Here is a 72,089-nt window from a genome sequence, read left to right as displayed (position 1 = left end):
GCCAGTGCGATATACAGTACATACAATGCTAATTTACAGTGTCCTGAAAGTAAGGGGATCGGGGAAAAAATGATGACCAGTATTTTCCATAAGATAAGTGTTCTCTGTACACCACAATAGTCAGTCTTAGATAGAGAGTCCTTAGAATGGGGGTTCACTGTTATGTAATGTCGACGTTCAACCCTAGAGTGGTGCAAATTGGGCGTCTACGCTGGTCTTCATCAGGACTGTGTGAGGAGGAGGCAGCCTCCTAGTAGACCCAGCCGGGCTCTCCTATGGAGTGAGATGTAGGGGTTTTACGACTTCTTAAGGTATGCAATTCTCTATCTTATTCCTTTAAAATCCAATGAGTATTTCTTCCTTGTGTACATGCCTTCCAGCGTATACATTCTTCCAGCCAAGGCTGTAATTCTTGTTAATGAGGTCCCGAAGGATCCAAAGAGATCAGAGGAAGCAGCGGCGAGGATCACTCTGTCCCGGTTTTGGCTTCAAGGAGTCAATTGACTCCGTAAAGTTAACAGCATGTATAAAAAAAGTACTTATAAATTAATACAATTTATAAAGTATCTGGCCTAACTACAGTCAGTTTTTATTCCTTGTTTCTCTTTCGCAATTTTGCATTTGATTTACTCCTCTTGCAATCAATGTATAAAATATGAGATATATGAAGAAATATGAGATATATGAAGAAATATAAGGCACCCGAATGAACCAAGTGTGTATACATTTTGCTGTACTGCCCAGGTTCATAGGGATACTGGGACACCCCATTGATACTTAACCTGCCAGAATACTACCAAAAACAGGATACTATTACACAAAGAACAGCGTTGGATATATGGTACAGAGAATTCAATTATTTTCGTACTTTAATGTGTCTCTCTTTGACTTTATTGATAGCTCGTTCTTGGGCCTGATGAATAACTATATTCTCCATCTTGGATCATTCGGTGAATGTGCACTGAAACTTTACAAGCCTTGAAAACACTGGCATTCAATCAATCAATCAATAAAAGATATTTATAGAGCGCACTACTTACCCGGAGGGTCTCAAGGCGCTGGGAGGGGGGGAAAGGGGGGCGTGACTGGCTGATCGGAGATGGCGTTTGGGAGCGTAGAAGTTGACTCGGTTGTTGAGGTAGCTCGGGCCTTGATCGTGTAGGGCTTTGTGTGCGTGGGTGAGGAGACGGAAGGTAATTCTTTTGTTGACGGGGAGCCAATGCAGGTCTCTCAGATGTCCGGAGATGTGGCTGTGTCGTGGGATGTCGAGGATGAGTCTGGCTGAGGCGTTCTGGATCCGCTGGAGTCTCTTCTGGAGCTTCGCGGTGGTTCCGGCATAGAGGGCGTTGCCGTAGTCCAGTCGGCTGGTGACGAGGGCCTGGGTGACCGTCTTCCTGGTCTCGGTGGGGATCCACCGGAAGATCTTCCGTAGCATGCGCAGGATGTTGAAGCATGACGATGAGACGGCGTTGACTTGTCTGGTCATGGTGAGGGAGGAGTCCAAGACGAAGCCCAGGTTGCGTGCGTGGTCTGTCGGTTTGGGTGCGTTGCCCAGGGTGGGAGGCCACCAGGAGTCGTCCCAGGCGGAGGGTGAGGATCCCAGGATGAGGACTTCCGTCTTGTCTGAGTTCAGTTTCAGGCGGCTGGTCGTCATCCACTCGGCTACGTCTTTCATCCCTTCGTGAAGGTTGGCTCTGGCGGCGGCGGGGTCGTTGGTCAGGGAGAGGATCAGCTGGGTGTCGTCAGCGTAGGAGATGATGTTGAGGTTGTGTTGGCGTGCGATGGCCGCGAGGGGGCTCATGTAGACGTTGAAGAGGGTGGGGCTCAGTGACGATCCTTGAGGGACGCCGCAGATGACTTTGGTGGCCTCTGACTTGTACGGTGGTAGGCGGACTCTCTGTGTTCTTCCGTCGAGGAAGGAGACGATCCATTCCAGAGCCTTCTGGATTCCGACGTTGCTGAGGCGCTGCACTAGGGTGCGGTGGCAGACAGTGTCGAATGCCGCGGAGAGGTCTAGGAGGATGAGGGCCGCTGTTTCTCCGTTGTCCATCAGGGCTCGGATGTCGTCGGTGGCAGCGATGAGGGCGGTCTCGGTGCTGTGGTTGGCTCGGAAGCCAGACTGTGAGGGGTCGAGGGATCCATTTGTCTCGAGGAAGGCAACCAGCTGTTTGTTGACGGTCTTCTCGATGACTTTGGCTGGGAACGGGAGCAGCGAGATGGGGCGGTAATTCTTGAGTTCGGTAGGGTCCGCTGTAGGTTTCTTTAGCAGGGCGCTGAGTTCTGCGTATTTCCAGCTCTCTGGGAAGGTGGCGGTGTCGAAGGAGGTGTTCATGATGTCCCGCAGGTGGGGTGCGATGACAGCGTCGGCCTTGTTGAAGACGTGGTGAGGGCAGGGGTCGGTTGGAGATCCGGAGTGGATGGAGTTCATCATGCGGACGGTGTCTTCGGTGCTGATCGGAGTCCAGGCGTGGATGGTGGTGGTGGGGGGCGGTGGTTCGGTCATGGCGAGCGTCGGTTGAGCGCTGAAGCTGTTGTGTATGTCTGCGATCTTGTTGTGGAAGTAGGAGGCGAGGGAGTTGCAGAGGTCTTGCGATGGGGTGATGTCGTTGTTTCCGGCGTTGGGGTTGGAGAGCTCTTTCACGATGTTGAAGAGTTCCTTGCAATTGTGTGCGTTGTTGTCCAGCCGGTCCTTGAATGCAGTTTTCTTGGTGGCGCGGATCAGTTGGTGGTGTTTCCGGGTGGCAAGCTTGAGGGTGGTCATGTTGTCCGGTGTTGGTTCCCTTCTCCAGGCTTTCTCGAGGGCTTGGCAGTTCTTCTTGGAGCTCTTGAGATCGTCGGTAAACCATGGGGCCTTCTTGCTGCCGGGTCTGCTGGGTGGGGTCCTTAGTGGGGCGAGTTCGTCCGTGCAGCTGCTGATCCACTTTGTGAGGTTGTCGGCGGCCTGGCTGGGGTTCGCTGAGCTGGCGGGAGGGTGCTGGCTCAGGGAGGCGGCGAGCTGGTCGGCTGTGATCTTGTTCCAGCTTCTTCGAGCAACCGGTTGCTGGTGGTGGTGGATCGTCGTTTTTTTTAAGGTGAAGTGGACGCAGCTGTGGTCCGTCCAGTGGAGTCCAGTGGCGTGGCTGAAGGCGATGTCTTTGCTGGATGAGAAGACGGCGTCTAGTGTGTGTCCGGCGAGGTGGGTGGGGGTGGACACCAGCTGCTTGAGTCCGAGGTTGGCGAGGTTGTTGAGCAGGGTGATGGTGTTGCGGTCGTTGTTGTTCTCCAGGTGGAAGTTGAGGTCCCCAGGAGGATGTAGTCAGCGGAGGGGAGGGCATGCGGGCTGACGAAGTCGGCGATGTCCTCGCTGAATTGAGTGCGTGGTCCCGGGGGTCGGTAGATCAGGGTGCCTCTGAGGGTGGTGTTTGGGTTGGTCCGGATCTGGAAGTGCAGGTGTTCGGCGGTTGTCAGGGTGTCGTCGGTGTTGGTCGTGATGTGGATGGTGTCCCTGTGGATGATGGCGATGCCTCCTCCCGTCTGTTTGACGCGGTCTCTGCGGGTGATCTTGTATCCCTCTGGGATGGCGATGGCGATGTCGGGTGCTGAGGAGTCGTTCATCCAGGTTTCTGTGAGGAAGGCAACGTCAGGAGCTGTGGTGTCGAGGAGGTTCCAGAGTTCGATGGCGTGTCTGTGGACGGAGCGGGTGTTGAGCAGTATGCACTTGAGGTGGTTGCTGCTGGTGTTTGGCTTCGCGGGTGCTGGTGCGAGGCAGGTCCGGATGCAGGTGAACTTGCAGGCGTGGCAGCTGAAGGGTCTGTGGGTGTGCTTCGGAGTGGCTCGGTAGCATCCATGGGTCCCGCCGGTGTTGAGTGCGATGAGTGTTGCGGCGTCGTAGGTCCGGTGGGTCGTCTTGCTTCGGCGGGGGCCAGGGGTCCTGGCACTGGGCACGGTCCAGGCGCGGACGGGCGCAAACGGGCTTAACTTTGGCGCGCCTTCGGCGCACAATCGGCGCGCCCGCTGCGCGTGACCGCTGCGCGTTCGCACGGTCACCATATATGGCGAAGTGCGAGGAAGGGCGGAGAAGCTGGGAGGCGGGAGCGGGGAGGGTACAGAAAGAAAGGGGGTGTGGTTAGCGGCGGTGGCGGGAAGCGGGGAGCGGGTGGGAGGAGACTGGGGGGAGCGAGAATCAGGCGACAAAAACAGTTAAACAATAAACAAATTTACAATTTCACAAAGCAAAGCAATACAAATGAGCAAAATAGCACTTTAAGCAGAGGGGGACACAGCAAAAGAACGGCAGCAGGTCAGGCGAGCACAGCGAGACCACGCCGCTCGGTGGTATGGGGCGTGGTCACACGGCGGCGGACCGGGGAACGAGGCAGGCAGGCGGGAAGCACACGCAGCAGCTGGTGGCCGTGCGGCGCGGGGGTGTCCTAAACTAGGTCATTTAACCCCCGCCAAGTCCCGTCGTAGCAGAGATGCTCCTGTGAATCTAACCTCTGACCCAGAACATTGAAGAAAAGAAATTACATTGTTTTACATTGTATATGAATTGAAATTAAATAATGCTGGGTGGAATAAAAAGCGTGGTAAATAAAATTATGGGTGGGAACTTGAAACTATTAAGTCAATGGAAATGAGATCATACTCGTATGGTGTTATGACCTTTCCCCGTCTTTCTGACTAATCAAATAAAGGGAATACACAAATTTGCAACATTGGGGGGTGATACATACCCTGTAAATTGGTATAACTAAGGTAGGCTCAGTTAGTTAGATTATCCGACTTGTCACAGACCCAACATATGCTGAAGGAGAATCGAGAGCAGAGTACTGGTCAAGCACTTTGACAGAAGAATAAGGAGTTTCCTGTGTGAGAGTATATTTAGAGAGGGGTGTAAGGCTGGTGTTGCACTTAGTGGAGGTTACCTGTCCTGTCCTGCACCTGTCCTCACCTGTTGGCTCTTGATTAGTCGGAAGTCCTTTGCTTTTCCAGCCCTTGGCCAGGGATTGGTCCTCACACCATTCTAGGTAAATATAAACTCTGTGTGGTATGTCCTTTTTTCATCCTTCCCAGGTACCAATGTCAAAGATCTTAATTAAGTCTCCAAAGATTTTTGCTTTGAATTCATTCTTATTCTTGAGAAACTGTTGAATTGTCTATATTGGTATTTGACTCACAAAATATTGCACAGATAAAGTGTTTAAAACTACCCCGAGTCTGTGGTTATTTATGATAAAGTAAAATTGTCATACTACCTATTATTCTAACTGCCAGATTCATGTTCCTCAGTGAATTAAATAAGTGACAAGGGATTGGTAAGTTATGCTGTTCAGGTATACCGGCTTAGAGAGTGTGCGTTTAAGGGGCCCAGGTGAGTATGTTGTTTTTGAAATATCCTGAGCTGGTAATCTTGCGCCATCAGTATTTCTTGGTAGCAGAGCTATGGTTAGGTTTTAGTTAAGATAGGTCGTTAGTAAATTGTATATATTATTGATTTTGTGTAATTAACCAAACCCATTTGTATTGTTATTTGTTGTCCAGAAATCCCTGGGGATATTGAATAACGGGTGGTAAATGGAAGCCACACTGCAGTGAAGTTACTGGCTTGATGAAGTAGGTGTGGAAAGTAAGGTAAAGCTTGAAGCACTATTTAGGGATTATTCCTTTGTGTAAAAGTGAGAGTGATTGATAGCAAAGGAGTTCGCTGGGGAAAATTTGGTCTTATATCACCTAGAAAGGGTAGGTCTAAAAGAGTAACAAGTTCTTCGATGCTTGAGTGATGGTTAAGCAGAGGAGATTTACTCGTAGTGTGTGAAGGTTAAACAGAAAGGTTTTACTTGCTGTGAAAGAAAATTATTTTTCTTTGAATTTAGTCAATCAGGCACAGTAGCAAATGTGTTCATGTTGTTAATTAATGAAATGTGTAATTAAAATCGCAAGAAAGTGAATTGTCGTATTACCTTGCAAAGGAGGGGTCAGTCGCGGATGCTGCACTGATGTCACTGGGTGCCACTCTGGGATTGTTAGAAACAACGGGCGTGAAGCTGAGGTTAAATTTGTAAAGGACGGGTGAGTGAAGAGAGCAAAACTCAAGTCACAGAAAAGCAGCGTAAGCATTGGTTAAAGTGTTTCTGTACATTAAATGTTGATTGGTCAATGAACTAACATACACACTGTTATTAGAGAGACCTTTTCAGAGAAGTAAACAATTGATTAAATTGCAAAAATAGAATTTTCACTATTAATAGAGAGCGGTTATTATATGTGGAACCCTGATCCAACTATAATAGGGACTCGTCCAGATAGAAGATACGTAGGTTTGGCCCACGAACAATACACTAGAGGAAGACCAAACATCATGTATGGAGAAAAGAGAAAAATGTCAATTTTACAGAACATTAGGAATCATTTTAAAAAGGATAAGCCAATTAAAAGAAGAGAAGGGATTATTATTCCACCTCCAAAAATGCCTGCATCATACATGATGATAGAAAGCGGCTACCACACTTGTGTTCGGTTAGAAAATTGGATACAATACACAAAAGATGAGGATATATTAGCATATCCAGAGTACGGAACATTTAATGAAAGAATTTTACAAAATTTGAGAACTCGTATGAACGAACTAGAACCCAGACCTAGCTTAACTCAGTATGAAGCTTTAGAAGAGTGGAAAACTGAGGCTTTTGAATGAGACAGATCTTGGAGTAATCGGAACTTAAGTACATTTTACCCTAGATTTCCTAGTGAAACCGGAGATAAGCAGTTGAATCAATGGAGACAGTCTACGTTAGTGGAAGGATTTTATCCTGTATTTACCAATGAAGAACCAACTGGAAGTAAAAGTACAGAAAAGACAATGCATTTAGAAACTGGTAATGGGGATTTTGAGGACGATTATCTTGAAGACTTTTTAATGAAAAATCAACCACCTTATCAGGAAGAAACTAATAGAATTACTCCTAGTGCCCTGTTTCTAAAAACTCCCTTGGTTCTGCAGGTTGTACATGAGAATACATTAGAAAGAGAAAGAGTAGCAATAAATAAAAACAGATGTGAGTTAATTCAGAAAATAACTCAATTGAATACAAGTCCTGGAGCACTAATGATCCCATTGACTATAGGTCCTGTTGTTCCTTTGAATAAGCAAATCAGTTCTAAAACTCCTGTCCTACCAACTCCGAACATTCAACTTAGAAAAGAAAATATAATAATTGATGATCAAGCAAGTGAATGTGAGTCAGTAATTTCCTTGATGGATTTACCAATAAGAAACACAATAAATGATTCATTAAGAAAAGCTACCCCTGGGTGCTCAAGAGAGGTACAGATTGAAACATCCACAGGAACCAGAAGTGCTACTGAAGTAACTCCAGAAGAAATAGAAAGATGGACACGAGATATTAAAAAGCCAAAATCTCAGCCAAATTTATTAGAAATATTCAAATTAAGAGTAGAATTGGAAGTAATGATAGCTGGAAATGTAGGATTAGAACAATTACATTTGTTTAATGAAGAAGAATGATTATTCATATGCAGAAGTATTACTCGAAATACAAAAAATATTTCATGAGAAGTTAATGAATTTGGCATAAGAAATGGGAATTGATATACGTAGATCAAAAGTATTGCAAAAGCCATATAGAGCAGAATTTTCTGATAAAGATTTAGAGAATATGAATGTGTCAGGAAATGTTTAGTGTTGTTATATCCCTATACTTTCCTGTCTGTACCTATATCTTAAACTAAAAATCTACATATCCTATGACTTAGGGAGGGGCTTGTTATTCAACGTACAGCTGCCAGGATAAGCATTTTGTGACAAATATATTTATTCCTGTCTGTACGATTTTAACTTTTGTACCTTTTGGTCACCTTTATGTTTTAATTGTGATCCAATGTTTAAACGCTTGTCAGTATGTGTCCTATTCTCTTATGAAATATCATGGATTTCCCTGTATAAATTTTGTATTTTATAACAATTTTTTTTTTAATGCAATGAATTGATCTCATGTTTTGCTTGTATGATTTGTTTACAAATCGAATAAAAGCTTTTGAAATTGAAATTGAAATTGAATGTGTCAGGAAGAAAATTACAGATAAAGGAATTATTGTCATTATTACAGAAATAGGGATATTTAGATAGATGGAAAGCTGGATGGACAAAGGAAAAGGAAGACGCACACGCAAATCAAACAACATCAGAGTATGTAACAAAAGAAAGAGAAAAGGTTGAAAGGTTGTGTCCAATGAGAGAAGTACCAGGAGGAGGTTCTGTACATGTCCCATGGTCCCGGCAGGATATGTTATCATTTACAAATGATTTTCCAAAACTTAGAGAAAAAACAGTAGAATAGTACAGGCAAGTCGAAAGGTTTGTGAAGGTTTCAAAAGTGCTGCTAAAATATTTAGATGGATTATCTGACATACAGGCAGATGCATCAAAGAAAATACCGGGAGCAAATGGGCAGATTCTCAGAATCTGGCCGTTTGCTCCCGGTATTTTTGAATTTGGGATGCATCATCCCAAATGCAGAAATCGCAATTTAAGGAATCTCTAAATAGTGATTCCTTAAATTTCTCTTGCATTTAAGGAATCCCAAAATGAGATTCCTTAAATGCAATGCATGAAAGCCAAAAAAATAGCGAATTCGCTAATAGGGGGAGCAAATTACCATGAAGTTGAACTTCGTGGTAATTTGCTAAAACTTTGAAAAATGCACTTTTGTGCATTTTTCAAAGTTACATGTTGCGTACACACATGCCCTTAGGGCATGTGTGTGTGTAACATTTGTGCACAGGTCCATTTCAGGGGTGCAACAGGGTGTCCTTTGGACACCCTGGCACCCTTGAAATAGCGGAACATTAGCGATTCGGTAATAGCTAATCGCTAATAAGGAATGGCTTTCCAATGGGCAAATAAGGAATATGTAGGTATCGCTAATAACATTGCGATTCCTACATGCATCCCGTTTTGCGAGTCTTTAATAGCGATTCCTTAAAATTCGCTATTAAGGACTCGCAAAACATAACTTTGATGCATCTGCCAGATAGTTGTTCCTGCTGACTTATGGACAGAATGTAAAATATCAGTCTGATGGCCTAGTGATGAATACCCAAGAGATGCAAAAACAGGAGCCCCATCAGATGATGTAATGCAAAAATATCACCAAGTAATTACTTATTTGAAAGGAAAGATTCCCTCAAAAGAAACAGATTGGATAGGAATAGACAAAACTACCCAAGAGAAGGATGAATCTGTACATGCATATTATGAACACATTTTACAGGTATTGAAACAGTACAGTGGGTTAGAAAACATTGATAATAAGGACATGACACATTTTGTATATCGATTTGTGTTCGGGTTGAGATCAGATATATCTCAAATGATTAAAAAGCATACGTTATGGTGGCAAGCAAAACCCATTGACGAGATCCTCAAGTATGCAAAATACTGTGGGAATGAGATTGATAACAAGCGGAAGAAATTGGAAGAAAAGGTAATGTGGGCCCAAGTAAAATTAGTGGAGCAACAGAAACTTCAGTTAAGTCAACAGGCAAATAATCAAGAAAGAGAGGAAGGTCAAGGTGAGAATAATGAGGGTAAACCTAGAGGACGAATGAGTAAAGAAGAGGCTATGAAAATGTTTCCCTGTCACAGGTACGGAAAATTGGGGCATTGGAAAGACGATTGTAAACTTATACAGAATAATAATGTCCAAACTCAAAATTTAAATCCACAGATGCAGAATGAGGTGTCAAGGAGACAGCCGCAACAGGTAATACAGAATCAAGTGCCACCTGCCCCTATGCCAGATTTTGTGAGTCAAACCAAGTACAGTGTGGACACCGGATACCGAGGAGGAAGTGGTAAGAAAAACTCAGTAACCTCACAGTTTCTTTTACAGGACACATTTTTGGTGAGGTTAGTTTATGACGGTGCCTGACAGGGGGGAGAGAGGAATGCGTACTTGGCGCATCCTTGCTGGTACAGCAGTCAGGCCCTTACATTGATGGTAACATTGAAGGAAATGACATCACCTTCTTGCTAGATACTGGTGCTACCCATTCTAATGTGAGAACAGCAGACATCCCAAACCTACCACTCTCGGAAGAAGCGATCCAAGAGTAGGCATTTCTATTAAACAGATTAGGACTCCTATTACCGAACCAGTTGAAGTATGTATTGGCAACTTTAGAGCAACGCATACATTTGTCTGTGACTCGGGCCCTTAAAACTTGCTAGGAAGGGATTCATTGTGTAAAATGAACTGCACAATATTTTGCACACCGGATGGTGTTGCAATTCAGACTCCTGATGAAGATGAAATATAAAAAATCATGTTAGCTAGACAAGGAACTGCAGTAAATGACCCAGTTAAATAGCTGACCCAAAAGGACTTACCAGAAGAGGTTCAAGATACCTTAAATCCTTATGTGAGGGATTTTACTAGAAAAGAGGAAGGATTAATGGCAAATGTAGACCCAGTGGAAGTAACTTCTTAAAGAAGGTGCAGTTTACCCAAATACCCAACAATACAAAATGAGCCCAGAAATAAAAGCAGGTGTTGCAACAGAAATTGAACGTTTGGTTGAACAAGGCATATTAAAAGAAAAAATTAGTAGTCCTTGTAATATAGGGTGGTCCAAGTTTCGAGGAAAATAAATAAAATCTTTGTATCATGTTGTCCAATAGTAGCAAATCCAGCCGTGATTTTATATCAGATACCATGAAGTTCAGGATGGTTCACTATAAATGATGTGTGCCATGCCTTTTTCTCCATTCGATTGCATCTAGACAGTCAGTTTTTATTTTCATTTAAATTTGATGAGCATGTTTACATGTGGAATCGTGTTCCTCAAGGGAACACTGAGAGTCCATCGATCTTTATTCAGATTTTGAAAAAAATTCTTGAATCTTTGGTGTTGCCTAGACAGTCTGTCTTGGTGCAATATAGTCGCCTTCAAGACCCGAGATGACGGTGTCATTGACTCAATTGTATCACTTGGCTGAAGGCGGCCATAAAGTGTCACCTGAAAAACTACTGCATTAGGTATGCCAGAATATTCTAAAGAATTCAAAGTATTTTCTGTGATGCAAGGGACAATTGTACTCTCCCAGTCCTAACGCAGACACATGGCCAGATGTGGCTTACTGTGGCATATTTCTCTGCCACTTTGGACCCATTGGCATCTGTATTAGCAGGATGCCTGAAATCTGTAGCTGCAACGTTCATGAGTCTGGAACAAAGTGAATCCATTGTAATGGGACACTGTGTAACAGTGTGTGTCCCACATGCAGTTGTGATTTTGTTGACGCTTACTCGCACACAGTAACTTACTCCTAGTTGACTGACTAAGTATGAGCGAGTTATACTAGGTGCAGAAAACGTGACGATATTCAGGTGCACCATTTTAAATTCTGCAACTCTGTTACCTGATTCTCACTTTGAAGAAGTAAAAAATGAAGTTGAACATGATTGTGTCGACCTCACTGAATACAGTACTAAACCACACCCAGATATACAAGAAGAACCTTTAAAGAACCCCGAACATGAGCTGTTTGTAAATGGCTTGTGTATGCATCATGAGGAAAAGCGGTTTGAGTGCTGCATAGGCTGTGTGTACATTGGCAGGAATAGTCGAAGCATCTTATTTACCAGGAGTCAAGTCTGCACAAATAGCCAAATAGGTAGCTTTAATCAAAGCTTTCAAAATTGGGAAAATTGGAGAGTGACCATTTACACTGACAGTCAGTATGGTAAAGGGGTTGTGCATGACTTTGGCCAACTCTGGATGCAAAGGGATTTCCTGACTTTTTTAGGAACCCCTATTAAAAATGGAAATTTGTAAAAAAATTAATTGAAGCAATTCAATTACTAGAAGAAGTAGCTGTGGTCAAGTGTGCTGCCTACCAATCTGGACACGACAAGGTGACAGCTGGTAACCTTTATGCTGACCAAGTTGCCTAACACTGTGCTAAATATAAAATAGCAGTAAATAAGAAAATTGATGGATGTGGAATCAGGTGCCAACTTATGCTGCGTGGGGGTGTGAGAACATTGGAGGAAGTAAGGGATTTAGAAAATGAAGCAGAACCAAAAGAGAATGAAGAATGGGAGAGAATAGATTGTCAGAGAAGAAGTGAGGATGACGTAATAATTTATTTATATGGAAGACCAGTTTTACCTGACTGTATGCATGCACCATTGGCTAGGATGTACCATGGAGAAAACACACAAAGGCAGAGATGCAATGATTCAGCTTTTCAGACAAGACTGGTTTAACGCAAAGTTCAGGAATGTAGCAGAGAGCCTTTGCCAGAGATGCTTAATTTGTCAACAAATGAATCCAGGCAGGAAAACTGTAGTCTGTCCTGGAAAGATTGGGAAAGCAGAGGGTCCAGTCATAGGACTCTTGATTGATTTCATACAGTTGCCCGCTTGTCGAGGATTAAAATATGTCCTTGTTATTGTTTGTTTATTTTCAAAGTGGGTGGAGGCGTACCCTACCAGGAGAAATGATAGTATAACTGTAGCAAAACTCCTATTGAGGCAACTCATTCCCATATTCGGATTTCCAGTAATGATTGAATCAGACCGAGGTTCTCATTTTAATAATGAAATAATTTGATTAATTTGTGAAGCATTCAAAATTGAGCAAAGGCTGCACTGTGCATACCTTCCAGAGGCTTCTGGAATGGTAGCACATTTAAATGGAACAATGAAATTAAGCCTTGGAAAAGTGTATGAATCCACCCCATTGGAGTGGCCTGATTGACGCTTTACCTCTTGTCCTGATGGGACTCTGAAGCATACCAGACAAAAATACAGGCTTGAGTCCCATCAGATACTCATGGACAATGAGGCAAGCATGTGTACCAGGACACAAGCAGTTGAATATATCTGATGATTTGGTATTGGAGTGTTGCAAAGAGGTGGCTGACCAAGTGCATTCTATCACTCACCAGGTTGGGGAAGACGCTGTGGCCCTGCAGTTCGCTCAAGCACATGATCTGAATCCAGGTGATTGGGTAGTGATAAAAGATCACACCCGAGAATCGTGCCTAGCACTAAGGTGGGGAAAACCATATCAAGTCATATTGGTTACCACCATAGCTGTAAAGTGTGCAGGCTTACCAAATTGGATTCATGCCAGCCATACAAAAAGCGTAACTGAACCTGACAAAGCAGAGGCTGAAGGTTGTACAGCTGAAGGATCGCAAGAACTGGATACTGAAGTAGCTGATGTTGAACTACCGAGCACAAGTCAGGATGATTGGATTCCAGTAGTGGACATACCTGAAGTAACTGTGAGAACAAGAAGCCAAACTTATTTAGTCAGACAGAGTGATAGTGAGGATGAGACAGGAATAGAAGAACGCAGTCAGATTGCAGAAATTAAAGCTAACATCAAATCTGAGGAGGGCCAGATAAGTAAAGAGCAATGCACTCAGACAAAAGAAAATAGAAACAGCACTCCAGAGTCTGAGGAGGGACAGATAGGCACTAGAGAAAGCGCTCAGGCATAGGACAATAAAGAAATTACAAGACCTGAGCAGGACCAATTAGGTAAAGAAAAACAAGTTCAGGAAGTAGAAGGAGAACAAAGTCAAATCAAACAAAATCCCGAACAGGATCAGATTAATAAAGAAGAACACATCCAGGCAGAAATAGCAGAGATAATAAGCCCTGGACCAAGTCAGATAGAGTGGGGATCTGAGGATAGAGAAAATCAAATTGTGCAACAAATCAACGAGAATAAAAGTGCATTTGAAGAAAATAAAAAAACAGTGCCAGCTAAAAGACTCAGAAAAGATGAAATGTGGCCTAGTTTCATGTTTTCTTGCCTCGCTACAATTGTACAAGGCTCTTTGATTATTATCTTTGCAAGCGGCTATCTGTATAAAATCTACCTGACAAATATGTATTTCCACGTTTTGTGAATGGGTGTGGAGTAGAGCAAGAGTAATTGGTCACTGTACGGATTAGTTTGTCTATACTACATATGCAGTACACAAAGGGGTTCACTTTCCCAAGCAGTAGGGGAGTTGATGGAAAGCATATTGATTTGGAAATATGGAGCTACACTGGATATCTTCTACATCCATGAGATTAGATTATGAAGCACTCAATCGGACAAGGAAGCTTGTTTTCATGTGCCATGTCCCCATATTTTTACATCCGGCTTGAGGACACTGGCCATGCCTAGAATATTGCACCCATAGCTGTTTTTTTTTGATGATCCACTTCCAGGAATTGCATGCACTTGTATGCAAGGAACCGTGATAGTTTGAGTATGGCCAGTCGTCATGCAGTTTAATGTTCAATTAGACTTTCTCAATCAATTTTTCTCATAAAGCAGTCCTTTTCCCTGCTTTTTACTAAACTTTGGCCATGCCCATTCAGCAAGCTTTGGGTCTTAGAAGATTGCAGTGATCATAACCATATTGTTTTTCTCTGCACCAGTTTGCCCCTGCTTGCCTGTTACTCATGGGGTGATGGCCTTTCCTAGAAGGATAAGGGTTTATGGGTAAAGTGGAGAGCAGTTGATACCCCCTCACTGGCTCATTTGTTTATCGGAAACAACAATTGGCCTCTGAAATTTTGGAGGCTTTTTTAAGTCTTAACTATCTCTGCCATGGCAATCTTGCTAAAACGTTCAGGCTCAAGGGTCATGTAAACTGGGTTGGTTCAATGAAGTGTAGTCACTCACCACAGTCTTTGAGAACTTCTGAATGATCAGCCGAGAGATCAGAGGATCATGGTAGCAAGTCTATTTATTAAAGGGCCATGAATAAAAGGAAGCTAGAGGAGGAAAGTTGGTAACGCCTTTTTTCTGCAAGTAGAGACGGATACAAGGGGGGTGGTAGAGGGGTTCTGGGAGACCATTAATGGTAAGCAGGCTTTCCTAAATTCATCTAATGACCTACTGTCTAATATCAATTAATCCAGAAAAATGGGTGACTCATTTATACAGATCTACTCATCAGCACTTGGCCCTATGTCTGAGCCTGCTGAGGATACCTCACAGTATCCTACGGAAATCTCCTTTGATAATGCAAAAGACACTTGTGCTACCATGGCCAGCCCAGACAATAAGGCCCCTGGGCTGGATGGGGTGCCCAGGAACTTGTATAAGGCTAACAATCTTCTATGGGCCCCTCTTATTACCAGTATTTTAAATGCTGTTACAATTCCAGATTCACGTAAAAGTGAAAGTCCCGCTCTTTAAAGAGAGTAACAGACAGGCTCCTGTTTACTACAGACTTGTATCACTTGTTGGACTCTACGGTCAAGATTGTGAGGTGTCATACCGAATTGCGGTCTAGGATAACAATGTATTTTGCCGAGTCCAATATGGTTTCACCGAAGGCTTTGGTGCTTAAATCTCAACCTTACTATTGTAAAATGTTACAGCAAAGAAACCTGCACTTTATTTAGCTTTCATGGGTACAATTAGTGCATTTACCACATAAACTGGTCTAAGTTGTGGGATATCTTATCCTATATTGGTATGCCTTTTGTGGTCTATTCTTTTGGGGGTGGGGGGTGTTGGCATATGTAACTATGTAACCTGTAACTCGCTGTTCCTCATGTAAAGCGCTCCGATACCTCACGGTCTGGCCAGCACTATATAAAAATGTTCAAATAAATACAAATAAAAAATAAAAAAAGACTGAAATATTGCCCTAAAACTGTAGACGAAGAACCAGACCAAGTAGATGAAATAACAAGCCAGTCTGGACCGTCAACTGAGAGACCAAAAAGGTGATGGCTACGTTTGAAAAGACTGAATAGTAAATTCAAAGGTCCGAATGGACATATGTGATTCTCGAAGATTTCAAGAACCTGGTAAGTGGAGACAGTGTAAAGAATTCATTGCTGATCATAATATATATTTGTGAAAATTTTCAAATCTCCTTGGACCGAGATGGCTGATAAAAGAACTGTTGGAAATCCGAAAGTAAAGTGTATAAAGACATGTTGTAGGATATGCATATGTAGTATATTGATAGTACTCATAGCACGGTTGGGACTGACAATAGCCATACCTTATCTGATGACTAAAAGTAAACAGAATAGTACTAGCACACATGGAAGAGTAGCAAACCTGAAGCAAGGCAGAGTAGATTTAGTAGCACCAGATGAGACAGATTTACACCACCGAATGAGTAGAAAGAAACCGATTTAAATGTTTTTACTAATTTGTTAGTGCACTGTGTAGAAACAATGGAAGTTAGTGATTGCTATGTATGAATGAAACTACCGACATCAGTAGCAGAAGGAGTAACATATCATCATTTACCACTGACATATGGTATTTCATGTAGCATTTTAGCTAGTTGATTTTATAGAACTGGGAAGTTACAATATTAATATTCTAACTTAGATGTGATTTTTTCTGAATTACCCCTGAGAAGAAACATGAATTCTGTCCTCAGCGGTAGAGATTCACAATTCATGGGTGAATATTTTCTAACTATGACAACAATAGATATAGCTGAAGCACATAAAGACAACTTAACATACAAGTTACGGGAAGAAGAAAATATATTTTTGGATTTACTAGAGAAAAGGAGACAAGATTTCCATAGAAGGGCTACTAAACCAAAAACGTCAGATACTTAAGTGGGCTGAAAGGGAAGATTTATTTACAACTGGCAACAACCATGCTGCTATGTCCCTGGACCTTGAAAAGAAAGGGACAATCTGTCTCCATAGGTTAAAAACAGAGTATAACAATGTATTCATTAGTTCGAGTGAATGTGAACACAACTTCCTAATAATTGGGGGTTAGGGACTAAAAGGGGGAACTGATCCAGTATTTCCTGGAGTTTATTTCATTTGTGGGAACAAAGCTTGCCTTAAGTTGCCTGATCATTGGTATGGGAGTTGCAATTTCGGAATAGTACTCACAAAGGTATATCATGTAAAAAGAATCACTGGAGGCAATAAAGGAAATAATGGACTAACATGACAGAAAAGAGCTAGTTTTTCAGAAATTGTACAAGATATATTTAGTGCATTGATACCTTCAGTGGGAGTAATTCTGAATACGCAAAGAATCTATAAATTGCCTACAGTGGTTGATCGCTTATCGACTGAAACTGCTGGAGAATTTTTATTGAACAATACCAAATTAGTTGCAGTAAGATCTATGGTTTTGCAAAATCAACTTGCTCTTGACATATTATTAGCAAAAGAGAGCAGAGTCTGTAAAATGCTGAAGGCGCAACATTGTTGCACCTACATACCTGACAGAAATATTGAAATTGGAAGATATGTCATGAACGATGAAGTATTGAAACCACTGGAGGTTGATAGTGCATGGAAGAGACTGACAGATGGTCTCTCCAATGTAGGTAGTTGGTTTTCTGATGTTGGAAGAAGTAGTGTACAACGAATACTGATGTGAATAATGGGAATAGCTCCATTATTATTGATGATAATGATTTGGTACAAATGCTGCAGAAACAGAAAGTGGTATGCAGTAAATAAAAAAATATGATGAGATTGATCTTGTAGAATTGAAAGGGGATATTTATAAAAGAATTACAGGTTGCCAAAAGAAAAGAGAAAGAGGAAACACTAAAGTATTAGAAGAGATTGAATTGGGAAACTGCTAAAAGTTGGCATCTGGTTCAAGTAATTAGTGATGGCATAGAATGGAATCAAAGAAGGGATTGATGGAGCAAGGTTTCATATGTAAAGAAACTTGCTCGGACTTAGCCCTCTCGAAATAACATGTAACGGATTAACCAGCATGTTTTGTAAATACTAATAATTGCACCACACAACATTTTTTTTATGTACTTTACTAACCAATAATCAGAGTGTCCTAAAATGGCTGCGGAAAACACAGGATCTTTTCTGCGCTTGCGTCTTTTGCATCTACGTAATATGACGTACTTAGCTTTTGGTGGGAAATCTTTGCAGCTTTGCAGTAGTGCCAGTAATGGCCACCTTGAATCTCACATACTAATGCATATGTTTCTGTTTAAACTAAACTATGTTTGTTTTGCTTAACTACTAATGTACTAGATAAAATAAATAAATGGGAATAGAGTAGAAACAAGTGGTTCACAGTGCATTCATTTAGTTTAATATTTTAACGTGTCTCTCTTTGACTTTATTGATAGCTCGGATTTGGGCCTGATGAATAACTATATTCTCCATCTTAGATAAGCGGTGCATGCGCACTGAAACTTTACAAGCCTTGAAAACACTGGCATTGAACCCCCACCAAGTCTTGTCTTATCAGGGATGCACTTGGGAATCTAACCTTCTGACCCTGAACATTGAAGAAAATAAATGATATTGTTTTATATTGTATATGAATTGAAATGAAATAATACTGGGTGGAATAAAAGACAATGGAAGTGAGATCATACTTGTGTGGTATGATGTAAGCTTGGGCGGAAAATCCGTTTCGCTTGCGGATTTTGCGGATTTTCGGTAAATTCGCAATCCGCGAGATTCGCGAATCTCCCGCAAAATCCGCAAATCCGCGAGCAGCGGATTTTGCTCGCACTGTTCGCGTGAGTTCGCGGCTTCCCAGTACAACTTCGCGCCCCGCGAATAAGCGCTAAATTGCAGAAATACGATCTTAGCAAAACTGAAACTACTTACCAGGTTCAAAAGGTCAGGCTCATCATTAGTAGCCATTTCCTGTAGTGCTTCCTGAGGGGCCCCTTCAGAGTTCAGTTGCCTACTTGCAACTATTATGTGACCCTGCTCTGAACCTCAGAATAGTTACACATATGCCACAAAGGTCCTGAATTACAGCTAAGGGAGACAAGCAGGAGCCAGGCTGGAAGTTCAAATCCATTAATCAGCCCCTAATTCATTATTGTCAGTTGTGGCAGGGCAGGTGTTGTAACTAATTTTGCAACAATGAAAGCACTTAGCAAGTGCAAAATATCACTAATCAGGAAGCACTAAGGAAGCAGGTGCCAGCTAAAAAAATATTCTGTGACACATTAATCAGCCCCAAATTAATTCAGGTCACTTGAGGCAGGGAAGGTGTGCTTTGCTTTGCCACAATAATGTACACTGACTGGACAACCAGAGGGTGCTGTGATGAAACAGAGGGTGGCATGGGTGGGCCAGAGGGTGGCATGAGTAGTCAGAGAGTGGCAGTGGTGACAGAGAGTGGCAGTGATGAAGAGGAGTGTCCCAAACAGGCTGGACATGTAGAAACAACAAGTTCGCAAAACTTGCGAGCCGACAGGTAAGTTCGCGTTTGCGAAATTGTACAAAACCCTCGCGAACTGGCAGAAACACGCGCGAACACAAAAAAAAAAACCGCAAATTCGTGAGAATTCGCGGATTTTGCGAATTGTGAGTTCGCAAAATTCGCCCATGCTTAGTATGATGACCTAACCCCTTCTTTCTGACCAATCAAAAAAAGAAATACACACATTTGCAACATTGGGGGTTGGTACATACCCTGGAAATTGGTATGACTAAGGTAGGCTCAGCTAGTCAGATTGTCTGACTTGTGACAGCCTTGTCACTGACCCAACTTATGCTGAAGGAGAATCGAGAGCAGAGTGATGGTCAAGCATTTTCACAGAAGAATCGGGAGTGTGCTGAGGGAGAAGAATCAATCTACTCAGTCGGGTCCAGGAGTTGCTGTAGAGAGGGGTGTAACGCTGGTGTTGCACTTAGCAGAGGTTACCTGTCCTGTCTTGCACCTGTCCTGACCTATTGGCTCCTGATCACTCTTGAGCCCTTTGCATTTTCAGCCCTTGGCCAGGGATTGGTCCTCGCACCATTGTAGGTAAATAGAAACTCAGTGCGGTATGTCCTTGTACTGTTTCCTTTTTTTCACCTTCCCCAGGTACCAATGTCTAAGCTCTTTTTTAAGTCTCCAAAGATTTTCACTTTGATCTTTATTCTTATTCATGAGAAACTATTGAATTGTCTATACTGGTACTTGACTCACAAAATATTGTGTTTAAAACTGCCCCGAGTCTGTGGTTCTTTATGATAAAGTAAAATTGTCATACTACCTATTATTCTAACTGCCAGATTCATGTTCCTCGGTGAATTAAATAAGTGACAAGGGATTGGTAAATTATGGTGTTCAGGTATACTTTATAAAAAACTCCTGATAGGCAGGGAGAAAAAGAGATTACCGGTTTAGAGTGTATGTGTTTAACGGGCCCAGGTGTGTATGTTGTATTAGAAACTTCCTGAGCTGGTAATCTCCAGCAATCACATGCGCTCCCACCTTATCCCTTCTGGACAGCGGTAGTCTTTCTTCTTTTCATCTGTTTTTTTATATAAAATATACAATTCCAGCTATTACATCTATTTCCACTTTGTGTATATAATTAGTAATTTCAACCTTTTTGAGACTTTCGAGAGTCCTTAGTCTCAATAAAACTTTACGCGTAGACACACAACACGTGCACACATTCTCTTTTCTTTCTACTTTTCAGACACTACTCTCCGAGCAAGATTGCCCTCACCTGGAATCACCCTGGGAGTACCTAAATCACCGCCCACACCAGTCACCAATCGTCGCAGTTCTGATGCGGCCGAAGTAGGTATGAAGGCCGGCTTCTTACCTTGAAGAAGTAAGTGGGTCCATTGCAGGGGTGTCTCTCCATACTCGACAAGATGCATAATTTTAAAGGTGATCCCTGTGCTTCTTTCTTCCCATTGCAGAGTGTGTGACAATAGGTCAGGCCCCCACAACGGAACTCATGGGGTATTTTCCAGATAATTTCTGAGTAACCAACACAGCAATTACGAAGTTTTCATTTATATGCACTATGTATACCATGCATTGATTACCACAAGTTACCACATATAAATAAGGCGTTGTATACATTCACTAAATGCCACGCTCCGTCCTCACTATGTTATTGCCGACATGGAGTTTAGACACCACGCTCCAAAGTCACCATACACATTGTACTGCCAAAAAGGCTTTTTAAATGTTCTCTGTTTGTATGTTTGTCTTTTATTTTCCTTCCCATACAGGAATGCTCCGATAGAGGAAACCATCCTCTGCCATATAACACACCTTAGCGTGTGCAACACATAGATGGTCTTTAATATACCACTATTTTAGACCACCACTTTAACACCCATTCACATAAGGTCCTGATGAACGCGAGCCAATAAAGAGAGCCTGGCTGAAACATGTTGCCCAGCAAGGATATTGGAGTTACTAAAGACCTCCGATGACATCCGCTTTTGTTTTTAACCATTGCCTAGGGCCCAGACATTAAAATAACCTACTTTTTGCTACTTGGAACCCTCTGGACAGTTTTTTAATTTACATTAATTCACTTACACTGCACACTCACTGCACAACGCCTGCTCCACTGTATCCAGGCATCGAAGCACACCCAAGGTGCATTTGGTACCTTTGGTGGGACTGAATGATGAAGCATGTCACCAACTAGGTTGGTGAGTGAAGGTCTTCTAAAGGCACAACTGTGTTTCCCCTGTACAAGCATAAACTAGGAGCATTGATATTATAGCTAGTTCTCCTTGATGTATACATGCTTCCAGGCATCACATAGCTGGTCACAGTAAGTTCCAGGGTTACTTGAATGAAAGTATTGTTTCCACCAGCTCAAACAGTCCGGGAGGCACTGCGATGGCCTTCATTGAATGTTTCTCTTATATGGTTTGATTCTCTGAGCAGACTGAAAACCATACTTTTACAGAAAGGTGGTGGCCTTAACCTCAGCTCAAGAGACTTTTGATCTCTAGGATGCAAGTATTTCAGCTGAGATACAGGCTTTAGTCTGAACTAACTTCCCGCTCCATTTCATGGAAAAGGTACAACTTAACTTTAACATGTCTGATATGAGTGGGATAGTACACCAATTTAAGAACATTGGTTCTGGGCTTAAAAAAAACTTTCAGACAGTTTTCTCAGTTATTCCATCTTTGATACACTCTGTGTTAGAAAGCGTTTTTGGAGGGCTTTCACTGGCCTGCTTCTTTTAGTGGGTATCTTGGTTTTAATTTTTCATCTAAGGAATGGACGTCCCCAATTCCAAGGAGATGGAAAAAGCGCTCTTGGAGCAACATTGCTGACACCTCGACTTCGGGAGCTAAACAAGTATTGGTTTCTATAGTACCGATCAGTCAGGGTAGACTGCTTCTTGCCCATGCTTAGCTGCTTATTCTGTGGACATGAATGCATGTTGGACATATGTCTAACATTTCCATTGTTTGCGCCTCTGGATGTGAATGTACTGCTGGGCCCATTAAAGGCCCATGCAGTGCAGTGTCCTTAGCTTATTCCAATCCTGATGTCGGCATTCTTAGAGCCATCATGCAATGCTTCAGCTCCTGATGGAATGGACACCGGTAAAGTACCAGCACTACAAGCATCAAGTGCTTCCTCACAACTGAAGAAGATCACCTTTGCTCCATTGACCTGATCCAAGAGATGTTACAGGGATCATCTTCTGCAAAGGCAAGCAGCAGTGATGTTGCTTCTCCCACACAGGACACATAAACATTTAGCTGTCTCTGTGCTGGGAACAATTTGCCTTTTTCAAATTGGAATTCAAAAACATAATTTTATTGTTTAAAATATGTTTTATTTTTCTGATTTTGCACTCACTGAGCACTATGGATTTTGGCATCCTCAGTTAGTCTAACAGTATATTGACTTAAAGAGCTTATTTAACATTTGCACAATTTTTTATAATGAGATTTCAGCAATGATTTTCAGCTTTTTAAACAGGCATATTTTAGCATTTATTACTTTTTGTCCAGTCGGATGAGGAGTGGGTGTAATGAACCCCAATGTACCCCAATATAGGCCTATAAAGTTGCACACACTTTTACCTACATTTGTCCTACCATTTTTCTACATAACAGGTTTGGTGCTGACCTTTTACCTAGTTAGGCACTGCAACAATTTTGTGTTGTTTTCTCTTAAAACTGGGCTAATTTTTTTATGCATGAGGATTCTCAGTTTCACAGCAGGATACCATCTTCGGTATAATAACTCAAATCAAATCAATCAAAACAAGCTTTATTCGATTTCCAAGATAAAATCATGAAAGCACAGTAATACAATAAATACATTTGAATAGGTAATAAAAGATAAAAGTCAGAATAAGCTTGGACAATTGAATGCTAAAATCTTTTCATGAATTACCATTTCAGATATTTCAGTACTTTGACCAACATAATTTAATTACATGGGTTTTGCATAGTGTTCCCTCATTTAATAATGAGTTTTAAAAAGCTTGAGACTGCGTATATAACATTAACATCTTCTAGTTGCTGTAATTTCATGTATGCTAATCTGCAGGTCCGGATCCCCCAAGCTTTCAAGATGGGTATCAGAAGGGCCCTACGAGGTCTCTTATAGAAAGTGCAAAACAACACACAATGTATGATGGATTGTGTTGAAATATCATCGCACGGGCACAGTTGAATTTCTGAGGACCAGTCGTTACAGATAGGAAAAGTGACCATGCGGAAGAAGGTGCATAGTCTCAAACGGGTCATCAGCGTGCAGCCATATGGACTTAGGTCCAAGGTGAGATAATACTGAAGGCCTTCATATTGGGTGATTTCGTGGTACCTGAGAACTGGATGTTTCTTTTTCTCTAGATTCCATCTGTCAGTGATTAGATGGTCAAAGGCCATCTTTTTCAGCGCGCCTCTTGATATCCGCCTCTTGAAATATTAACTCTTTTTAAGGGTTATCACTATCGTCATCCTTGGCCAACATGCCGACAGGACTATGACACATCTAGGTAGAACGCCAGAGGGTACCTTTTGGGTATATAAGCACCACATCTTCGCTGGGGAAACTATGGAGAAAAAAAGACTTCCATGCTGACACAAGATGATACTCCAGCACGCAGTGGTCTGACATCCCTTGCGGGGTGTCCATCTCAAGACCAAGACGGGGTCCTTTGGTCACCAACAACAGGTAATGGGGTTGGCTCTTTCCTGAAGGGATTCTTGGTTATACACCTACATACATGCTAGGTACACTTAGTAACCCTGGGCGTAGTTCGCATAGTAGATCTACGCATAGCTAGGCAAAGTGCACTTCGCACTACGCAAGCTACACGAAGTGTACACTGTGCAAAATGCTGTTCACACTGATTTCACAGGGACAGATTCTTGTCCACACGCACTGTGCAATCACTGCAAACCGCATCTTGCACAGTGCAAGCAGTCGGTTTCTGCCGCTCAAGTAGATTTGTACCCGAGCAGCAGCTTTCTCAATGCGGGCTTGTAGTTTCTCATCCCGAGCGGTCGCGAACATACGCGACCACTGGCAATGAGAAACCTGACCTCCCCACTTTGAGAATCTAGCTGGGATGTTTATTTTCCACGCTCGCAATCGGCAGCTTGATGTTGATGATCGCGAACGAAGAAAAAGACTCTCCGGGATGTTATTTTGCACGCTCGCGGTCGCCTATTTGATGTTGAGGACTGTGAGCAAGCAAAAAATGCCTGCTACGCTATGCAGTTTTGCACTGTGCTACCTGCAAATCGCAAAGTGCTTAGTTGTGAAAACTACGCAAAATACACGAGCGTAGCGAAGTCCCACGTCCAGGCCTCACACTTAGGTACATCTAGTTAGGGTTGGTATAGTAGGAGTGCACATAATTACTGCCATATGCTTGCATGCATCAATTATTTTAGCACTATGGTAGAATTCCACCTTTTCTTTACTCTGCTGGTGCTTATAACTGTTTCTATCTGTTTCTGTCTCATGGTTCTTGCAACACACATATTTTAAACTAGAAGGAGGGTAGTTCAATAAATACTTGAAAACGTCCCAACTGTTTATTCTGTGTATATCTCTGAGACAAATTGAGCACGAGTGACTGAGTGAAAAGTACTGTACTGTTTCCATGATCCCTGAGGGGTCAAGGTTGTCATGTTTGATACGATTCACTCATTGGTAGGAGGGGATCATAGTGGCACTGTGAACTAGCAGGTCTACAGAATAACATATGCTCTGGGGGTGTCTGGAATCAGTCTGGAATCCCTTAGTTTATTTGGTCTAAAATGTGCAGATCCTGTATAGATTTGTAGGAACTACACACCACTATTGTACCAAGGTGTCCCTTTCAGGTTCAGCCTCCTCCTGGACTATGGGAGTCTTAGGAGCAGGTTTCCCATGCCCCTTGCCCCTTCTGCTTTTTGGCAGGTGCCTGGAACATTCTTCCCGTCTCCAGTTCCTCTTGAATACCACCGCAGGCTGCATGGACCATGTGATCGGGCACACCAATTCAGGCAACCCTGACATCTCTATCTGGGACCTGAGCCCCACCTCCTTTCAGGCAGTATTCTCCAGGTCATTGCCAAGCAGACAATCCACATGCATGGCTGGAATCGTAGATACCCTCAAGGAACATGAGACCCTCCACCCATTCAAAGGGAACCTCTCAAGGTTGTCAGCAGCACAAGCTTGATGGAACACATTAGGGACTACATGCTCTGAAGACACCAAATGGCACCTGATGGTTGTCATGCTGACTCCTATGTCTCTCAGAGTCTCCACCCTCTGCCCATTGATGATGACCTACTGACTGTACTTCCTAGTATTGTTATGCATGGGGGTTCTCTGTACCATCTCTCCATCCTGCAGTGACACTAGAGAACCTCTGTACTCTCTCCCAAACAATCTCCTCCCCAAGTGCTCCACTAGGAAACCCCAGTGACTGTCCACCAGTAGGGGAATGTACCAGCTTGGGACGCTTGGCATCTCCATTAAAGTGCCCTTCCTTCTTAGAGTCAAAGCACTTCATGGGTGCCTTTCCCTGCAGACAAGCTTTCAGGGAACCATTTCTTCTTCTTCTCAGTAAGGGGATGGGATTCCTGAACCATAAAAGTATTTTAGGCCCTTTAGAGAACTCCTTGCTTTTATTTTTGCCCCCCTCCTTCTTCTGGTGAGGACCCTGCCCACCATACCATCTGGGTGATCTTCCAGATACCCTCTTATGGACCCTGATGCTGAGCCTTTGGTTGACTCCTTAGCAAACTCCCTTGGGTCAGTATAAATCAGACAGTCCTTTGTAAACAATCACCTCACTACCCTTCACCCAACCATCCTGTGCCTTGCAAAAGGAATCCACAAAATACACACAGGACTGTTGGGGCAATTTTTGGCTGTCGCTAAGCTTCAGCCTATACTAGGCTTCCTTCATGGGGGATATCTCAACTTTCCTTCCTTCTCTAGGGCCAGTAGGGTGTCCCTCCCCACCCTAAGGATATGCTTCCACTGACTATCCCCCCAGGGCAATATCTTAGGTCTCAAACCACTTATCAATGTCATTTCCCACCACAAAGTCAGGCAGCAACTTGGGTAGGTGGACGCTCCCATCTCCAGAAGGCACTTATGAAATGCTGTCACTATCTATGCTGGTCTCTACATTCATGGGCCTGAGGTCCAGCTCCTTAAGGCTCCTCTCATGATCCAAATGCTCCAAAGTAATTCTCTCTTCAATAGCCATTTTTCTCTGGTCTATTTAAAGAGCCAATCTTTTTTGCTCTGTTTCTATATTTAACATGGCAAGCACTATTTTCAGGCTTGAAACACTGCTTTCTGCCTAGGGTGGAATCGTCATTCCTGAAAGTATTTTGCCCCCATCATCCACATGCAGCAGTTCAAGACACTCCTCTGGGCCCTGGACCAAATTGTCCCTATCATTCAACTCCTCCTCCAGATCCTCATCTTCCACTGGAGTCACATTCGATGCAGTATGGGCTTCTGACCAGACTCTCAGTGCATTTTGCAGCTCCACCACCTACCTGGTAGTGCTCTTTATAGGAAACCCAAAGTCCTTGCAGAAACCTTGAGCTGGGCCACAGTGTAACCCTCAGGTTTGGCAAGCCACTCACAGTTCTGAATATTAACACCTCCTTAGCCTAATTTAACAATTCCTTAAATCAGGCTTTTATAGTGTTACTCTTTTAAAACATGGAGCAAATTTACCATCTAGACACTATTCTTCCTGGTACACAAAGGAGCTGAGACAGGAGAACTCCTCCTGCAGAAAAACTAGAAAGGTGCTGGAAAACTAAGGCCCATATGTATGAACACATTATACCATAGACACCGAATGGGTAAAACCCTTTGATACATATGGCCCTAAATCTCTTATTGTTAAAAATGCATCCAGACTAGCTCTGTCTTCTTATCACAGGCATATCAAAGTAGCCCAAAAATGGCATATTATTCCTCAAATAGAGCAAACAGGTGATTCATCTAAGGAACTTTTCAAAACCCTTAACGATTTTGTGAATCCTTCTGCCAGCTCTCAAATGATACCTCCCTCACATAATCTGTGTAATACCTGACTTTTTTGAGAACAAACCAGATTTAATCAAAATTCATCTTGTCTGCAGTTCAATCTAGTGACAAATTAATTGCCATTTTGCCTGGCAAAAGGGATATTGTACTCAAGAAAAGTGTGGTTCTTCTTCTTTGCAACAGATTCAACAAGCTCTAATGAAAGCCAAATCTGGTGTCCCCTTGGGTTACAGCTTTGCTTTCGCACCAACTGACCCCCACAGTCATGGCATTGTTTAACTATCCATTGACAGAGGAAGCATTCCCTTTGTGTGGAAGTCAGCACAGGTTGTTATTATACAAAAAAGGCCAATATCAACACAATTAATTTAGCTAACTATAGTCCTATATAGCTGCTACCGCTTTTAGGAAAATCTTTGAATGGTCTAATAAACTCACAACTTTTAGCCTACCTAGAAACCAACAAGATTTTAGGCCCATCTCAATCTGGGTTTAGTGCCGCTCATAGTACGGAGACAAACTTGGTTGCAGTCACGGACTTCATTCGACTTTCTCTAGATTAAGGCACCCCTACAAGGCTGGTATTATTAAACATATCTACTGCCTTTGACACTGTGTCCCACTCAAGAATGATTCAAAGGCGGTATGAGAGTGGCATTTCTGGGCGTATCTTGAAGTGCTTTCAAGATTTGCTTCATAATAGAACACAGATTATTTATTTAGGCACTTTTTAAGTCTTGTACCATGTTAATTGATGAGGGTGCCACAGGGCTCTTGATTAAGCCTTATTTTATTTCACATCTATGTAGCCACATTACTGCCATCGCTAGATACTTTGGTTTTGAAATTATATCTTATATGACGATGATACTCAGTTCATGATCTCCTTTGAATAGGGAAATAACTACGGAGCTGTTCTCCAGTGGAAAGAAGGCTATCACAGGTTGAATGGCTACCAACTGCTTACAATTAAATGCCAAAAACCTGGAGAATAAGCCCAGATATTTTTAAGTCCAGACTGTTGGCCGTCTAATCTTGTACCGGCCCCTACAGCTAAGCATGCAGTCAAAAACCTTGGCATATAAACTGACCAGTCTCTTTCTATGAAAGACCATGTTGCTGCCATTAGAAGCAGCTGTTTAAACAGATTATGTCTACTGAAGACAGCTTTCCCTTTACTTCCATCCTCATCTAGGAAAACTTTCGTCCAGGTCCTGATTATTAGCAAATTGGACTATTGCAATGATCTGCTTGCTCCTGAAAATGAGACTTTATTAGGGAAACTTGAAGTGGTCTAAAACACAGACATCTGGATTATTTCAATCTTCCTGCCGGTTCCGCCTCCTAACCTTTATTGAGATCACTAAATTGGTACCATTTAAGAAAAGGTATATTTTTTAAATCTGTTGTCTGACCTATAAATCTGTAATGGGCAACAGTCCTGCTAACTTAATCCTGAAACTTAAATCCTATTGCCCTACCAGGAAGTTACGTTTTAGAGATAAAGTCTTACTGTCAGTCCCTTGAATTTGCTTGATGAGATGTGAGGGACGATCTTTCTCCTACTTGTTGTCATTTTACCGGAACAATATGCCACTCCATGTCCAGGCTTGTTCTGTCAGTTTCAGGAAATCTCTTAAGACAGCACTGTTTTATGGAATGTGTTCTGTGTTTTGACCGCACCTTTCTTTAGTGCTGAGGTACCCCTTTGGGGGTGATTTATGCGCTATATAATTTATATTAACATAACATAAAAGTTTTGCAGTTGCAGATGTAGATCCTGCAGTCAGAGACAGGATTTTAGGAAAAAACAAAACAGCCAACCAGGGAGAGTAGAAAATTAAAAATGCCAATCAGAGAGGGCAGAAACAAGAATGCCAATCAGAAGGAACTGACACGAGTTGGACTTAGATGTGGATGGTAGTGTGCACCAAATTACTGTAAGGCACCACACAAACACAAGTCCTATCCTCACCGCTGGTCACCAGTGTCAGAAATTGGGTCTGTAGTTGGCAGAGACATGCACCCTGTCCAAGTTGGGACCACAGTCCTAGTCAAGGTAAGTCATATACACACCATAAATTAACCTGTGCTCATCATCTGGTAGCTTGGCACAGAGCAATCAGGCTTAACTTCAGGGGCAATATGTAAAGTATTTGAGCAACATTCAAAATAGTACAACAGTGAAACCACCACATAAGAATAATCCAGGTTAGAAAAATGGATCTTAACACAATAAACAAAACAAGTCTAGACCAAAATGACAAAAATCCAATATGAAGAACCGAGTTATGAATTTTGAATTCTTAAAGAATGTGTGCAATTATAATGCTTAAAAGCAGAAAGCGCCAGCAGGGGACATCGCTCCTGACCATGGTTAATTCAAATGTTCAGGCCGACCACGACTGAACATGGGTTGGTTACATGGACCAACCTTGTCAAGCTGAAAAAGTACCTTTGGTTATATGATGTGCCGACGTCGAAGACTTGATGCAAGAAGCAGAGTGGGCAATGTGTCGTTGTTGATCCAGTTGGATATAGGCCATGTGTCTGTTGCAATCCATGCAGTCGGAGATGTGGCATCGGCGAACCCTTTACGATGAAGTTGATGCCTCATCATTGAGCTACACAGCCGGCACTGTGAGATCTTCGTCCTGAGCGGCAGCTGCAATGCTACAGCGTCAAGAGGAGACGTCCAGGACTCGAATGGACTACTTGGCAGGGCATGACTCACAATTGGCAGAGTCCAGAGGCTGTAGTAGAGTATGGGCAAGCCACCAAGCTCTTGGGGTCATTTTGGTTCTGGGGATGAAGAGATACAGGTCCAGTTCTTCTCACTCCCAGGCAAGGAGGGCACTTGACAAAAGGGCAGTCACAGCAAAGCAGAAGACTAGCAAAGTCCAGCCAAATGATAGTCCACTCAGCGTGCAGCAATCCCTATTCCTGACTGAAAGTCGTCAAGTCCAAAGGTGTACTAATTGGTGGTGTCAGGGGCCCAGTACTTATATCCAGTTGTGCCTTTGACGTGAGGGAGATTCCAAAAAAGGCCTTTGAAGTGCACAAGGTCCCTTCACTTCCTGCCCTCGCTCCAGACTCACTACAGGTGAGGTAGGTAGCTCTTTGAGTGGGGACAGGCACAGTCCTTTCTCGCTACCAGGATGACCCATCAGGATGCTGATTGCCCATCAGGCACACTTAAGCTCCCTTTGTGTGGCTCTCTAGAGGGAATGCACACAGCCCAGCTGTCACGCACCCCAGACCTGCATTCAGAGACAGGCAGAAGGCACAGCACTTTTAAAAGAAGTTAATGCCAACTTTTTAAATGTGCCTTTTTTTGACTTGCGACTTGAAATCCAACTTTTTCATATGTCATGTTTTTAAATTATCCAGTCCAGAGATACTAACTCGAAATATCTATCTTTTCACAATTTGATACTACACTTATAAAATGGAATATGGTAATCCTAATGCTAACGTGTGGGAAAGATAGGCCTTGCAGTAGTGAAAAAACAAAGTCAGGAGTTTTTTACAACCTGAGCATGTAAACCTAAAAAGCAAGGGCCTCATTTATGAGAAATGACGCATCGCTGCGTGAAAGCAGCGATGCGTCACTTCTCAGTGCAAACTCCTTGCGACATACATGATGCGTCATATTTAATGTATGACGCATCATGTCACAAGGAGTTACAGATACGTCAGTATTTCTGATGTATCTGTAAGCGCAAAAGTGAAGCTTTGCTGGAGTGTGTCACAAAAGTGACGCAACTCCAGCAATGCGTCCTTTCACATGGGGCAAGCCCCATGTGAAAGGGCCTGCGTCAGTCTTACGCCTGCTGTGAGGCAGGCGCAAGATTTTGACGCAACAGTGTCCTAGAAGTGATGCAGTGAAATCTCATAGATTTCACTGTGTCACTTCTACAAGGCTTTTTGTGGGGGTATGCCGCCCCTGTATACATTATACCTGACGCAGGTATAATGTAGCGCAGGGGTTTACAAAGTGACGCATCTGCTTAGATGTGTCACTTTGTAAATAGTGCGCAACAGGAGGCATGTTTCACGCGGCCGATGCGTCACAAAAAGTGACGCATTTGAAGAGCAAAACTGACGCAATACCTCATAAATGAGGCCTTTAATGTCCAACTTTCCTAATACACTGCACCTTGCCCTTGCGCTGTTCAGGGCCTATCTTAGGGGTGACATATATATTGTAAAGGAAGATTTTTGTCTCGCAAGAGGGGTAACTTACCATGTTGATATGGCAATTTAAAACTGTACACCCATGCTCTGCACTGGCAGGCCTGAGACATAAAGGGCTACTGAAGTGGGTGGCAAAATCATTGCTGCAGCATTTAATTTACATGCCCTTAAGAAAGATAGGACACTTTACTAGGGACTTAAAAGTAAATTAAACATGCCAATTGTGGATATCAAAGTCAAAATATGCTATATTCGATCTTATACAATATAAAAATCATAAAAGTCACAAATTAAATAAAAACAACAAAAGTCTTGTATGTACATAATATCGTTACAAATCCTCATTCTCGTGTATAAAAGTACATAACATCATCAATCTCATTTCTATCTACGGCGCAATGTACCTCTTGATTATCCGGCAAATAAATTATTCTTTTTTTTAAAAAAAAAAGACATAACATTTAGAACATGCACAGCTTCTTTCACAGTTAGTCAAGCATCCCTAAAAACAGTGCGCAGTACATCCGTTTTCTTTTTAGCTAAAAGCACAAAAAATAAAATGTTTCCACTATGTACAGAATATTATTGCTTTCCTTCTCTTTAATAAACTTTTTAAAAAGCCGGTCATGAGTAGGATACTGTACTTGTCATTCAGTTGTTGTAGAAACTGATAAGCTGGGTGATATTGCTGCCAGTGACCTTGTCGCAGGTATTGTTTTAACCCTTTTGCACGTTCATAGCTGTAATATTTACAAAATAGTACAGTATGGATTGTAGTTTGCTGGGAGACATTATCACAAGGGCAAAGGGACAGTTCTCTCGACCAGTCATTTTTATTTGGAAAAGTTACTAGCCGGTGAAAGGATTTAAATCTAAACCTTGTAAGTATATATCTATCGAATCCATTTAAACAACAGCAAGGGTATGGTTGGATCCAATGACTGGCTATCGTCATCTGGTGTTGTATCACAGATCTTTTACCCAGCTCCCAGTTAATCTTATCTCCTCAAGATGGCTCATACATGTTAGTTTCAATGCCTTTCTAGATATAGCACAGATGAGCTCCGGATCTTCATAGAGCTTAGGTTTGTTAAGGTCATTTAGAAACTTTCTTATATAGTTTAGGTATGGGATATTTCTAGACTGGTCTAATCTCATAATATCCTTAATTATTTCTCTATTTAGGCTCAATGCCTCCGAAGTCCAAACTCTGTGCCAAAGAAGGACTGGCTGCATTTTAATAAGGTCGGTAATATGCTCAAGTCCCAATTCTGCATGGCAGTTAAAAATGGACGTGCTTTGTGGGACGGCAAGAACATATCTAAGAAACAAGTTTTCAATTATTTGAATTGCCACCACATTATTAAAACCCCAGATGCCCGACCCGTACATGGCAATACTCCTACATTTTGCTATGTACATTTTCAACAATATGTCAGGAGGTCTTTTACCCAGTTTACGTGCAAACTTCATTAGTGCTGCTACTGATCTTTTAAATAAAAGTGTCCTACTTCTAATTGCCGTAACCCAGGAGCCTGATCCCTCAAGGGGAACGCCCAAGTAAGAAAATGTTTTTGTGGATTCAATGTTTTCATTGCCCACAACTAGATTCTTGATTTTACAATGGCCTCTTCCGCACTCCATAACAAATGTTTTTTGGCATTGACTTTTAAGCCCCTATATGACATGAACTCGGTATATGTAGTGAGTGCACGCTGAATTCCTATTTTTGTTCTGGCCATTAACACCACATCATATGCGTAGAGGAGGGAGACAACCTGCTCATTATTGTATCTTGGGCAATCTATAACGCTTGACCTCAACTCTTCCTCCAAAGAGTTGGTGTATATGGAGAAGAGGAAAGGGGCCAAGACGCAGCCCTGCCTGACTCCCTTCTCTACCTGGAATGATTTGGTGGACTCACCCTTTAAGCCAAACCTCACTTTAGCTGTCGCTCCTGTGTACAGTTGTTTTCAAAATTGCATGATTGCAGGATCACATTTTAAGTCCTCCAGGGTACACCATAGTTTCTTATGCTCTAAACAATCGAAAGCAGCCATGTGGTCTGCGAAGATTACGTACAGCCGCCCCTTTTTAACTTAGGTGTACTTCCCTTGGAGAAGATTAAAGTTTAATACCTGCTCAATCATGCCCCTCCCCTCCCTGAACCCAGATTGAACCTGGCTCAGAATACTATTTTCATCAGCCCATGTTTGGAGTTTATTTAATATCACCTGGCCAGCCACTTTCATTAAGGAGTCCAATAAGGAGATCGGTCTATAACTTGAAGGACTTTCCCAATCACCTTTTTTATAGATAGGGACAATTATAGATTCGGACCAGGAATTTAAAATAACCCTCAGAGCAACAGGCCTCTAAAACGCGTGTAAGGAGTGGGGCCCAAAGATCTACAATAGATTTAAATAAGTCACTTGGGATCCCGTCAGGGCCCGGGGCCTTGTTGCCCTTACTTTGGTTTATTGCCAACAACACCTCCTTCAGACTGATCTCGATCTTAATTGGCAAGTGCATATTTCTCCATTCTTCCACCTCTTCTATCTCTATTTCTGATGTTTCACCATTCTTCTCCTGCCTGTACACCTTAGAGAAAAAGACAATTCACTTATTCTCATCTATGGCGATTTCTAACCTAGCACTTTGTTTGTTTGCTAGGAAGGGAGCATTCACAGCCTTCCAAAACAGGCAAGTATCTCTACTCTGGCCAGCCTGATGCAAATTTTCCCATGCCTGATCCTTAATCTCCTTCTTTTTATTAATCCTTGCCAGGTTATAGGCCTTTCTACATGCTCTAACTTCATCCCTATCCCTAGTTAATGAACTTAGTGCCGCTTTAAGTGATTTATATGTTTTGGTGCACTGTCGATCAAACCACCCATCACTTTTCGCGTGCCTTTTGTTGCCAGGTGTAGTCATAACTTCCTGGATGGTTTGGGTGATCTGTAGAAAGGCATTTAAAACATCGCCATGAGGTGTATTCTCTTCAAGGCACTTCAAAATTGGTGATTGTGCCTTTTTTATTATATTTTTATTGGTAAGCTCCGGGTTATTTGCCCCCCATCTTACTCTAAAACCATTTTGCCGGGACAATACTAGATCTTGGACTCAGGACAAACATTCTATTGTCGACCCAGTGCTATAACCAGTCATCAGAAATTCCACACTAAGGGGTAAATGATCACTTAATCCAACTGAGTGGATCTTGAAGCTTTTGACCAAACTTGCATATCGCGCGACATAATAGAATCGATCACTGTTCTAAAATCCCTACCAATATATGTGGGTTCAAAATTATTGGATGGTAAGCTTGTAGTATTAGCAAATTCAAGGTCTAACGTTGCCATTACCTCATTGAGTCTCTCTCCCTTGGCCGTGTGCACAAAATGTTTAATAGATCCCCGTTCATCATTACAGGTCTTTCCAGATATACAGGAGTTCAAATTGCAAATGCTAACATTAAAGTCCCCCCCATACCAGAATTACATTGTTTGCTGAACTATTCATGAAAGCAGCTAAGTCCTCACTCAAGTTTAATAAAAGGGTCTTATATTTAACGTTATCAATGTTGTTATAAAAATTCACAATTACCAATTTGATGTGGGTTTGCATAACAATAGACACTAATCGGTAGTACGGGGTAACTTTTATGATGTTAATACACTGTACCCTTATCATGTTTTACACATAAATGCATATGCCTCCCTTACTCCTCCCGTGTGAGGACTGTATTGCAGATACATGGAAGGTTTTTTACCCATCCAAATGCTGTTCTACTAATGACCATGTGTCTTGTAGACATAAAATGTCGATATTTCGGACGAATTCTACCCATAAACAGTTTGTAAATTTTAATTTGATACCACTGATGTTCCAAGAAAGAATTCTTATTACCCCCTGTTTTGTATATTATTTCGTTTAGTCCCTCTAGTTCTATCGTCCTTCCTTCGACCTGCAGTTCATTGTCTCCTGCAATTTTACACATGGCTGGATTTACAAGGTCGTGGGTCAGTTCTGCTAATAACTTCCTTATGATTTATGACGGGGATGATGAGTTTTTGGGGGTCAGATTCCCAATTTACCCTTTGGTCGCCATTCCCTTGTGGGGGGAAAGGTTTTGTGTGCAAGGCATGTTATTTTCTACCTCTTGTACAACATTTTTATTATACTGATTAATGTCTATATCCCCCCCTTTAATGCAGTTATAGTTTTCATTTGGGTGGTTTTTAAGTCAATCCATGTCTTCCAGAAACTGTAGAGAAATAAACCTATTGTTTATTGGGACATTATATGTCTGGTTGTGCCCGTAAGTTGGGGGCCCCTGATAATCTGGACTTCTCCTAACTAAGGGAGGCCTATAAAAGAAGCCAAGGGGAAGGACATTTATACATTCCTGGTTCAACTCATAGGTGCTAGTGTGGGTCAAGACGTCACAAACCAGGGCTGGCGATGCCAATGTTAAGACTATACAATCTCCGTTAAAGGATTTTCTACCTGTTCCCACCCAGGTAGTTCTTATTACCATTTTGAAAGCCCCAAACATTTATTTTGTTAGACCGCTCTTACTACCTAGGTGGTGAATAGTTTTATTCCATAGCATAGACCATGACTCTTTGTCAGGCTCAGTTAATAGAGGAACATTTGCAAGAATAATAGTATACTGGGCTGCAGCAGGTGGGAGATTTAAGATTTTCCCTTCTCCATAGACACTATGTTTATTTGTTTCTGGACCATTTTGCATTGGACTTAGGTCCCCTTTCTTTCCTTGCTGACAGAGCCTATTTATGTTTAAATGAGTATCCTCCCTTCCCATATTTGTAATATTATGGTGTACTTTACTGTAGTCATTTCTACCTATTTCTACAGTGTTCATGGTGGTTTTATTGGCACATTTCCTATTTGTTGCGCCTTCTGTTACAAGAGGTCTGGGGTTTAACTCAGCTACTTTACCCAAAATAATTGTTGGTTTAGCTCGATCTGGTTCAGCCTATTCTCTTTGGGGTCTAAAAGGGACCTCAGTCTTATATTTAGGTCCGTAAAATATTTCTCCAGGTCATTGGGACTAATAGTAGCTCTTTGGCCCTTATTGTTTCCTTTACTGGTGTTAGCAGTTTTCCCCTGGTTTATTTTATTCTTATTTTCATTTGTCCCTATAGATAAAGATATCTTCTTCAAAGTAGAATATGTTACCAAAGTTTGTGTATTCCCCGACACGTTGTGAACCAAAGGGGGTACATTTTCTGTCAATGCTGTTTTGCTCTTGATGCACATTTTCTTAGGGGGTGGGCGTGACTGTACGTCTGAATCATCTGACGAGATCTCGTCCCCCCTATAAAGATGCAACCATTACTTACATCCGATATTAATTTTGGCGATCTTAGAAGTTCTAACGATAAGGCCCCTGCAGAGCTTGACATTTTACTACTCTCTGCAGATTTTAGAGCCTCCTTGTCTTTAATTACGGCACCTTCCATACTGTAGATTTCTTTATCAATTGCCCCTACTGCCCCAGTTAGGTATTTCATTAAGGACGTACTCTCCGATTTCAAATCCAAGGGGGCGTTTCCTGCAGTAGATTTATTCATTTTTATTTTCCTCATATTGTTTCTAAAGTATTTATACAATTACAAAGATATAATAATCGATATTTATAGCAATTGTGTCCAAGATCTATTTCCTATGTAATATACACTCAAATCAGGGAAACTAAAGTACAAATAGCAGTTTCTGGCTCTATCCAGTGTTTGTATGGGACGGATTGATCAGTTCCTTTATCAGAACAGATGTATTAAACATAGACTTTACTGAAGTCTAGATTACCAAATCTAGGGGGGAAGGCAGCGACGCCAAGAGAATGGGCCCAGCCCGGCCTCCTTCGGCCTCTGACGGCCTTGGGCGGTCCCGCCCTTGTCCGGGGCATCTCCCTGCGCTCTCCCCGCACGCGCCCCGCGTCACGGAAGGGGAGTGTTCCAATAAGTACGTCCAGGCGGGGGGCGGGAGCACAAAGGGAAGAGGACACAGATGAGTATGAAAAATGGGCTGCTGGTCCTCGCAGTCCCCAGTGAATAAAGGCTCCAATGGCAATCCAAGTAACCAGCTAACTGCTGCGAGCTGCGCCCGCGAAGCGGGGGCAGCAAGCAGTATTTGAGAGTCCAGGCGTTGGGCGGGAGCACAAAGGGAAGAGGACACAGCTGAGTATGAAAAATTGGCTGCTGGTCCTCGCAGTCCCCGGTGAGTTAAGGCTCCAACGGCAATCCAAGTAACCAGCTAACTGCTGCGAGCTGCTCCCGCAAAGTGGGTGCAGCGAGCAGTATTTGAGAGTCCAGAAGGGGGGCGGGAGCACAAAGGGAAGAGGACACAGCTGAGTATGAAAAATGGGCTGCTGGTCCTCGCAGTCCCCAGTGAATTAAGGCTCCAACGGCAATCCAAGTAACCAGCTAACTGCTGCGAGCTGCTCCCGCGAAGCGGGGGCAGCGAGCAGTATTTGAGAGTCCAGGCGGGGGGCGGGGTTACAAAGGGAAGAGGACATAGCTGATTATGAAAAATGGACTGCTGGTCCTCGCAGTCCCCGGTGAATTAAGGCTCCAACGCCAATCCAAGTAACCAGCTAACTGCTGCGAGCTGTGGATGTCAATGGTACCATGTTTTAGGAAAAGAGCACATGTACTTTGGCACTGCTCAGCAGTGGTAGCATGCCCAAAATTCTAAAGCCAGCAAAAATGAAGTCAGCAAAACAGGACTTCAGAAGGAAAAAAACCTGGGTAAACCACACCAAAGATGCCAGGTCTAGCAGTCATGCACTCTAGTGACAGTGCAAACATGGCATCAAGCCTACCATGTTTTGCCTGGCTGCTGCCGACTAAACCTTGCAGTGCAACCTCACAAAATTACGCTTCTTGACAGGTAAATCCTCCTTTTTAAATAGTGGAAAGTCACTCCTATGTAAGCCTTATGACCGTAGAGGAAAACAGTAGTATTTAAAAGTGGGACTTGTAGAAAATGAATGCAATGTTCCTCAAGCAACAAGGCCCAAAAAACATGTTTCTGGTGCAGGTCGAGCTGTCCTATGTAATTCAGATTAAAATGTTAAAACAGCTGCCTCAGGAAATGGACCAGTTAGAAAAATAATTAAATAACCATTTTTAATAGTTAATAAAAAAAATTTATTCAAGGGCACAGTTGAATTTTAAATAACTATTAAGGTAAAGTAAGTTTAAAAATGCTACTCTTTCCCTGACTGAACTGTCAGGACATTAATTGGCATTAGCTGTCCAACTTCTCCCATTCTGTTCTTAGCCTCCAAGAGGTATGAAAGAGGTGTTACATGCTTCCCAGGGGCTGACCTGAATGGGCACAGATGACTTTTCTAAACTCCATGGAATATTCAGAGTTGGGTCTCTGGGCATCCTGGAACATCACACCTCCATAACCGGTTCGGCAGGTCTGTTGAGCCACATGTTACACTAGGGGATTCACTTAAAAGGGAGAAAACATGATGACATGAAACTTCTTATGTATTCTCTGTCTGGTTGCTGACAGGCCTACTTTTGTCCCACCAGACGTCGGTCTCTGAGTTTGTTATAGATACAGTGCCAGTTTCAAACTACATTTTAGTGTTAGAGGTGGTTGATAGAGAAGGTGGTTATTTCCTCATGACACTCCTATACTCATCCTTATCCCCAAGTTTAGTGTGACTTTCACTTTTTAGAAAATGCTCTTGCACATGACAATTGGTGCCTGTTTGCAGTAAGGCAAAAAGTGACTAAAACAAAGTGGGTAGGGTTGGACCTAGGATCTTTTACCACATTGGATGGAGAAGGATCAGGTGTCACTTCCACGCACTAGCTGTGCAAGGCATAAGTGTGGCATTCCAACACACCTGGATAGAAGTCTTTCTAGACCTACAAAAGATCAGAAGAGGACTGAACTAAGTGTGGGCATAACTCACGTAATGTGCTGCAGCATGATTATGTAAAAAATGGAAAAATGATGAGAGAGTACATATAATTATGCAACGAGTACATCCCAATATTTAGCAGTATTTTCTCTGTGAAAAATACACCCTTGTGTCTAAAATGAGACCAAAAATGACTTTTGTGCTAATAAAATAGCACTAAATTTACAGAACTTCAACAGCAGCAGCCAGCAACCACTTGCCCTTGTTAAGTTCATTACTCTTGTGCTCCTGCAGTAGACATGTTGTGCCAAATTGGTCATAATTGCACAAAAGTTCATTTTCATAAATTTCCCATAAAAAAAGTTAACAAAAATTGCCAAAATTACTTTGGCAAAATTAATATTTCACCCAGGCCTAGCCTGGACCTGCTGTTTCTGACCTGAAAGGAGTCGTGGAGAACTGGACCTGATCCCTTTTGTACCAAGGTCAAAGAAGAGGACTCAAAATGTCAGTTGAGTAAGTTCCTGTATGGCTACAGCGAGAAAACAAGCTGCAAGAGGACTTTTCCTGGAAGGACCCGTGTGACCAATGGCAACTGGGCCTGAATCATTCCTTGCTACTGGCCTCTGCCTAACAACATTTGAGTGTCTAATTGCCTCCCCTGTGGTCCTGGGGAATTTAGAAATGTACTACTGTTGTTGTTTGGGCACAGAAGAAAATATGGCGACTTTTGAAAACATTTCATCCAGACCAGTGGGACTTTTTTGAATTTATTGACTTCCAGACGTTCACTGGGATCAATTAACTTGGTATAGCTCCACTGCAGTTGGGCTGAAATAGAATGTTGGCTGAGTCTACCACGACCATTAAATTTCATTTGGCACTTTACTTCTTCTTGATGCTATTTCTACCTAAAACTTCAAAAAGTCATATTTCCGATTCCCCTTACTGTGTTTTTATTTTTTTTCTGTGTTTTTATTTAATACATTTTACTCTATTTTTCTAGTTATATTTGAGATTTTTATTGCTTGGTGTTTGGTGTTTATTACTGATTTTGTACTGCAGCCTGCCTGCTTCTGCACAAACTAACTGGGGCTTGAGCTACGATTAATTTAGTAACTTTAATGGTTTACCCTGACAAGAGTGATTATTTCTTGAGGCAGGTAGTCACCCAGCAGTGGCCCATGCAGGTAAGAGTGGTGGGGCAGTGTTGGTGTAGATTCAACAGATGACCATGAGGGGAAATTAAATAAATAGTACATTTTCCCTCATCATCGTCTGACTAAATCCCCAACACCACCCCACTGCTCTTACCTTCACAGGTCACTGCTGCAGTCACCCACCCAAAATAATAATCTAACTTCTTATGCATGCCTCTGTTGCAGTTTCTTTCCTCTCTTTTTCTCCCTAACACTTTCTTGGTTTCTACCTTCTTGTATTCATAGCTATCTTTCCACTCTGCAGCTCTCCCTCATTCTTGCAATCCCCCCATCATCTCATTATTTAGCCTTTTCTTCCTTTCCTACTCGCTTCTATTTCTTTGGTCTTTCTCCCTCATACCTTCTCATTTTCATCCCTTCATTTTTTTCAGATCCATTTCATCCTTCTCTCTCTTCCACTTCCTTGGGTCTTTGCCTATCTCCTTGTCAGTGTGTCTTTCCACTCTTCTTCATTCTTGCCTTTTCCCATTCTACATTTCAGTCACTTACTTTCTTTCTATGCTCGCCTGACAAAGAGAATCCTTGTGCATTCAGTCTAAAGTTATCCTTCATTTTCTTTTAGTGCCTATTCCAGTGAAACAAATGAAGTGGGTGTGTTGGGATGTTCAGCTAACCTGCATTAAAGAGAAGCTCAGTTGCAGAATGCAATATAATTATATAAGGGCTTGTTGGGATGGCCTTGGAGCTGTTGTCACAACTGCATCCCTATTTCCGGCAGTTTCCGGCTGTTACTCTGAATTATCAAGGTGTCGGTTTGACTGTGCCATTGATAGAACTAATTGCCTGATTTATATTTATGTGTACGGCTCATTTCTCTGCCAGGGCGACAGAGTGAATCGCTCCAATACCATCATGGAGGTACCACTCATCTAATTTAGAAATGACAGCCAAGCTGGTGGTAATTTCTGAAGCATTGGTATGAACCACCTTCACAGCAGTTCCTGACAATGCTTTTTGTGGTATGGTGCAGGGCTTCATGTGGCATCGAGAGTGAAAGTCAGTTATAGGATCATCAACTCTCCGGTCAGATTTAAGGATTTCATTTAGTTTTAGTTTTTTAGTTTTGTATTTCTTTTTGGGGATAAGATGTGTTGCATATTACATAATTTTGTATGTTCCGTATCCTAACAGAATCACCCACAACAAAATTGGGACCTTTAACCTTGTGTGCTGTATCATAGTTCATCTCCATTTTGTCCTGATGATGTTTAACTCTCAATTAAGTACTGTAGCTCTCAGCTGGTACAGAGTCACAAATTTTATCATTAATCAACCAAGGACAAAGCTTAGAAACGGGTTCTCTGCCTCTCAAAAGGCGAAACAGACTAAGTTCTTTAACTGAATGAGGAGTAATCCTGTACATCCATAACTTTTCACGTAAAACATGCTTCCACTCACTTCCACTCTTTCTTGCCCATTGCACACATTCCTTAAGAACCCGATTGAACCTTTCAACCTGACCTTTTCCTTGTGGTTCGTATAAAGGTGTAGTCACATGTCTTATACCACAAGAACGAAATAACTCTTTTATTTCATAAGATTTTAATTGTACCCCATTGTCTCTGGAATTCCCTCCCGAGCAAAAATTATTACATTATTATTATCATTACATTACATGGCAATCTTGACAGACAATCAGCTGTCACATTTCTCTTCCCAGGAACATATTCTACAGAAATATTGTACTCCTGTAACTTAGACATCAATCTTCTAATACGTGCAGTGGCATTGCGCCCACCACCTGGAGAAAGTATGGCAACCCAAGGTTTGTTATCTGTCCTTAACAGAAATCGACTACCCCACAATACATTTCTAAAATGTTCTATTCCCCAAACACATCCCTAAAGTTCTTTTTCTATAACTGAGTATGTCCTTTCCATTTCATTCAGGGTGCGGGAACCAAACTTAACACACCACTCATCACTGCCACTCTTTTGTGATAGAACTCCACCAAGACCATACTCACTGGCATGCACAGCAACAATACAAAGCTTATTGACACAAAAGTGTTTCAAGGTAGGAGCATTGGCAATTTAATTTTTCATCTGTTGAAATGCAGATTCTTACCTATCGCTCCATTTAAATTCTACTTTTTGGCTGGTCAATTCCCTTAAGGGCTCCATTTTAGTGGTAAATCTCTTAATAAACTTACTATAGTACTCACATAGTCCTGTAAAGGACAGCAATTTGTCCTTATTGTCTGGTGGTGGAGCCTTCACAATAGCATCAACAAGAGATTTCTTGGGACTGACTCCCTCTCCTGACGGAGTGTGTCCTAAGTACTCAACCTTGTCACAAAACATCTTGCATTTGTTATCCTTAAGAGTAAGTCCATGCAACTCCAAACGTCTACAAACCTTCCTCACATGCTCTTTATGATACTCATTATATGGAGAGAAAACAAGAATATCATCTTGAAAACACTTTATGTAATTCTCCAGATCTTTGAATAAGTGATGCATGGCACGTTGAAAAACTGACTCCGCGGAGGCTAGCCCAAATGGCATTCTCTTATATTGAAACAAACCCTCCGGTGTAAGGAACACAGTAAGATGCTAAGAATCTTCAGTTAGCCTAAGGTCGAAAAAACGTTTGCTCCCTCCAGCATACTTACAACCTCATTGATTTTAGGTAGAGGATGACAGTCTACGATCAAATTGGCATTCAACGCTCTCAAATCCACACACAACCTTAAACTTTGATCTGATTTTCGAGCCAAAACAATGGGCGAAACCCATTCGGAGGATTCATTCTCCTCAATAATGTCTTCTTCTATAAGTTTTTGCAATAAAATCTTGAGATGTTTTCTAACATTGATAGGTACATTTCTCAGTTTCTGTTTGACTGGGATAGACCCTTTCTTAAGTTTAATTTGATGTTGAAATGTATTGAGCATACCCAGATCTTTAGAGAAAACTTTTGGAAATTATTCAAGAATTTCATGAGACATCTCACAAACATCAATCACACCTCTATTGACATCAGATTCATGACATTTTTCTGGAATACCCATAACAGGGTCAGGATTCCTAGGATTAAGCATAATACCTAGACTCCACTGATCCCTCCATCCAAGTACATTCCCACCCTTAACAGCAACGTACAGTTTCACAAAAGCAACATGGCCTTTGAAATGCATGTCTACTCCAATATAACCTTCCATGTCAATAACAGAGCCATCAAAAGCTTTAGCAATAATATCAGACTCATTGAGATCATGCAAGGTAACGATATCCTTGAATACTTCTGAGAAATATTCTTTGGTAATAATGGTCCAAGGTGACCCTGAATCTGCCATTAGTTTAAGAGATACTCCCAAAACTTGCACCAAACAATCTGGTTGTTTAAGAACATTGTGAGTTTGTTCCTGCTCCCCACAGTCAGTAATAGATACTACAATCCCTATTTCAAATTATTGAGTTTCACCAGTATCAACATTATTCAAACATGAAATTGTTCCTCTGCTATTGGTAGTGTGGGAACTTGTGTTACTAGTGAAAACATTCTTACACATGTTAGCAAAGTGTCCGCGTTTACCACATTTTTTACATTCTCTTACTAAAGCGGGACATCTTGGAAAAGAAGCGGCATGACTAGTATTGCCACACCTAAAACAATGAAAATCCTTGTCAAGTTTCTTGACATTCCGTTGATAGTTAGGAACATTTTGATTAGAAGTAGAAGCATTTGCAGGTTTGATATTAGAGTCAGATTTCATAGCACATACTTCATCAGATTTTTCCTTAGATTTATTATCAAGAGTTTTAATCCATTTATCTGATTGTTTCAATGCTTTTGTGGTGATGATTACATCCTTGAGATCCGGATCTCCCATAATCCATAACTGTTCCTGGATTTTCTTGCTTTTAGTGTGGACAATAATCTGATGCCTAATCATTTCATCAGTCATTGGACCAAAATTACAATTAGTAGAAAGATATCGTAACACTGTAAGAAAATCATCAAAGGTTTCAGACTCCTCCTGAGCTCTAGTATAGAATTTGCACCTGTTCAGAGCTATGCTAGATGTGGGTGTAAATCTAGCTTCTAGCCGTGTCATGGCATCCTCAAATACTTTTCTATCACCAGCACCATCACATTGAGGAAGTGTCCTAAATACAACTTTTCCTTCAGAACCTAAAGAATGCAACAAAATGTTCTTTTTTCTTTCTGCAGAAAATCTATCACCTTCAATAGCTTTCAAAAACGTTAAAAATTCATCTTTCCATCTATTCCAAGGTATAGGAGGTTCACCTTTAACTTGAAGGAATTTGGAGGGTGGATCAAACTGCATTTCTGTATAAATATTGTATACAATGCGTTCAACATAATTTCTATGTAGTTGAAATGTTTTTTGAATGCATAAATAAATATTGCCACAAATAAATAATATATTCCTTAGAAAATAGTTCTATAAAATAGTAGTGAAAATGTAATCGATATTATTAAAATATAACCAACCTTTAATGCCGTCAATAAGGTGATTTGTCGAAATATTAGGTTTGCGCTCATCAGCCCGACAATCTTCATATAAGTACCAGCTTATTTTAATGCAATGACGCTTCCGATGCTGTTTACGTTGTAACAGTAACTCAAAATGACTGCCACGTATTCGTAATGACGAAATGCGTAACGTGATGCCAACGAGTTACAAGAAAAACTGTGTCATTACAAGAGGCTAAAGCGCGAGAAGAAGCAACCGTTGCGGAATGGCGCTCGTGAATGCACGCGCAAGGTTTGAAGGTAAACAGAGCATGCAACTGTTTCACTTGGTGTTTCCGATCAGTAAAACATATGCTGGAATAGTTCAAGATAAAAATTTACCTTGAAAATGAAGTTCGACGAAAAGATGCAGGATAATGTAGATGTGCAGGCAATTCAAAAAAATGAACATACGGCAAAAAGAAAAAAATATATATAGGAATATATCAATTGTGGCAAACCAAGACGATTAGCAAGTAAAAATGACTAAAATGAAGAACTGCCAGGAGATAAGTTCAGAAAATGCAAAAAATCCAGAATTCTAGTTGATTTCCAGTAGATTTTAAGTCCACTTCAGGAGATTCTCTTTGTGTAGATTCCTTTAAAATGGTCCCTTCTGTGCTCAAAGTGTAGAGAAGCAGACTGGATACCTCGTCGCCAAATTTTGTAAGAATCCAGAAGAATAGTTTTATACAAAAATAGGATTTATTCTAAAGAGCACAGTACAGTAGGTATCTTCTTCATAGCTATCCAAAAATTACTGTTCCATGGAATCTAGAATCAGGTCATCCATGGTAACAGAATACAGGTTCAGCTTTGGGAAGAAACAAGTACTAAGCAATACATTAAAGTAACAGTAACATTTAAAAAAATAATGAACATAATAAATGATGTAATATGCAACACTCCATCTACATGAAAGAGCCTTGCACCAAACTGTTTTCTATTTTTCTAAAAGAAAATCCTGAAGTGGGAATTTCATTTTGAAAATAAAAATAAAATGCTTCCTTCACCATGCGAGTCTCTAATGGCGAGGGGAGCATTTGGCCTTACCTGGCAGTGACAGTCAGTGAAAACGGACTTCTAATTCTGCCCATCTAAATCAAGTGGGCTGTACTAGAGGTCTTCCTATGATGGCACTTACACCACAGGGCCATCGGAGTGGTTTAAACACAGAGGAGACGGGGTAGTTTCCGCCATGATTAAACCTATGGTCTATACACATTTATATCAAGTGGGCTGACCTCTATGTTTGCGGGGGGGGACAGTATTGTTATTGTGAAAGAGTTCCAGCTCCGTCCACATATAAATTAAGCCCTAAATGACAAGGGGACAGACTGTAGGTGAGTCTGAGATATGCAGATAGAATGACAGTGAACATGGCTTTCCTCTTTTTTCCACCAACGTGGCAGTATTTACAAATGAACACTAAAACTGGATAAGGCAATAGGAAATGTATCTGCTTGTTTTTAACTCAAGCAATAAGTCCTCCTAAAAACACCCAACACAGCATAAGAAAATGGCAGATGCGCAGACCTGTTCTTAGACACACTGTTCCTTTTAGCATCATCCTCATTCATAACTTCTATAAGGTGTGACAATCTCAATCAGTCTTAGCTTTTTCCCCAAAAGTGCTTTCTATGTTAGGGCTTATAGCCTGTTCTTTAACCGGGTGTCACCGAGTCCATAAATGCTAAGTCATTTGAATGTGGCAAATATATTTTCTTTAGGGGCATTATTTTAATGTCTGACTTAGAGACATAATTAGATATCACACCAGTCATGTTTCACAAAAAAAGAATACAAATACACAGATAAACACAAATAAGTAGGGCATTTTGTTCAGCACTCTTCATCTATGGGTCCGTTCAGATGTTAATTCACATTTAGGGGCTGATTATAATGTCGGGCGGAAAGCCTCCTCTCAACATATGGAATCTCCTAGACAGTGTCGGAACCGTTCTTAGCGACAATTTGACCGACTGATTACGATGTACACTGTCAGATTCCAAACCGCAAGGTCTTTCTGAATTGGTACCAACCGGCTCTCGGAGAATTTGTGTGAGTCGTACTCGCATGGTACAGCTCGACAGACTGCGTTTCCAACCAAGTGATCACATTGTCGGTTTCCAACAGCCTTTCCTAGTCGGCCTACCTGACATGAAAAGGTTGTTGGAAAGTGACATTGGGGGCACTTAGCAGGGCCCCTTTCATCCTGCTGCCTCCGGTGGGGGTCTGAGGGGGTACCTAAGGAAACCCACGATAGAATCCTGCACTATGTGGCAGGCACCATGGGGTGCCTGCAAAAGGGTGCAGAGTTTTCCGCACACCCCCCATTTCTCCATATGAGTGTGTGTTGTAGGGCGGAGCAAGGGCTCCCATAGGAGTCTTTGGGAATTCGCCCAAACAGCATTCCGTCGCTTCTGAATCTGTTGGGCAGAACGGCTTACCGCAAGCAGGTCAGACCCGATTCCGAGTCGGTGTCGGGAGGAGACAACTCTGACCAACATTGTAATGAGGCATTTATTTTCCATCAATCCACAAATATACAATAGGACAGTGGGACATTCCGCTTAAACTGTTGATTGTCTTTCCCTGTGATTGACAGCATTTTTGCTTTATCGAACATGAAGATGCACTTGAAATAATGTGAACTTAACTGCCAGGGTTGGTATGCCAGAGCTACGGAAACATTCCTTTATTTTTATATATGTTCGCCATTTTTTGCCTACTGGGAATATTTAAAAATGTATAACACAAACATTGCACACTTGCCAAGGCTTTTTGCTTACGGAATAAACCCACCAGCAAAGAGCATCTTTGTTTTCGATAGTTTTTTGCAGCACATTAGACTTTCCACTATAATGCCAAGATCACACTGTGTTTGCCAAAGTCGCTCACATTCAGGTCGCTCCAGCAGATGGTGCTTTTACACAGTTCATTAAAGTATGACTGCAGCAGTTCTGCAGGACTCAGCAGTTGTCAGGCGCCCACAATCTCTTGCTAGTCATTTAATGATTGACAGCGCTAGGATAATTGGCTGCTTGGCGAACGTGCCAGAGTGCTTGAGCAATTAAACAAGATACCATTAACAATTACAAGTGCATACATATAATTTCATTTCAATCAATGCTCCCTCAGGTCTCCACAGGAGAACATTTCGTATCCTCTTGAAGTATTGTCCATTAACACCTCTCATCAATGCAAAAATGCAGCCTCGGTGCAAATAAAAGAATACAACTTCATAATGCAAGAAAGATCCTCCTCATGAATCTGAAGATACGGCAGATTTGAAATGATTTATTTCTTATGTGTTTGGGACAGCAAACTGTATTTATATCAGTATAATTTCGTTGTAAAATGAAGCCTGACTTTAACGCCCCATCTGAAAACAAAATGGTACAAAATGTACTGACTCGTTGAATTCTGGTAGGTTAGCCAGGGTGCCCTAATGCAAACAAGAAACATTACTTACTATTCCCTTGTTTGGTTGTAAACAAAATAGCTAAAAATTGGATGCCAGTGGGCCTTGCAGACCTTAGAGCCTCTGTATCACTTCACCTCCTGAACTGTTGATATTTACGCCCTTTGCATAAAAACTTTGGGACATATTATCAAGAATGGAGTTACAAACTATCGCTGGTTTAGCGGCAGAACTGCTGCTAAAGCAGCGATACAGGGCTTGATACAGGGCTTGATAATATGCCCTTGAGAATTCCAATAGAAGTCCATGTTCAGGTGTGAACATGGGTTTCTATCGGAATTCTCCAAGGCATATTATCAAGCCCATTATCGCAGGTTTAGCAGCAGTTTTCGTCCGCTGAACCGGCGATAATTTTTACGCCGTTCTTGATAATAGGCCTCAAAATTGTAAGTGAAAATCTGGGTAGTACCTATTGTATTGTGTATGCATCAGATTTGTGTCCATGTCTGGGACTATGTTAGGGAAGACCCGGCTTCGCATTTCAGGTTGGATAATTCCCATGAGTATTAGGGTCAAGACTGATTTGCATATGGCTGGGTCTGAACTGGGGTGGTGAAGTGAGCTAAAGAATGATGATATATTAAACCTAGATCTGTGACTGAGGGTTAGTGTCTGAAAAGTTTCAGCGCTCCGTCCATCATCTCTTTGTGTTTGCTTTGTTCACCCTAAGATGACAGGGTATGCCCAGACGTAGGTCCCTTTCTTACTTTGCCACTGGATTCAAGCTAGCCTGGCTGATGAGGGGTGAAACCCTAAAACTGGTCCTATGATGCTTGTTTCCAGTCCAGGGAAGACCTGGCTTGGTAGTTTGGGCTTGGCTATTCCCATGAGGAACAGGGTCAAGACTGTTTTGCATATGGCGGGGTCTGAACTTGGTTGGTGAAGTGAGCTAAAGAACTGAGATGGATTAAACCCAGATCTTTGACTCGGGGTGAGCGTGAGCTAAAGAACGATGATGGTTTAAACCTAGATCTGTGACTGAGGGTGAGTGCAAGCTAAAGTAAACCCAGATCTGTGACTGAGGGTGAGTGTGAGCTAAAGAATGATGATGGTTTAAACCCAGATCTGTGACTGAGGGTGAGTGTCTGAAAAGTTTCAGAGTTCCATCCATCATCTCCCTGTGTTTGCTTTGTTCAACCATGTTTGTAGCCACATTGCCCAACAATGGAAATTCTCACCCTTTTGACAGACTCTAAATGAACTTCATTACTCACCCCGAACCCAGACCACTAAACCCTAGCAGGTGGTCAAACTGTGCTTCAACCCCAGGAAAACAAGATTAAATTGTTGTGTTAAAAAATGTTTTTGAACTACTGGTGAAAAGACAGAAGAGCACGTGCCCCCTGGATTAATGAAAAAGCCTGACTGAAAACTATTGACACGGTGCCCTGTAGCCATGAACCTATTATATAATGATGGCCACACATTGACATTAAGTACATTTAAAAAAAAAGTTTTAGAAAGTTGTATAAAATGTATTTTTAGTCAAATTTCAGCTATGTTCTAATTGTTTTGTAAAGGTTTTAATTAACCATGTAAAAATAAAAATTATTACTCTTTACCCACTAAACCATGATGATGACCTGGAGCTATAGAAATGGAGCTGCATATTTAATCTCACCTCAGTGTGGATCTGCAAATAAATCCAATTATCTCTTTAACAAGCTGATATGGTATGAACCCTGTCAGCATCCTTGAAGCAGATTAGCATGGAAAGTTGACTAAGAACAACTGGGCTGGAGTCTTCCATGACCAGTTTCACAGCAGAATGCATGCTATTAACAATTTGTTGACATTGAAGTGTGTATGGGGGATTGTTCATACAGATGGCATTTCGCTAAGCACACCACAGCTCGCAATCACTTACTGAAGAACAGCTACAACGACCTGTCGCTCTTTTCCTTTCCTCAGCTGAGCTCAAGAGATTCAGTGGAACAGTACAGCATGTCTTTTTTTTTTATTTTTAAAACAGTTTTTATTGTAAACAGGCTGACAGAGAAAAAAAAAAGCCAATACATATAAATGTCCGGGACATGGAGAATATTAGGAGAGAATTGTCACGATATACAAATCAAATACATAGGAAATAAGAAGTACTAAGGTTATCATTAATAAAGCACCAAATTTACATACAAATTCATAAAACACCAGGAAGAAAGTAGCTAGTATATTTCGTAATAAATCAGATAAGGATAAAGCTTGAAAAGGTCATATCAAGTCAAACAAAAAGATCCCCATTTTCTTTCAAATTTGACCAAAGAGCGTCCTCCCCTTGTATTTGCTATAGCAAGTTCCATGGAATATATTACATTACATTACTAAAGGCCACCAATCCCAAACAGTGGGTGGATCCGTAGCAATCCAAGCTCTTGCAATAGTTAGTTTAGCACAAGAAATTAATATAGTTGCCAAAGGAGATTGAGGGATTAGGGAGGTATTGCAATCTAGCAGAATTAAGGGAGTGGAAATTATGGGCAGCCCAATCTTCTTGAATCTGCACGTATCTTGGACCTTATCCCAAAAAGACTTAAGCTTGGGGCAAGAGAATAACATATGTACTAGATTAGCAGCTACTTCAAGACATTTAGGGCATTTTGTGCGATCTGTAAAGTCAGGGTTAGGGGACCACCTGGAGATTCTTGCCGGAGTGTAATATAGTATACAAGTTGTTCTAAATTGCTGTAGCCTAGGGCTGGAAGATCTGACTAACTTAATGTTAGACAGCGAGTTCTCTATTTGCTTCATGGTGACATTCAAGCCAAGTTGAGCCCCCCATTTTTCCATTATTTTAGACAGATCATTTGTTTTATATTTTACAAGTAGCTTATACGCCCCACTAATAATTGTTTTTTTTAGAATACAAACTAGTCCATATGTCACATTCTGTAATATTTCATATCTTGTTTTTATTAATTAAAAAATCATGAATCTGTAAATACTTGTATCTGGAATATTCTGGTAAATCGTATATTGTTTTAAGCGTACTAAAGTCAGCAAACCCCTGTGGGCCATATAAATCGGCCAGAGTATTGATTCCCTTCTCGGCCCAAATGTTATTAGTAATGTCGGAGAATAAGCTTGGAAGACCTGGGTTGCCCCAAAGCGGTAGCTTTGAATGGAAAAATGAAGTCCTGCTATAAGTCAATATGTTTTTCCATATCTTTACTATATCCCTGGCTGTCTTGAACCTTACCCTCTTGAAATAGTTTGGGTCATTTACTCTAAACAAAAACATGTTTGACTCTTGTTTCAACATAAATTGATGAAAAAAAATACTTTCCCCTTTAAGAAGTAAAGAACGTAATCGTAAGACAAATGAAGACCAAAAGTACAACTTAAAATCAGGAAAATAAGCCCTCCCTCGTTCGTGGTGTTTTTCAAGTGTTTCAGTGATCTTCTTGCTTTTTTGTAGCCCCATATAAAGCTATTAAAAATACCGTCTAGTTGTTGGAAAAACTAATTATTCAATGCTATCGGCATCGATCTAAATAGATATAGGAATTTGGGTAATAACTTCATCTTAATAAGATTCATTCTACCTATAATATTCAGAGGTAGCCTATGCCATTTCTTTAAAATTAAAGCCGTGGATTTGATTAACTCGTTGTAGTTGATATGATAAATTTCTTGTATTTTGGCCGTAATCTTAACGCCAAGATAGGTAGCTACCTTGCAGATCCCTAAGGTAGCCGTAGATGGTGAGTAATTGGCAATTACTTGAGTCTTTTGTATATTAAGCCTGTAACCAGAGACTTCCCCAAATTTAGTTGCTTCTATTTTAATTCCTCTTAAAGCCTGATTTATATCGTGTGTATAAACAGCAATATCGTCAGCATAAGCGGTCAGTTTAAGCTCCTTTGAGCCACAGCTAAACGGAACAATCAAGTTTTGAGAGTTGAGGGCCATTAAAAAGGGTTCTAAAGAGAGAGCAAATAAAAGAGGTGAGAGAGGGCAGCCTTGGCGTGTATCACGCAGAATTGGGAAATCTAAGGAAGTTAAACCATTATAGCTTGTACAGGCAATGGGGTTATTATATAAAGCCTGTATCCCCCTCAGAAACCTTCCCTTTAGCCATATTTTTGACAGCGCACTCCAGAGATAGTTCCACCCCACTCGATCAAATGCTTTTTCTGCATCTAATAAGATCATGCCTAGTGGGGTGGACTCTATCTCCGCAACGTCGAACGCCGTGATAGCCATGTTTACATGTGAAGTGGTATCTCTCCCGAAAATAAATCTGTGCTGTTGTGTATTAACTAATTGGGGCATAACAGTTGCCAGTCTGTGTGCAAGAATTTTAGCAAAAAGTTTAGCGTCAGTGTTAATCAATGAGATTGGTCGGTATGACCCCATCTCTTCTTTTGGTTTATCTTTTTTTTAAAAAAAATATTATTTTCGCCTTATTCCACGATTTAGGTGCAATTCCGTTCGTTCCTACTGACTGCATAACTTCTAATAATAGTATATCTAGTTCAGGCAGACAGGCCTTGTATAACTCTAGCGGGATGGTGTCTTCCCCTACTGCTTTGCCCCCGGGCAAAGAATTGATAGCCTGGTGTAGCTCTGTCATTGTTAAATCGTCAGACAGAAAGCTCAAATCTGGCCTGTCATCATACCTCGGTGTATTTTTATCTATATAGTCCTGTATAAGATCTAAATCCGGTTGATTTTCTGGGGTGTATAGAGTTTTGTAAAAGCTAGCAAATTGTTCTAACACTTCCTGTGGTTTATTATAAATGTTGGTATCTGATCCCCGAATGTTAGAGATTAAGGAGCCTGCTCTAGCTTCCGCCACTTTGTAAGCCAGAATACGGCCAATTTTGTCCCCTCCCTCATATTGGGCTATTTTATATTTATGAATATTAGTACTGTATTTCCGGTAGAGATCTTTCTTTGCATCATTTTTTTAGTTTACTGAGTTTAAGATTAATATCCATACAGGTAGGCAAATTATGTCGTAATGCTAGAGCTAATTGCTCTTCTTGGTTAATTATTTGCGAGGTTACCCGCGCTTGACTTTGTTTAAGTTCAGCATTTTGCCTGAACACATAGGCCTGTGTGAAGCCCCTGATACTTGCCTTGCAGGCATCCCATACTATATGACATGAGGCCGAGTTCTTGTTGATGTTAATAAATTCAGCAAGATGGGCTTTCAGCTGCGAAGTATAAGATTGATCTGAGATAAGATATCTAGGAAAGGAAAACATTCTGAGGGGGGCTACACTATGTGGTGTGGAAAATGATATGATTATGGCATTGTGATCAGATGAGATACGAGGGCAGAGGGTCATAGAGCAAGTCTTTAATATATTATCGCTCACCAAAGCCATATCCAATCTGGAGCATAGTTTATGGGGTGCCGAGTAGTATGTATACCCAGGTCATTTAGCGTAGAGGTAACGCCGGGCATCTTTAATGTTATGTAAGTGGCAGATATCTAGTATGGCTGTCCTCGTCTTATGCATCCGTTGATGGCTATTTGGTCTAGTTGTATCCACTTTATAATCCATAATGCAATTAAAGTCGCCCATAATTATAAGTTCTCCAGCCCAGTCCAACAGTTTAATGTTCAATTGATCGAAGACCCTTGGCTCATCTATATTTGATCCATATACCACACATAGTACAAATGTATTATTCTCATACTTAAACTGGACTATTGCCCATCTACCGTCTTTATCATGAGCAGTCTGCATCACTTCTAACCTAACTCGCCGGTCTTTAAGTATAGCCACCCCTCTTATTGATGTACCAGCAGAAGAGCAAACCATGATTTCGTATCCTAGTTGATTAAGTAGTTTCCTATCTTTCCAAATAAGATGTGTTGCTGATAATAAACAAAAATGTGGCTTATATAATTTCAGCTCTTCGGAGACCAGAGATCTTTTGCCTTTGCTATTCAAGCCCGCTATATTCCAGGCGAGGCATTTTATTTCATGCATTAAAAATGTTTTACTAATACATCGATCCCCGTTCCCAGAAGCCAATTAGTCGTTTGTGGTTGTATAAGCAAAAAAGCAAAAAAGATAACAAAAACTTTGTAAATTCTTGATTCCACAGCCAAGTGATACTTCGTCTAAAGCAATTCTCATTCAATACCATAAGATCCATGTCTAGTCCATCTTCAGATAAGTCTTTGTCAGCCTGTAAACTGATTTTTACTATTCTCCCCTCACCCACCCCCCACCCAACATGACCTGCGGAGAAGGTCCCTCCCCCCTTACCCCCCCTGGTGCCTACCCCAGCCGGGGTGGGGAACAGTACAGCATGTCAAATGGCTCACAAGATATCAGTGAAAGACAGCTGAAAACATGGTAACCTATCACTACAATGACACATACCATAGATACATAGCTGAGATAAGATTTGGGCTACATCTAGCATCTTAAAAATGTCACCTGCCTTTTCCTCTCTTTACAAAATGCAAGAATTACGTGAGATGCATCTCACGCATGTTGAATCACAAAAATGACCTTAGTAATGCTTTTCTCACCCAAAAAGAGTGCAAACAGCATCTCGTGGTGCTCAAGCGCACAGCCATTTTGTTTTCTGCTCTCTAGTCCCTACTCAGTTCATTCCACAACAATTTACTTATCTTGCCACCATTAGTAAATACTGTTAGACCTAGATTTTTCTAGACTACGTAGGGTAGTCTGGCACAGAGTGGGAACAGCTCAACCCCCAAGGCTTTTGTGTAGTGCTCACAAACTCACCCGCAGTAACCCAGCGAATTACCCCCAAAAATAAGGACACCGCATCGAAATAGAAAAATACTGGTTCCTTTTATAAAATTCTTTGGTATATGGTTCTTTTCTTTAAGCAGGTTTGCAAATTCAGTTCAGTTCATCTCATCACATTCAATTATTTGTTCATTTCAAAATTCAAATGACAGTTCCAATAATTCTTTCCCCAGATGCAGAGATCACATTGAAAAACCCCTATAACTTAAATGTGCAGTATACACACACCTCCTTGCTATTGTTTTGATGAACAACCAGACTTATTTACAGTAAATCAAACGGATACATTACATTTGATCGGATGCAGCTTTCCCCCACAGTTCCAACACCTTCCCACAGGGCTCTGCTCTGGTGCGAGTAGTTGAGTACTGAAGGAGACAAGTAAATGATCACTGTACTGTAGATCAATTCTTAGTACATGCCACAACCTCGGAAAACTAATGGACTCCGTTGGAGTTTTCACAGGCCCTGCTAAGCCTTACTTTATCAATTACCACCATCACCAAGATTGCTTATCGTGTTACAAATGATCCCCCAACAACCTCCCGCGATTCAGACTTCACTCTTCACTTCAGCCCCCAACTCACTCTCCCACCTCGGGATGTTTGGGATGTCAACTTCACTTATAGAGAACCCCTCCCCCCAAGAGCGGACTGACTCACGTTTATACAATCCACCCCCCCCAAGAGCGGACTGTCTCACGTTGGTTGATTCTCATGAAAATGTCAGCCATGGAAAGTTCTGATACTCCAACAGTCCCTGCGCCGTTCAATCTGGCGAGGGTTAGGGCAGGGCAGCAAACTCTCCTCCCCTTCCGATTACTCTCCCTCGCTTACTTGGGTTCGGTAGGACTTCACAGCCCACTTGCACTGCTTTTCGGAATTGCCTGGGTCCGCTGTCACCGACTCGCCTCGCTACCCTGCTCCGCTGTCTCCACACGAAGTGTCGAGCCGTCACTGGATCGGCGAGGGCGTTCTCCTAAGTTGCGGTGGACTCCTCCCACATCCAGCCTCCTTCTGCAGTCTCCCCGCCTCTTCCGACGTCAACTCAGACGAACTCCGGAATGGAGACACGGATCAGCTTGGCCCTGCTTCCTCCGATCCCACGACAGGGATCTCGCGCGGCGGCGAGCGCTTCCTTCCTGGTGAGACGACAGCTGGTTCAGCCACTTCCGCTCACTGTGAGTAGTTTTTACTCGTTCACTACCGCCACAGAAGTTTGATACTCAGTCCCCTGATCTTTTCTCACACAGAGGAACACCGAGAGGGGAACCGGCCTCACTTCTGCCGCACTCGTGCCTTAAGTGCAATTCCTCGAATCTCTTGGTAATCCCGCACTAGAGTCACCAGCAGCTGTGTGATTCACCACGGAGTCTTCTGGCACTTAATTGGGTATCTGTGGCAGTGGGGTTTGGTCAGCTCAGGAGGGGTCACTTCCAGACAGAGAATCAGCCGGCCCACAGGTCGATCTTGCCCCCTCTAGAGTAGTATCCTCCTCCTCCTCACTGGTCACTTCTCTTACTGCTCAAAATGGCTGCCTGGTCATTGGCCTTTTATAGGCTGGCCTCAGACCCCTGGAAGCTACTAGTTGGTTCTGGAACGTTCCTCATGCTAGTCTATGGGTCTGCCACCCTTAGGTGACCGTTATGGCAGTTGGTGGACTGCATTTTAGATTCCTCAGAGATGTGACTTTCCTGAGGTAACTAGGCCCACAAAGGGAAGGCGAAACGTCCTACTCAAGGAACACCTAGCCCCCCGCCCCCCAGTCAATGCTGACAACCAAAAATCTGGGTGGACATAAAAAAAAAATAATAATAATACTCAGAGGCCAAAGGGGATAAAATAAATCATAATTGTGTGGGGACCCTCAAAAGCAGACAGGTCTAACAAATACATTTTCACTTTTTTAATTAGTTACCCTTTTCCCTGTGAGATTTGCACTTTGACCCTCAGTTTGGTCTGTTTTAAAGTTTTTGTACCCATCCCACCCAATTCAGTTTTAGCAGAGGCAGCCCTGCCATGGTGTTCTACATCCCTGTGAGTGACAGTTGTGCTAGAGGGTGGCTACCTGCCATGTTTTTTCAGAGGCAGAGGTGGTGGTGGCAATTTTATTTGAACAACGCCACTTCCCTATTGTGTGGGAAGCAGGTGAAAGACCCAGCAAGAGGTACGGCCTGGCGGAGATACAGCTGGAGTGAGGGAGAGTGTGGCACCATACTGGGGTCTCCACACCCAGCAGCAAGAGGAGTAACACTGGGCTAACATCCTCTTCGGGTGCACGAGCTGTCAACTTTCGGCATAGAAGTAGAGGGGCGAGGTAAGGGATGTCCATTTTAAATATTTATACGTATTACTTTTCAGGCAGCATTGCATCACTGGTAAGTTTATGTAATGTATATTATGTATTTAGATATATATTTCTATAGTTAGATATATTTATCGGAAATGCTCCAATAGATTCCCAGACAATGGGATGGTAAAGCTGGCTGCGCACACCGGCAATGAAATGCCAAATCTACATCAAAAGAAACTCTCACTCAGGTCTCCAGCTTGAGAATTGCGCTTTAATGTGCAAACAAAACACACACACGTAGGGCGAGAGAGAGAGAAATATTTTACACACAAAAAACATATTTGCTTATGTTAAAATGTATTGATATTTTATGTATATAACACATTCAAAATATATATTACAAATACAATATATTTTTACGTATGTAAATGTGAATGTGTTTATTTATAAAATGCAGATATAATGAAATATATATGCTTAATTATGTTTATGTATGATATGCAATAGAAATGCATATATCACATATAAATGCATATATTATATATGTATGCACACCTTGATGTGTAAATATATTGCCTGTTTTTTTTTTATTCATGTATCAATATGTACATATGTAAGTATTAGACATATGTTTTTATTACCTATCATAACATACATTCCTTAAATAAATAAATATTATCTATCTATCTATCTATCTATCTATCTATCTATCTATCTATCTATCTATCTATCTATCTATCTATCTATCTATCTATCTATCTCTCTATCTCTCTATCTATCTATCTATCCCAGAGGTATTTCCTGTTAATTGGTGCTGCACACAAAAATACATGCACTTTTTGCAGCAGACAGTGCCTGTGTCCACTGTCTTTATTTCGTAAGAGTGGGCATATAATACGTTAGGTTTTCTCAATATCTTTTGGGAGTGCATGTGATGCAGATAAGTGGGGCGTGTTGGCATCCTGACTGGGAAGATTGGGAGTAATGATGAGTGAATTACAAATGAATCATTCTGCCCTGAGTCTCCCCCAGGGTGAGCCAGGTGGTTACTTGGGCTGATTTTAGGTATGTCACTAGGCTAGTCTGATATCAGGGGTGTTGGCATTTCTCTGAGTCTTTATGTCACTAATACAGTCTCCTTCTGCATGAGGTACAGTATGTGAAGGGAAACTGACTAGACCTAACAATACCAAAACATGTATGAGTCTAGGGGAGTAGAAATATCATTTTAGGAATAAACAATGTGTAGAACAGAGTACCTAGTTTAGGGTGGATTTTTAAGGGAGGAGCAGGATTGGTTAGTCAGACATTACCTACAATGTTGTGCCTGTAAAACAATACCCTGTTGTAGAGAGTACTACTAAATAAATCATTATCGTTTTTAGGTTGAGCCTAGGCAGCACATGTGCTGTCTTTCCGAGACATTCAGTAATTGGTATATCATAGAAACTCCACCTATTGTGCTTGCATTGGTTTGTTCGCTTGTCTGTTAAATTTCTTGTGCGTTGACAGGTTAATATGTCTGTTAGTTCCTCCTTTTTTTGGGTAAGAACGCCTCTTCACCACCGCCTAACTACTGTAAATATGTCATTAGTGGGAATAAGTCTTTGTGTTGGAACTCTTTTGTTTATATGCGTTCTTAATTGGTTTCCTTAGGGAAGGGCAATCTTCCGCAGCCTCCCCTGGCTTTTATAAAAAGTCACGGCTTGCCTCAGGGTGCAATTGCCGCTGCTGCAGGATCCCGGCCCCTCCGGTCTTGTACTTAGTTTATTACATTGCGCTTTCGAAATGGACGCTGCGCTTTGTTTTTAAAAAAAAAGTATGCTCCCACCCCACTTCACGGTCGGCCGCAGCTCTTTCGTCACAGTGGATGGGAACCACGAGAGGGATGTGCGTGCCGCCATGGCCGCTTTCACTTTCAAGCAGTCCAGGACAATAGCGGCTAAGGTCTTGCATTTACAAGAGTTTGAGCTATTGCCATTGTAAATGACAATAGCTTAAACTCTTACAGATGCGAGATCTGTTGTATTGCAATTTTTTTTTCTTCAGTGCAGTACCATGCGTGCTTTCACTTTCATTTATTTTCTTTTTTTGTCAGAGTGCCATGTGCTTTTTATTGCGGCCTGCACAATCCACTCTCGGGATGCTTCCCTTAATGAATAATTATGTGCGCCTCTTCTTTTAATTTTTAGCGCACCATGCACACTTTCACTTTATTTGTTTTCTTGAAAGTGGGCCATTCGTTTTCTTGAAAGTGGGCCATTCATTTTCCGTTTTATATGGATGCCTGTGCACACCACTCCCCCATCAATGCCCTTCCTGTAGCTTGTGTGTTTTCCTGATGTGGTGTCCGCTTTGTGGTGTTTCCTGGAGGCTGCCTTTGTTTTCTTTTGCGCAGCTCGCACAACAAGTTTGTTGTTAGCGGTCATGTGCACTGTTTTCACACCCCACGACAAGCACTGTCCCAAAAACTATCCCCCCCTCCATGGCCCTGAAAGCATAGTTTGGCCTCCACTATGTTGCACTCCCCACTCAGATTCAACCCTTACAATAGTGTTAGCTTGAAAATAGCCTCCTTGTCATGAGCGAGGTTACTTTATTTATCACCACAAATAGACACTGTTGTTTCGTAATGCATTGATATGTAGAAAGTGAATACTGACATACTGTGTTTTAAACTTTTTATTCTGTTCTGCTAATGCCTTTCTGTGTTTTACATTTTTGCTTTTTTTTATTGTTTTATTCGGCTGAAAGCTCCACCATGCGCTGCATGCACTCTGGGACGAGAGAGCCGAGGGTTCACTTTTTCATTGAGCCCACCTCTTTCTAAAAAGTTGTGGAGTTCATCGAATGCCGAAGGGCTGGTGGGATTCATTGTGTGTCTTAAGGCATCGCAAAGCTGCAGTGTGAGGTGGAGGCCAATAACCTTATACTGCCCACCTTTTGCATTAGGAACCGAGGCATAGCCACTGTTCATCGGCAGACTGCATCTCCAGAGCAAGTCCGGGGCCAGGATGCTCCTGTCTACTCAATGATCTGTGCACTTAAAGGGAAGGCAGGGTCCAAGTACAAAAGTAGGGCTCCCTCCAAAGGGCTTGGGTCTGCTTCAGCTTGTGCAGGACTGGGGGTGGGACCCAGCAGAGACATTGCATACGTTTATCAACAAGCATTTGCAATGCAATATTCACCCATTTGCAAGGGGTTGAGCTATTGGCATTGTAAATGACAATGCAGTTAATTTATATGTTTTGAAAAAACCTGCAAGCAGTGAGTATACGCACTTTTTACTTTGCAGATTTTCTTAATACATAAATAAAAGGCATTGAGTTTATAATGCCAATAGTTCAAACTCTCGCAAATGCGAGACCTATTGCATTGCAAATGCTTGTTCTCTTTAGTCATACCTGAAGAACAGAAGAGACCCAAAGAGCAGACCAAGAGGGGGAAGGCCACCAGCACCACCACCATCAGGAGCTGCTTGGCCGGGGCCTAAAGTGCTGGTGCTGCAGGAGATACCCTATCCTCAGAAGAGATTCATGCTGGTGCTTTTTACTTTTAACTATTCTCAACTAATATGTGTCATACCCTTCCATTTTCCCATTCCTTTGATTTATTGTTAGCTGTCCCTGCATAGATCTGTGTGTTTTCTTTATTCCCTGCCTCAGCAGCTGACTTCCTCTTGTTTGTAGCTTACTTTACCCAACCCTTTTTGTTATGGTGGGAAAGATATTTTCCCTCTCCCTCTTGTGCATATCACCTCTCTATCTCTGTGCAGTACAGCACAAGAAGAGGAACTAACTTTGCCCATAGCTTTCGGCATTCAGAGTGACAAATTTCAGCACAGACAAAATACCAAAACTGAAGCGATTGTAGGAGAAATATAATTTGTTGGAAACTGGGTGTATGACAGAGCTATTTCATTTTTAGGATTGAAGTGAAGGGAGGGGAAGAATTGCTATGTCAGACAATGTATTTTGTTTGCTTGTAAATCTGTCCTTTTTAAAAGAGTAACCACTAATATGTGGTCTCCTCTTTATTGTTTCTTGTTTCAGAACAGCCTAATATCAACCCCCTCCTTGGACCTTGAGCCAGACAAAGCCTCCTCTCCCACAACCATTACTGCTGGTGTGGCTGGCAAGTGATTGTTTAAAGTTACTACTTGTCAGCTAGCATACAATATGGCCATCTGCATTTTCTATTTTCTACAACTTCAACCTATCTATTTTAATGTGTGCTTTCACCATGCATATTTTCCTCCTTGTTTACATGTTTCCTTTTAAAATTTACCATTTTCTGCAGTTAACTTTTTCTATCTTTTTATCCCTCACTTGTTTCTTGTAGCCTTTTTCTTGCCCCTCTTTTACATCTCCTCTGTTGTTAATAGAAGAGTGTTGGTAACATAACAAGGATCGCAGGCCTAAATATTCACAACATGTAGGTTGACAGAATTGTACAGGAACATAGATGGTCATCATGGGCCCCAGCAGGATAACATACAAGGTTCCATGATGTTGTGACAGTGCAGCAAAGCAGGATACCACCAATACCATAAGTACTTTCCATTCCTTTCCACCCTTTCATTGTTTTTCAGGTAAGTTAATAGCCATACCAGTCTATTGTAAGAGTAACTTGTTATATCAATGAATAATTGAATACTTGTTATTTAAAATGTGAAGTACACCTTTCAACGTGATCCTTTTTAGATAGAAGGGAGTTAGGGATAACCAAACATTACTGAGTTGTTGTTTTTGTAACTCGTGCAATTAGTTACTGGTATCTAAATGTGTGTGTTATGTTTTTGTCTAGACCCAGAAGTACCTCATACTCCCGAGGAGGAAGGCAGAGGAGAAAACCACTATCCTGTGGAAGGGGAAGGAGTGACCACTGGGACAAATGGTAAATGAATTTCCTTTCTCAATGACACTACTGCATTTCAGAAGGTTTGTCATCCTTTTTTCAAAGCCCGCTTAGCAATACTTTTATAAATTGTCCAGTCTCCAATGTTCCTATCTCCTACTCTCTCCTCGCCTACCACTTTCCGCATTCCTTTCCAACAGTAGGCAAGGGATGCAGGGACATATTTAAATATAGTATTTCAGTAAATGCGTGGTCCATCCACGGCCATGAGACCTCTATGGGAGGCGGGGGGTAAAAGGAAAAATGAATTCATTAATTGTTGGTATCCATCCTGGGCCATAGGAGAACTATAGAAGGCAGGGGTCAATCAAAAAATATATACTGGGTATGTTATGAGAGACGGTGAGGGGAAGGCTAAAAAAAAAAAAACTAATATATTAAATAATTGCTGGTGTCTCTCCAGGACCCATATGAGACTCTATGAGAGGCAGGCTGAAGCAGGCCAAATTGTAATTAAAAATACATTACATATTTGGTCGTTGGATAGAGCACAAATACATTATTTCTGTCTACTGCAAACACAAAAACTGGCCATACAAAATAACCATTTGCATAGCCAGTAAAACGGATGCATGGAGAACAAAGAACACATGACAGCTTATGGCAAACACACACTGGCTACTCAAAATGGCCACCACAGTATGGCCTGCAGAGAAGGAGGCATGGAGAGCAAAATAGTCAGTTGACCTGTCCTGCCTGGAGTACCTCTCTCTGAATAACATCTTGTAGCTTTGCAGGTAAAAGATTCCAAAGATAATTTTTAACCAACGGGTTTTGGCCCACACATGCAACTGCTCTTTACCCTCCAACAGCAAATTAGCAATGCCAAAAAAGAAAATTAAATTAAGTGTAAAAATTTCCCAACCACAATATATCAACCATGTTACACATGCACAAAGTCACAAACAATTGTGGGCATGCATATGGAGAGGAAGGAGATAGCTGTGAACAATGGATGTTGTCTGGTTACACATACACACACACACACATATATATATATATATATATATTCCAGTACTCTATCTTAAGAATCCACTCAGCAGACAGGACTCAGATAGACAAGCGCGGACCCATTCTTTCGTGCTTTTCAATATTTATTTCAAGAAAATTCGCCACGCATCAGTATGCCGCCATGACGCGTTTCGGTCCGACCTGGACCTTGATCACATGACGCGTTACTCATGGACCCATGCCATATTTAAAGAGACAGGTAACAAGTAATTGTAAACAGCTGTTGCATTGCACAATAAAACTGAAAAACAGACTATGCAACGAACACAATGCATATAGACCAGACTGCGAATGGAATATATATATACACAAATCTTGGTAATATGTACAGTTAAAATCATGCATATTTACATGTGATTTCATAAATATACACTTATATCTAGATACAAAAATATACAAATAAGTCTCAGTAGAAAAATATATATATATACATATATCTTAATAAATAAAGACTTTTTTAAGAAATGGCTCCCAATTGATGTAAGGAGCCCTCCTCATATCATCATAAATATATAACCAAATCACTGGTCATTAACTATGTATATTGTATCAAATTCCAAATGCAGTCTTAAATATGCTGGTTACATTAATATAGCCCAAGTGGGCGAACACCTTAAACGGAGCAAAAGGGTCCTGGGATATATAGATCGATGTTATCAGCTGCCTGAAATGTATAGGCGAAAAGATATAATGTGATAACATAATTGTGAAACAGTGAAACAAAAATAAATAGAATAAAAAAAAATACAGAATACTCTATTCTATTAATAATGGCCAACAGTGTGTTACGTGAATTTAAAAAGAGTGAATACTCAAATTCATATTAAAGCGCAGATGTATATTCTCGAGAGACATAGAGAGGGGCATAATTAGAGATTTGGAAACATGTCAGAGCAATACAGTTCATTTTCAAATTAATGTTTAAAGTATGTCAAATCAGACCACGCCCATCAAACATGTTAAAACCAACATTAGTTCCAGAGTCAGAAAAATTCAAAATAGATTTTAAATACAGGTATATAAGTCCTGCGTGGTGTTAAGACCATTTGGGACTTTGGAATTGAATTCCAAAATGTACCTGGTTTCAAGCACTCTCAAAGCACTGTCCCTGTTGCCACCCTTGCGAGATGGAGGTATACAGTCAATGGCAAAGTACTGAAGCATAGTGTTATCGCTATCATGCTTTGCTTGGAAATGCCGTGCTACAGGATATGCCTGATCCTTGTTATTAATGGCCCTGAGGTGTTGCAGGATCCTCATGTGCACGGGTAGCTTGGTACTGCCAATGTAGCGCAATGCGCAGGGACATTCTAACACATACACGACGTATTCAGTTTTGCACGTAATACGCCACTTGATTTTAACTGGATGAGGCAAGAATGGAGTACTGTATTCCTTCACATTTTTCGCATGTTTGCAGGCTTTACATTGGAAACATTTGAAAAAACCTTTTTGCTTAGACAGCCAGTTAGAAGGGGGTCTAATTTCTGGATTGCATTTATGGATCTAGCTTTCCGAAAAGTTATCAGAGGGGTAGGATTGTCTCTAAGCAAATCATTGCCTATGACAGAATCCTTTAACAGCAGATCCCAATGCCTCCTGAAAATCTTTCTGATGGCCGCTTGCTGTTTGTTGTAAGTTATAATGACTTGCAATTTATTATTGGAATCATTGGCCATAGCAGGGATTTTGGGGGCTAAGATGTTATCCCGACTCAAAGATTCAGTTTTCCTGATCGCTTTGTCAATGATCGCGGGTTTATAACCCCTTTGAAGGAACCGCTCTTTACAACTTTCCTGTGCCAGTTTACATTCCTCATTGTCGCTGCAGATGCGTTTGATCCGCAGCATCTCCCCATAGGGGATGCTGTTGATCAAATGTTGGGGGTGATGGCTTGAGGCATGGAGAACAGAGTTACCAGCCGTAGGCTTACGATGGAGTCTAGTGCATAAATTGTTATTACTAACATACACTTCCACATCAAGAAAGACTACAGAAGTTTTGCTCATATGCGCAGTAAATTGCAAGTTCAAAAGGTTGTCATTTAACTTTTCTATGAACTTCCTGGCTCTTTCCTCAGACCCCCTCCATAAAATGAAGAGGTCGTCAATGTACCTCAGCCATAAAGGGACATGTGCCTTCAAGATGTTTTCATATTCCCTTTTCAAGACCTGCTCCTCCCACCAGCCCATATGGAGGCAGGCGTACCTGGGGGAGAAGCAGGCCCCCATAGCTACCCCCCTTATTTGCTGAAAAATGGTGTTGTCAAAGGAAAAGTAATTATGTTCTAAACATACTTTAACCATTTCTACCAGCATCTTATTGTGGAGGGAAAAACATGCTGGCCTACGATTGAGATAATATTCAATCGCTCTAATACCATCCTTGTGACTAATGGAGGTATAGAGGGATGTAACATCCATGGTAATAAGGATAAGGTCATCGGACCAATTGTTGTCACTGATTTTTCTCAAGAAATCAGAGGTGTCTCTAACATAAGATGGAAGTTTGAGCACCCATTCTTGTAAGAAGAAATCTACATACTTGGAGGTGTTCTCAGTAAGACTACCTATGCCCGATATTATGGGACTGCCGGGAGGTTTTATCATACTCTTGTGCACCTTGGGAAGAAAGTAAATCGATGGCACAGCTGGATAATCATTGTACAAAAATAGGTATTCATCATTACTGATTAAACCACTACTTTTCCATGCCAATAATTTGCCATAATAGTCCAACCAAGATGACTTCATAATTTGAAGGTTACTACGTTTGTAGCATACAACATCATTAAGTTGGCTATAAGCCTCGTCCATGTACATAAGTCTGGGCCAAAGGACAATGTTGCCCCCCTTGTCAGAATGTTTTATAACAAGTTCCTCATTGGCCTGGAGTTTTTTCATAAGTTCTATATAGCACCTTTGTTTGCAATTTATCTTGGTGCTGCAATGATTAGTAACTCTGTACAAATCCTTCAAATCCGAGGCAACAAGTTCATGAAAGCGATCTAAACTGTCATGCATCATAATAGGCAAAAAAACTGATTTAGGTTTAAATGGGGTTTTGATAGTACAACCCAAATCCATACCTTCTAACCCCAAGGCATCAGTGGGTTCAGTTTGTTCTTCCTGAAGTTGTTGTAAATCAAAGAATAGATTCACATCACCAGCTGAAATTAGAGGTGGACTAGTAGCGTATTGAGGGGTTTTGTCACTTTCCTTATTCTCTTTTGTTTTGTGGAATTTTTTCAACTTTAATTTCCGAATAAAACGGAACACATCCATTCGGGTTTCTGAGTAGTTGAAATTACTTTCGGGACTAAAAGAGAGACCCAGAGATAGTATCTGACACTCCGCTTTATTGAGTGCAGTATCAGACAAATTAATCACTGTATTGGCAACATTGTCCACATTTATTTTCGGTTCCATCTGCCCTTCGTGGTTTTCTTCTTCAGAGGCTTGCTTTCGTTTGCGCTGCCGGTTGCGCTGCCTCCTGACCCCCCGCTTGGCGTTAGCGCGCCTTTTTGCTGCTGCTGTTTCTTCCGGGGTCTTAGTTTTTCTCTCCAATCCTGGCAGAGTACATTTATTTCTTCCGCCCGAGACATGATTAAAATTCCTTCTTTTGGTTGATTAGACGGACCAGCTTCCTCATCATTTTCGCTCCCAATAACAACACTTTGTTCCGAAGTGGAGGTGAGCGAGGGTGTGCTATCACTTGCAGTACCCTGTTTTTTGCGCTGAGTGGCAATGTTGCTTTTTTTCTTGGCCGCGCCATACCTTCGGGCAAATGTGAAAACGTTCCCATTTTGATAGTCTAGTTTGTCTCTATTAAACTTAAAAGCTTTGCACTTTTTAATTGCATCCTCATCTTTGCGCAATCTGGTAAGCATGTCTTCCCTCATTTTTTTGATATTTTCAGTTTCCTCATTCGCGGATATTTCCACCTCTAATGCGTCAATTTGTGCTTGTAGTTTTACTCGATCACTCGCTGCATACTTCACCAGTATTCTGAGCAGCTTAGCCGATGATTCGAGATTGGCGTCCGCCCATTCTCCAAGCATGGCAGGGTCAGGGTTCTCATAAATGGGTGCTAGGGTGATCCGCAACCCTCTGGGAACCCTGCCCACCTCCAAGTAGCGAGTTAGTGATTTTTCCTCCCACCACTTAGACTGCTCGGCAGGTCTCAGTTTCTCCATGCGCCTAAATAGCTCTCTTGCGCTGTTGTTCACTAGGGGTGCAGTGTTCTGTTCCTGCACCGTCACAGCTGATCCCCCAGCCGGGGAATCATCAAAAATGTCGATCGCCGCCTCCTCTCGGCTACGTAACGCCTCCGCGGCCATGATGCAATACCGGGCGATAGAATTTCAAAAGCGGGAGTTTTAATTCAAGCTTGTCACTCCACGCGTTGCACTCTCCTTACTGAATAATCCGGTATGTTCCTTCCTCGCCAGATATCTTCTGGTTACACGGATTCGAAACACTCCGTTCACCTCGATTCCGGCACCCCAGGAAGAAACTTCTCCACAGTATCCAGGGGCTTCTGTGCGGCTTGCTCTTCACCAGAGCAATTGAGTACGTCCCGCCGAGACGAGACCAGCTGCTTCCAATGCCGCAACGCCCAAAGCAAGGAGGGGTTATCCGCTCGTGTCAAAAGAAGCAGATTGACACCAATATTCCAGTACTCTATCTTAAGAATCCACTAAGCAGACAGGACTCAGATAGACAAGCGCGGACCCATTCTTTCGTGCTTTTCAATATTTATTTCAAGAAAATTCGCCACGCATATATATATATATATATATATATTACCTACTGGCGGTCGCCAGTAGGTATATATAGTTAGGATTTTTTCTCTATGGGATTTTTGAAAATTCTATGTCTAATAACTTTGGCGTTTGTGGACGGAATTGGCTGAAATTTTCAGGAAAATGGAACATTTTGTTTCTGAGCAGCCCCTGACAATTTGGGGGGGTTTCATCAAGGGGGGGCCGAGAAAAAAGGGGGTCCCAAAACGCGTTTTTCCCATGTTAATTTCCATAGGGCGGTTGGCCTCACTTTTAGCTCGAACGGCTGAATGGATTTGCACGAAACTTGGCAAAATTGTAGGGACTGTTAGCCCGATGTGCCTTTGCTAGGTCTCAATATATGTGCTCCAGTGGATTTTGAGTAATTTAGGTTCAAAAAAAGATATATATCTGGGCGGAGCCTAACCACACATCTGATCTGATTGGCTGTCAGCACTTCATCCAAGAAGTGTTGGCAGCCATCTTGGGACCAATATACATGATAGCACCTCATTAAAAAGCATTGTAGTTAATAGAGGGTTTTAGGACTTTAGTTACATTATAAATCATTTGTTGATGGTACCATACTCGTTTTAGGAATTGTGGTGGGTTCTAAGGTGATTTTACCACGTGAAAAAACCTTCTGCTGTGATATCATGAATATTGTTTGAAAGAAAACTAATATCTCATGATTTTCCCACAGTGGTTTGGAAGGGGATCTATAAGCTAAACTGAAATCATATTTTCTGTAAATTCACATTATCTTTCTCAGTCATGTGAAAATGAAGTCTGACATTCTCAGTAAAACATGTACATCCAACAAGGACAGAGAGTGTCAGTTGATTCCTTTGTGTTCTACTGCAGCCTCCTAGAGTGTTCTAAAGAACAACTAGAGCGCTAACAGTCCTACTTATTACAAAGGTATGGCACACCTGAAGCCATCTTGATTGGAATAAAGTGGTAACTCTTAAAACATTTAATTTAAAAAGAAACAACATGAGGGGTATATTTTGCCATAGAAAGTATGATTAGTGCTGCAGAATAAAAAATTAGGGCACATTTTGAGTGACTTCTCAAATCCTTTTCTATTTCATTAAAACATTCTGATATGCAGTCTCCCAAAATGGCCACCAGAAACAAAAGAGCCCAAATGTAGCCCAAATATCACCCAGATATAGCCCAAGTATAGCCCAATGACAGAATGTCCCAGAGTGTTCTAAAGAACAACTAGAGCGCTAACAGTCCTACTTATTACAATGGTATGGCACACCTGAAGCCATCTTGATTGGAATAAAGTGGTAACTCTTAAAACATTTAATTTTAAAAAAAACAACATGAGGGGGTATATTTTGCCATAGAAAGTATGATTAGTGCTGCAGAATGAAAAATTAGGGCACATTTTGAGTGACTTCTCAAATCCTTTTCTATTTCATTAAAACATTCTGACATGCAGTCTCCCAAAATGGCCACCAGAGACAAAAGAGCCCAAATGTAGCCCAAATATCACCCAGATGTAGCCCACGTATAGCCCAATGACAGAATGTCCCAGAGTGTTCTAAAGAACAACTAGAGCGCTAACAGTCCTACTTATTACAAAGGTATAGCACACCTGGAGCCATCGTGATGGGAATAAAGTGGTAACTCTTAAAACATTTAATTTTAAAAGGAACAAAATGAGGGGGTATATTATGCAATAGAAGGTATTATTAGTGCTGCAGAAAGAAAAATTAGGGCACATTTTGAGTGACTTTTCAAATCCTCTTCTATTTCATTAAAAAATTCTGACATGTAGTCTCCCAAAATGGCCACCAGAGACAAAAGAGCCCAAATGTAGCCCAAATATCACCCAGATGTAGCCCAAGTATAGCCCAATGACAGAATGTCCCAGAGTGTTCTAAAGAACAACTAGAGCGCTAACAGTCCTACTTATTACAAAGGTATGGCACACCTGAAGCCATCTTGATTGGAATAAAGTGGTAACTCTTAAAACATTTAATTTAAAAAGGAACAAAATGAGGGGGTATATTTTGCCATATGAATTATGATTAGTGCTGCAGAAAGAAAAATTAGGGCACATTTTGAGTGACTTCTCAAACCCTCTTCAATTTCATTAAAAAATTCTGACATACAGTCTCCCAAGATGGCCACCAGAGACAAAATAGCCTAAATGTAGCCCAAATATCACCCAGATGTACCCCAAGTATAGCCCAATGACAGAATGTCCCAGAGTGTTCTAAAGAACAACTAGAGCGCTAACAGTCTTACTTATGACAAAAGTATGGCACACCAGAAGCCATCTTGATTGGAATGAATTGGTAAGTCTGAAAACACTCAATTTAAAAAGGTACAACATGAGGGGGTTAATTTTGCCATAGAAAGTATGATTAGTGCTTCAGAAAGAAAAATTAGGGATCATTTTGAGTGACTTCTCAAATCCTCTTCTATTTCATTAAAAAAATTCTGACATGCAGACTGAAACATGCACTTTGAATACCAGCAGCAGACGTCCCTGGTGAGCAGTAGCTTTACTACAGTGATCTAATGTGCAACTAGAGTGCTAACATTCAGAATTTATGGCAAATGTGTGACACATCTGAATGCCTTCTGGATGGAACCAAAGTAAACAAGCATTGAAAATGCAATAGATCTCGCCCTCGTTTAAGTTAAAGCCATTCTGTTTGTAATGAGGTGGCTTTTTAGCTTTGCTTTTATTAGTGTTTTTTCAACTTTCATGTAAATAACATGCATCTGTATGCATATAAGTATATGTATGCATGCATTTATGTTTGTATTTATATAGATATACAGATGATATATGTTTATATATGTAGGTATATATATATATATTCACTGAAAAAACCATAGGCTATAGACCATATATAGTTAGGAATTAGCATTTACAAAACCTTGAAAATTCACTGAAAAAACCATAGGTTATAGACCATATATAGTTAGGAATTAGCATTTACAAAACCTTGAAAATTCACTGAAAAAACCATAGGTTATAGACCATATATAGTTAGGAATTCGCATTTACAAAACCTTATTTTACTCACACAAAACCATTGAAATTCCATATATAGTTAGTTGCACTAACTATATATCGCGCACCCGCAATCCACTGCTGATGATGTCACATATTACATCATTCATGACATGGTCAGTGACATCACTGATGACATCACTGATGACATCTCAAATGACATCACTGATGACAACATCCAGTGACTGTATGTTTCTGTAAAGTTAAAATATGTCTTACATATTGAAGAATGAGTGGATGTATAAGTGTCTGGATGAAGGATTTAGTAGGTGCATGACTGACTGTATGAGTGAGTGCTTAAATGTGTCTCACTGAGTGCATGGGTTAGTGACTAAACTGTCTTAATTTGTGCATCATTATGTCTGTTGTTCTGTAAACTGTTGCATGTGTTGATAAGTAGCTATATGAGTAACTATATGGGTTATTGATTGGTTGCCCAAGTATTTGTATGGGAGAATGAGTGTGTGTGTGGGTGGCTGGGAGGTGTATGACTCTGTGCATAGATGTGTGAGCAGTTGATTCACTAGATGTATGGTTTCAAAAGTGCATGCGGAAACAGCTGTATGGGCGATTGACTGTGCATGAGTGTATTGGTGAGTGAATGGATAGCTCAGTGCTACATGTCAAAGTAAGTACATATGTAAAACACAGTACATGTGAGAGTTGACATATATAAATAACTGTGCATAAGAGCCAGTGAATGTGTGAGTGGCTGTATGGATCATTGTGAACTTGTATCAGGGATTGTATAAG

This window comes from Lissotriton vulgaris, chromosome 5 (assembly GCF_964263255.1).
Source record: "Lissotriton vulgaris chromosome 5, aLisVul1.2, whole genome shotgun sequence".
Classification (NCBI taxonomy): Eukaryota; Metazoa; Chordata; class Amphibia; order Caudata; family Salamandridae; genus Lissotriton; species Lissotriton vulgaris.
This window is presented reverse-complemented; position numbering follows the sequence as displayed.